This window comes from Protopterus annectens, chromosome 2.part2 (genome assembly GCF_019279795.1).
Source record: "Protopterus annectens isolate FY-2018-M chromosome 2.part2, PAN1.0, whole genome shotgun sequence".
In the NCBI taxonomy this organism is placed as follows: domain Eukaryota; kingdom Metazoa; phylum Chordata; order Ceratodontiformes; family Protopteridae; genus Protopterus; species Protopterus annectens.
This window is the reverse complement of record NC_056730.1, coordinates 270,165,873-270,237,961: the sequence shown is the minus strand read 5'-3', so window position 1 is coordinate 270,237,961 and position 72,089 is coordinate 270,165,873.

Genomic DNA, 72,089 nt, shown 5'->3' with positions numbered 1-72,089 from the left:
AAAAAAAAAAAATGAATGGCATAAAGTTGAATGTTTTTCTCCATAGGAAATCATTGCCAGAGTGTGCACCAGCAATGGTTCTCTTTTTAGAGAAATGTTTCCCTTCTTTGTGTTGGTGCAACCATGGAGTTGGTATATATAAGTTCAGTGGGTATGGTGGGTGCAGGGAGAGCTTGCCCCTTGCAGAAAACAAAAAAAAAAAAAGAAAAAAAAAAAAGGTTTTTCACCCTCTTGGTTTTCAGGCATTTTTTTCCATTCTTTTGAAACGTCAGCTTTCAGGAAGTATTTTGCCAATGCAGAATGTATCACAGACAGACCATCTAGTAACATAAACTACTCCAGAGTTTTTATATTTTAAGTGACCATTAATGCCATAGCTAAAATTGAAAAGACTTGTCAATAAAACAGAGCCTAGATATTTTGAACATCTATCTATGTAGATGTAGATAGAGGTATGTATATATATATATATATATATATATATATATATATATATATATATATATATATATATATACATATATATCCCTGTCTTGCTTTACTACTAAGGTCAGCTTTTTCCATGCATTGATGATGCTTAAATAGAATTGCTTTATCCTTCTGGCTATTTCTAAAAGTTTAACCCAGCATTATATTTTTGTTCCTATGACTTAGAATTTAACCTGCACTTTCTAATACTACACATTCCAGATTTTATTTGATTCACAAAAGGGAACATCAGTCAGTGAAAAGACCATACAATTAAACTCTTCTCTTTCAGTAAACTTCAAACTATTTTTTGAGGGGACAAACTTCCTATACTGTTCAAATGAATACCACCCACACTAACATCCTAAAACTTCACATGCTATCTCCTTAGTCACTCAAAAGTGGTGAAAAGGGCACACTCCATTACTTTACACTTTCTGCACCTTCCTGGCTTCCAAAATGAAATCATCCTTAGAAGCTACTCAATCGGGAATCAAATATTTTCTCATGTGTGCAGCACAGCAAATGCAGACCTTACTATTACAGTCTTTCCTTGTCCTCTATGACCTTGGCACACAAAATCATCCTGATAATTGCCTTTTGTAACCTTCTCATTGTAAGACTAACTTCTTTTGTTATTACATTCCAAACTTGACAGCCACATTTTAATACTGCCCCAATGGGCTGTGTAAATAGGAAGTCCTATAATGAGTGGTTTATATTTGCAACATATTTTAATAAAACACCCCAGGATTGCTATCAACCTCCTAGTAGCAACAGATGAAAGATTAGTTTCTTATCTTGGTCTTCCTTTTCCAGATATTGTAAACCATGGAATTTTGCTTGAGCTCTTTCACATCTTTGGAATTACCTCCACTGCACTCAGTTTGTTTATTTCTTAACTCTTATAATGTTCCCAAAATGTAATGTTTGAAACTTCATCTTCTTCCAATATCCTATTGAAACTTGGCGTTTTGCAGGGCACAATGCTTGGTTTTATTATTATTCACTATGTAAATGCTACCAATTAGAGTAGGAAATGTATGCAGTACCCTTATTATACTCATATGTGTCATTTGTATTTCTCCTTTACTTAGTAGGATAAGGCAGCATTCTCAAATAGATGGTGCATTACCGACCAAAGACAAGTTCTACAAAGAAAGGTAATATTGTGCATGTCATTCTAAGGCTGTACCAAGTTCCCTCGTTGTCCTTGTTAATATCCTTATTCTTTATGCAGGTACTCAAATAGGATTCATTTTAATGTAACAAGAGTCCAGTTTGTTATTGATGTAAGCTGACGTTTAATTAATAAGTGTCAGCAGTTATAAATCACCTCACTTTCACTGGAAGAAGATTTCTCAGATAAAGCACCTTATGCCTTGTGAGGATCTCGATACTGTGATTCATTCATAGCTCTCTTCACACCTTTGTTCCTGTAATGTTGTGTGCCCACAGGTTATCACCTTCATCATCTGCAATAGGTTCAGAATAATTTTGACTGGATTACTGAGATGGTCATACCAACCCGAGCACATCTTTCTGATAATTCATCTGCTAGTCTGTTTACCTCTTGCAACTAGATTCATCTTAAATATTTTAAGCTTGGCATGTTCGGCTGTTAACCACAGCTCGACACATATGAATGGGATGTTAGTATGCTGTGCCACCAAGGATCTTGTAAGGATGGAACATTTGTAGTTCATGGACTTAGACTTGAAGCTCCAGTCACTTGATCTTTTACTGAAGTAGCTGCATCTCTGTACAACTCATAACATTCTCAGATTCACAACTTGACTTTGAGGCCACTTTTATGCGGTCCTTGAAATATTTTTAAGGTGCTCATAATCCTCAGCAGAGATTTCCTTTTGAAGTTAAGAACCTTTTCTGGGAAATGGGCAATGAATTTTCACCTTACCGTATTATACAAGGTTGTTTCAGTTTACATTTATTCTAAGTAATGTTTGTGGCTCATACCTTATTCATTAATTTGTTTACTTACTTTTTTACTGTCCGTGGTGGTGCTGCGGTAGCGCTGTTGCCTCACAGTAAGACGTTGTCCCATTCGATTCTCAGCTAGAGCGTCTTCTGTCTGGAGATATGCGTGAATGGGCGTACCTTCGTTGAAGGTTGTGCATCAGCTCTGGCAACTCGGCATGTAAAAATCTACTGCCAATCATTAGCGGACCGGAGTTCCACTGTGGCGACCCCTAACTGGGAAAAGCAGAAAGATACAACAACAACATTGTACTATTGCACTATATTTTACTATAGTTCACATTTTAGAGCGTAAATAGATTTATAGCTAACAGTGCATAACGTGTTACAAGTTTAATAGAATTATTAAATCTGAAGATAGGGTAATAGTGAATCAAAATTTTAGGAAACACATTAAATATCTGCCAATATACATTTCGGAATTTATAGTTCATACAAAATGTATGGTATGTATAATGACTATTTTGACTTTATTTCTCTGTTGTAGAAATAGTGGGTGTTACCCCTGCTTTTTACTTAAACAAAGAGACATCTTGCTAATAAATTTTGTTAAAGACTTTAGTGGATTGATCTACTCACTTACAATAATATAATGAATGGATAAAATTTATACATACTGTAGGTTTGAAAACACACTGCTTTTTCTTTTGGTAACTGCAATGTAAATAAGTAAGCAAAAATATCCAAAAGGGTGGGCATTATATGGAAACAATATACTTTCCTGGTATTTTGAGGCCTGGCTTCACAGTTTGGGCCTTTCCCATCAAGGGAAGGTCTTTTAACTCCACATAATGCCCATGCTTCAAGACACCACTGACTTTAGCAGATGACCTCTGTTTTTTTTACTTTCTTTTATTGTGTGCCACTGTAATTTTTAAGGATGTTTTGATTTGTTTCCTGGTACAAATGGATAGATAATATGCAGTGAATGTGAATTTGTTTGGAAGTGTGTTTGTGTGTGCAGGGGGTTGTTATACTGCACTTAGGCAAATAATTAGATTGCTGACCTTCAAATGATTGAGATGGATTCACCTCAAATTTATTTTGTTCATTGTGTCTGCAAAGAGTCAAGACTTGTCCTGAACTGCGGGAACTATGATAAAGCCTGTTCCGGTAACTGCAAAACAAGTTTTTCATGCAGGACAGGTTTTGTCCCTATGCAGGACTCATGCTAAAGCCTGCTGTTTTGTTTCAACAGAATGGCTTGTGATATACAGGGCATGATTTTTGAATGGCTGGTCAAGTGTTTCTTTGACCATAGACATTATAATCATGTGTTGGTATCTCTATGTCAGTGAGTACTTATAATTCCAAAAAAAGCATTTGGCTTTGTGGTACTTATCTGAAGGGTGTGTAGTATTCTGCTATGCATATCATAATTTAACTGTGTAACAGTACTCCATGGTAAAAATTTTTTTTTCTGAAATAAATTAACCCTGTTATCTAAGTGGAACTGCAACATTTGGAAGGTGCTGACTAAATTTCTGTCACTTTGGACTACAAAATAGAAGTCTCCTTTTCTGTCTTTCACACACACACACACACACACACACACACACACACACACACACACACACACACGCACACACACACACACACACACACACACACACACACACACACACACAAGCATGCGTATATATATATATATATATATATATATATATGTATATATACACACACATATATATATATATATATATATATATATATATATATATATATATATATATATATATATATATATATATATATATATATATATATATGGGTGGGGGAAGGTCCATGTTTCCTTACTTTTTTGTGGCCAGTAAATTTTTCCTTGATATGTTTTCGCTCATATTTTGTGAGCTGACCAAAAACATTTGAGAAAAATAAAAATGAATTAAAAGTAATGAATAAAAATTGCAGCTTGGTATTTCATGTAATAAGGACTCAGAAAGGTGTGTATTTGGAGGCTACACTTTTGTTTATTTACCAATTGAAAGTATTGACTTCTTGGGGAGTGTTTAAATATTCTGTAAAAAGCTTAAAAACGGATAGTACATAACATGACTACTTAGTTATCCATATTTGCGATACTATATTGTGCGTCTTGGTATAGCTGCAGAAGTTACACTATGACTATAAATGTGTGCAGTCTTGCTATGCATCTCTAATGACCGTATATCGGAAATTACTCATTATTTGGGTGTAGGCCAGTTCTCTGTGTTTTCTTAGCACAATATTTCATTTTTTCTGTCAAAATGACATTCACAAATGTTAACAATTCAGCAGAACTATTTTATAGTAAGGGTTGACAAACTCCTTTTGTAAGCTTGCACTGTAGTTTTTTTTCTCCCCAGTCTGGAGGTAATAATACATAATAAGAATGGTTACAAGGTGTAGAGTGTTAGAAATCTCTGAAATAATCTCTGTTGTATATTGCTTAAGCCAGGTCAAATAATAACTGCAGTAAATGTTTGCAAAAAGAAATTCCTCTTGCCTTCAGTTTTGATTAAAAGTCTACAAGAATGACTGCTCTTTGACATGTTGTATAAGAAAGCACATAAAAACCTCATAAATCTGTGCATGAGAGTGGTGCAGCCACATACACACACACACACACACACACACACACACACACACACACACACACACACACACACACACACACACACACACACTGTCGTGCACGTGCACACAGCTACACAGCAGATGTAATACCTTATGGCATTAATATACTTTGAAGCCCACTAATCAACACCACATATTGTATGAACAAAAATGTGCACATTATAATTTATGAAATAAGGCAGAATACTCACATTTCAAGTCAATGTTTAATGCTGCTGTAATTCTAAGAAAAATGACAGCAATTCACAGAATTAAGAGACCAATTATTTATTTGTACAGAATATAAGCTACTTCTGAAGCTGTGGCACCTTAGGCATTCCTTATTATAACAGTTACATCAGGTTTCGAGGTAGTTCGTGGGGAATGGGGCAGAGCACTGAAAGGCAGTGGTTGTGGGGGTGCCTGCTTCCTTGCAGAAGCTGTGTGGCAGTGTAATACCAGATTTTGCTATTTACTTACTGCTTACTCTTTTCATCAAAGTTTTTCTTCTCTGCTGTGGTAGTTATAGCAGTAAATCTCACACTTATAATAACAAGGCAGTTTAATATCACATGACAATTTATAGAATATTCTTAAAAAAAGAAAGCATGTGGTAATGCAGAGGGAAACAACTGCATTTTTTTTATTTTTGTAGAAAATGGCATCAGTAATAATTTTTCATGAAATCTTATTTTGCAAATAAAAACAAGTGAAAAATAATTTCTTATATAGAAGACTGTAACAGTTAAGTATTTCTCATGAAATCTTGCTAGCCACGTCAGTATTTTTGCTACAAAGCCTTGAAAGCCTTTGTGAGCAGATATTTTTCTACAGATATACACTATGTGATTCGATTTATTGTTTGCATTTTCTTTATCATGGGATGACTGTCAGCTTAACTCCTCTCCACAGACACAGAGTGTTCACACAGTAGGTGTTATACCTTACACATCTGTAACAAGCTATTTGATGTGCCCAAACAATTTGAACTATTACCAGACATAATCTGCCAATGCAAGTGAACGGAACTAAATTATTTAAAAGCTACAGTGAAGCACATTCTCCTGAAACTATTAACCAAATGAATTGCACTTTTCCGTTTCACATATGAAGTGCACCTATGTTTCTTACAGAATAGCCATTAGTGGGAATGTAATGTGAGTTTTTGTTTTCCTGTAAAGCAACTTGATAATTTCTTGGAGAAAAATAATGATGACAATGTAAGCAGATGATATGCCCTTTTCTACCACTTATATAAATCACTACATTCTAAAAGATTCAGTTCATATTTTTCCCTCTAGATTTGAAAAAAAAGCAATATTTATCTTCATATGGCAATCTCAAAATGATGTTTCAGATGAAAATGCCATCTCATGTAACACTCTTTATCATAAAAAACATAATTATGAAATTGATATTAATATATATTATTAATTCAAATTATGTACTTTAGAAGATGGCTGGAAATCTTGTCATTGTCTATTGCTTTTCACTCTGTTTCTGATTCAATTATGAAATGCAGAAATTGCCAATGACTGGCAAAACACAGTGCAAAAATTGTAGCTGCCAAATCCTGAAAGGTAAGCCTAATTATAATCAGTAGGATCTGTATTTACCACAGCCTGCAGAATTTCATTTTAAATAATGGAGATCTCTTGCAAGTAAAATGAGTTTTTTTATTCTTTCTCTGCATTATCATTATTCACTCTGACAAGTGAAAGGCTGTGGGGGTGCGAGAACCCATGTAGCTGATTCAGCCAGATGTACTAAAATGTGCCTAACTAGAAAGCTGTAGCCTGTCAAAGCTCAGTGCAGGCTACCTAAACTAAACTAAGAGTCTTCACATCCCACAGAGGGAAACATTAGCTGGTGAGCTAACTACTGAAAGGGATTAAGGTGAAAAAATCTAAGTAGGAGTTAAAACACTAGATGTCTCTGAGCAGAGAAGTGCAAGAGTAAGAAAAAGCAGAGTGAGATCAGGTATCTGAAGTTCTTTGATCCTTCTGTACCCACAGCCCCCGCAAGCCACAGGTGGAGGAGTAGAGAAGGCTTCAATTCAAATGAAAATTGGCATGGTCGGGGAGCTATTTATAGACTCCTGGTTCTGGCTAATGAGTTTCTGAAGAGGGATGCTTCGGCAAAATAAGACAAAATTTAAAATTATTTCATATAAATAAGAAGGCATGAGAACTGATAGTTTCAGCCAGCATCAAAGAATGTATGTGTCAGAAACAGAAATGTATGTATATAAAGCCTTACATTTTGGACAGATCTAGCTTTTTTATTTAAAGAATGTGCTGGTCAAAACCAAGGATGCATTTGTATCAAAGATTACATTTTGAGCATACCTGATTATAGCTTTTCAGTTAAACAAAATGTCTGTATACAGATGCACTTTGTAATTTGCTGTACAGACAAAACATGATGTACGTGTCTTCTCTGACTTGAATTTATGAAGCCTTTCCACATTTGAATCATTGTACTTTACCATTAAGAAAAAAAAATGATCTGTGTATCTTATCATCTAGCAAGCTAAACTGTCATTAAAATTATTGCATTTCAGATTGAATGTTTTAAATTTTAATTTTAAAGGTGAAAATGTATACCAGTTATTTGTTATCAATTTGGTCTTTTGAGGAATGAAACAGCACGATCATTTACATTAAATATCAGGAAATTAATGATTGCAGGCTGACACATTCACTACCTTTTCTGTCAACAATCTTCAGTTCCGTAGTCTTCACAATTTATCACATTTGAGTTTATAAGATCAGTACTCTAAGCAGTTTCTTCTTCACTTTGGGCTGGTGTATGCTAAATAAGCAGTGTTCATTAGTATCACAGAATATAAGAGAACATGAAATGAAACATTCCTCAGTTCTCTTTAATACTAGGCTTCTGAATTCTATGTAATTATAACTTGGATCAAAAGTTAACCAAAGAGTCTCTCAACATCACCTCACCTATTGTGCATTTTTATTTTATTAAGTCAGATCCTAGTACATGAAAGTAATTATCTTCCTTCACCTACTCCTGAACACCTGGTTTCTGTATCTTTTGTTCTTAAAGGAGCATTGATGCAGTCATGTGACCCAGCCATACCACATTCAGTAAACTCCATCAAGGTGTACTGGATCTGACATAGATTCATAGCTTCATAGATTGTTACTAGGCTAATGACCAGGAAGCCTTTCTAAGCCTGTCCAAGTTTTCCTGAAAGAATAAAGTTGTACCACACTTTCCATTTCTTTTTCCAGAAGCATAATGATGATCTTAAACTATTATTTGCTAACCTTCTTGTACACTGTGCTCACTCCTGTTTGCATTGTATTGTCACTATTTACATATTTCATTGTATTCTTTTGTTAACATATTCCTTTCTTCTTTAAAAGTGTCTATTTCGCTTCATCTGCATGCTGAAATCATATGTGTACTACTTCACTTACTCAGTTTATATACTGCAAATACTGATTGATACTGAATCATTATTTGAGCATAAACTTCACTGCCACATCTCAGCTTCTGCTAAGCGTTGCTTCCTTCTCATCTTTGTCCATAAACCTTTCTCATCAGCATGCCATCTTGCTACTGTGTTTCAATTATCAAGTAAAGTTTTCTTTTCCTTCAGCCATTTACTATGTCTCCAACCAACTTTTCTCTCCCACTTATTTTAAAATCTCATTATTTCTGTGTTATTTCAAATAGAGCATGTTTTATCTCTTCTATGTCTCTAAGACATGGGACAACATGATTTCCTTTAAAAAAGACCCCATTCTCCATAATCCTTTAACTTAAAATACATCAGATGCCAGACAGGACACCAGTCTATTACAGGATACCCAATCACATTTACTGCATGCAGAACATAAAGTAAGTTACAATATCAGTAGCATTGTCACCTCACAGCAAGAGATCCTCTGGTTCTATTCTTGGCTGGAGTACCTTCTGTGTGGAGTCTACATGTCTTCCCTGTGTTTGTGTAGGTTTTCTCCAGGTACTCTGTTTTCCTCCCACATTACAAAGACATGCATCTGGAGCATTTCTCCTGAGGCATCTGCTGAAAAGTGACTTTGTTCCAAGTCGGTCTTTCCTGGTAAACAAATGTTAAATAAATAAATATGGGAAGAAAGTGGGGAAGAAAAAAAAAAAAAAACTCATAGGAATGGAAAGGAAGGCTTGTTCCTCCACAAATAAAAGAACCGAGCAGGAATCAAAAGCAACAACCAAACAGGATGACACAAAAGCATTACCTGTGATTCAGTAATACTTCATATATTGAATTGCCATACAAAAGAAAAGGTAGAACATTTTCAAAAATGAATGTCTTCTTGGTTTACTTAGTCATTATTATCTTCTGCTGTCTATGCTACTTTAGAAATAGATGTTGCAGGCAAAGATCGTGAGGCACTTTGTGTAGAGGCCATGGCAAAGAATATGGCTATCCTGCACCTTTCTATGTTTCCACAATTGGTACATGGACAGGGGCAGTTGTCAGGGCTGTGAGAGTTAGAAGACAAGAGTTAGCTGTCTTATTTGTGTGGCGGTAGAAGGACATAGTATTGAAATGTAATGTTGGTTATTTTTATATATTGAGTTGCATTTCTAGTTGGTGTATGTTAACCTGGAGTCTAACCTGGAGTCAACCCTGACAACCATCCAGTACATGTGCATGCACTTAACACACACACATACACACACACACACACACACACACACACACACACACACACACACACACACACACGCAAACACATGAACACACAGACAAACGCACACAAACACACACACATGCCATCTATACACATACAGAATAATAAATATGCTGAGGTTACTTGAGTGCATTGCATTCTGGGTATGACTTAGAATGAATAATATGAAATATTCTGCTCGTAACAGAGGTTAATACTTTTGCATGATGACTCCTTACATGCTGGCACTGAAGGACCAGTAATAGATACATTTCAGAAGATGTGTAGTAAAATGTATGATTTAGGTGGGCTGAGACTAAAGGAACAGCCGGTGAGTAATCATTATGGTCATCTGGAATCCAGGAGAAGAACAGAGATATTGGGGGGAAAAAGGAAAAGCAAAAAGCTTGACTTTAAGTCCAGGGCTGTGACAGATCTAATTATGTCTCATTCAATGCATTACCATTGTTATCTTCAGCAGCAAATGTCTTACACAGTCTGTGCAGGAATGCTTCCTATATGTTAAGTTGATTAGCTCTGAGTACGTATAAAGCCTAAGTTTGACGAAATCCTTATGCATGTATACTTTGTGACTGGCAAAGCCACATAGGAAGCAAGTATTCTTTATTTGCCAGAAGAAGCCATCCATTTAGTTAATGGACACTAAGAGCTAAACACATTGCCAAGTAATAATTACGACAGGCTTTATAATTTAATTTAATTTGCAAGTTATGTGATAATATTGAAATGAACAAGGAAAGCTGGAAATTATAGAGAGCTGAAGATCAGATCAGTACAGTGCTGACCACAGTATTACACTGAAAAACTGCAGGGGACACTAATAGTCACATCTCATTGAAAGAGGGCTAGTATTGATACCATTACAGAAACTTTGATCTGTCTGTTTTAAACCATTAATATTATCTACCTCATCAAAACAAAGTCAGACTACATCATTTCAAAATTCATCAGTGCATATTTATTAGTCTTTAAAACATGATGCTCAACCCCATCTAGCCATCAAAATAAAATGAACACATCCCTTGGAGCAGCAAAGACTTGTAGCAGCAAAAGCAATTATTTGTTAAAAGGAATAGGGTTTTGTTTAGCGAAGCCTGATGTGCTGCCGATCAACTAACAGAAATGAATATAAAATATGCCATGGCACTAAAATAGGCTAATATGAGTAACTGGTACCTTAAGTAGTCAGTATGGGCATTGCATGTGACATTTGTGAACACTGGACATGAAAATTCAAAGAACATGACATTTTGGGTATGCTGAATGGTTCTACTGTTTCTCTGCAACAACTGCTGACAATGAAAACACAGTAAGTGCATCGTTGCTATTCTAATTTAACAGAGGTAGCTCCATAGTAAATAGACCACATTTCTGAAATGTATCCAGCTATAATGATAGACTGCAACCTATTAATAATTAATCACAGTCTGAATTCTGATCTAAAATTAAACTGAGAGAAGTATTTCGCTGCCTGGTTTAAATGGATTTTTTTTTGTTAAAATGTTTTAGTATTTCACATCAAAAATAAGAACTTAGAGATTGTAATATCTGATCCTTTGATGAGGATGTGTCTCTTGTTAAGAAATTCCTCTGTATTATGCAAGCTTTTATGTTTCCTTGTATTCCCTGCTCTGTAATATACACACTGATGTTCACACACTGGCTATTTTTTGTGCAGTCTTTATGTTTCCAATTATAGAAAATCTCATACACTAAGTATGTAATTCTACATCAGAATCTCGTAGTGTGGTACATGCCATGCTATCATCTCATGCAAACTATTGCAACTTCCTTTATCTAGGGCTTCCAGAATGCAGCCAGATCAGGTGTAGCTATTGCCTAATTCCACACCCTAGTTACTAGCTGGTCATATGTTTCCGGTATATTACTCCGATTCTATTGTCTGCAACGGTTGTCAGTAAAGTTTTGAATACCTTTAAGGTTTTCATGCTGCTGTACATCACTGTATATATATATATATATATATATATATATATATATATATATATATATATATATAACATGACATGACATGACTCCCCCTTATCTGAAACAGCTGTTGATCTTCAGAAAGCATCCAAGGCCTTTTCCTTTATTATTCTTGGTTGCTAGATATTCCTAGAGTGAACAAGGAAAACTCTGTCAGGTGTGCATTTTGTCATCAGACATGAACAATATTGTCCAGCTCTGAAATTTCACTCACCACCTATCTTTTCTAATTTTAATTTCAGATTTGCCTTTAACATCTGACTTTGCAATGCTTATACTTCAGAGCCTATACCGTTTATTTTATCGTCAATATATTTACTGTAGTTTTCCTTTAAGCACCTGACTGAGTATACATTTGAACATTTCAGACTTGCATTTGCTTCAGTAGCTTTTAAACTGTTGCATTTAAACTATTAGCCTTACCATTGCCGGACACTCTGCTTTAAAAATCACACCAGGATACTGTCATACCAGATCTGTATATTCCTTTTCTTTATCCTACTTTGCTTTTAAATATCATTGAATATCCATTGTTAGCATCAACACTGCATTTTCTTTAAATGGTCCACACATATGGAACCTGTTCCAATTCATCTAATTTCCCCCACCACTCTGAAATCTGAACCATGCAAAACCATTTCTGATCAGTGTGATTATTCTTCATTGCCGAGGCTACATGTTTATTTTACTGATTTTACTTGAGCTCTTCATTTCTTTGCATTATACCCGTTATTGTTAGCTCTAGCCAAGATGGATGAGGATTATAGTTTATGATGCTGAATCAATCCAAGTTTCATTTTATTGTGCTTATTTTTTCTTTTTGGTTTCACCAGTTCTAATAGGTCATAGCTGGAAATTATCCAGTCTACCTACCTATAAGGTAAAATCATTTATTTATCTATTTACATTTGTTTACCAAGATAGTCCGCAGGGCCAAGGTGAACCCATTTTCAGTGGAGGCCCGGGGAGTAAAGCTCCATAAACAAAGTATAAGTATTATACAGTACATACATAATACAGTATGTGACAAACAATAAACATAAACATAAAAATGTGAAGCACAGTACAAATTCAATGCAGCACCTTATAGTGGAGAACTAAAAGATAGTACAATCTGATCAATATACAGTAGTATCGGGTTAGACTACGTACATGTACAGCATAGTAAAATGTACCATATTTGGAGAACCAGAAGGTAGTACCTTCTGAGAACCAATTGTGGGTAAAATAAAACAAGTTATTTACTTGAGCTTAGTAAATCTCAGAGTAATAACCCACAGGAACAAAAACATTGTTTGCTCTTCTGTTGCCTTGCGCTATGTCACAAACCATTTAGGAGTAGGTTTTACAAAATCTAGAGGATGACATGTTTTCATTGCTCTATTAGTCCTTTTATGCAATGGCTATCATTGCCCATAGCAGCTGTAACTGTTAATGAGGAATATGTTTTGGACTATGGAGTAATTTTTAATGGTCAACCAAGGAACCAGAACCAACTTGAAAAATCCCACGAAGGCTCGAAGCTCAACCAAGACAAGTTTATTGAGTAACAAATACACAGGTTCAGTGAAAAATCGAATGGCATACAGTTTAGCCAATAATGTCTTTCCTCATTGCAGATAATGTGTCTCTGAATTGCTTCTTCTTACGGTCACATTCAAGGATCCTTTTTGATGTGGCACTTACACCACATGGAAGGGTTCTTTCTCATTTTTTGTCTTAATCTTTAGCTGCCTTCAGAGACCTTACACTGATACCAGAAATATCCTTGCTGATAGAATTCAGGTCTGAACCATGGTAAACAGCTCCATTGTTGCCTCTGTAAGTCAGAAATCCACCAAGATGAACGTCAGCTTCCACAATGACACCACAGCACCCCCTAGAGTCGCCAGCAGTCTGCACACCCTGCCTAGATTTTGGTTGAAATTTTTGCCATTCGATTTTTCACTGATTACAAGTGATAAGAAGTACTTTGCTGCGGTTATCGCCATTGACAGCCCATACATCACTTTAGCACAGTAGGTTCAACACACTCTGATGAAGTCCATCTGGGACAAAACCTAGGTCAGTGTTGGAGAACCTGTGTATTTGTTACTCAATAAACTTGTCTTGGTTGAGCTTCGAGCCTTCGTGGGATTTTTCAATTTTTAATGGTCATATTACAAAGGGAAAAAAATTACTTGCAAGTATCTGTACCTGTATCTAGTATACTGCTGTGGTCAGTTGTGTGGGATAAATTGTCATGTGCCATTTTAAGTGTAGTACATCTCTATCACTGAGATTCTGTCTAAACATGTGCAGTATCTTAGAATTTTGTCTCAACACGTATCTTAGAATTTTGGTCTGGTTTTGAAAAGGTCTTCTGCAACATCTTGAAAGTAAATAGTTTTGACTATGGCAACAAAAATAATTTACAAGAAATAAATCTAAGCAACTGTGCCACTTAGTTTTGGTTGTCATTGTGAAACTATAGTGTAAAAGTGTTTTTAAACTGATTTTACAGAGCAAGCATTTCATCAGGACATCGGTATAGTGATGACTAGTAGTTTTTTTTTTCTCTTATGGAATAAAATGCGTTTTTTAAAAATAAATAATGTTGGCACTATTGTACATAAAACCTTTCAGCCTATGATATCTAATTATTAACTATTAACTGATCCAGACTCACAAGAGGCGAATCACCGTGTGGAATGGACTGAAACCAAAGTAGTTTGGAATACCCTCCACTTATTATTTTAAGACTGTAACTAATGCAAATTCTATAGAGTTGACTCCATGGCACAGACACATATTTTAATTGATTTTATTTATTTTATTTTATTTTATATTTGATGACTGGGAAATCCCACTGGACACAGGTCCTTTTATAGTGGAGGCGTGGGGAGAAAAGCTCCACAAATAACATAACATTTGAGATATAATTGAGACAATAGTGCATCATATTATACAAATTTATTATGAATCAAACATTGATAGCACAATATTAGAAGAATAAGACAAAGACAATTTACAAAGTGATATGCATACAAATGAGACAGCAAGTACATTATTTATCAGTATAGTCTAAGTTACATGATAAAAGTCATACGTGACAGCAATAGATACATTAAATAATTACTGATAAATGCTCAAATAGGTGATTAAGTACTGTAATAAAGGAATAGTAGAACTAGCCAGACCATGTACAGGAGCATAACCAAGTAGCATGGAGGTGGGTCCTTAATGCTTTCTTAAACTGGGTTAGTGAGGAGATGGAGGATATATTTGTTGGTAGGGAGTTCCATATTTTAGAAATGTTGTTAGAAAAGAGAGATTCTCCCGCTGTGTTATTGACTTTAGTTACTTCAAGAAGGAATTTATTACTGGAGTGAAGAGTTTGAATACAAATGTAGGGATGAAGTCGAAGTTGCAGTGCAGGGTTTATTTTTTCTGGTGGATAAAGAATTTTATAAGCAAAAGTAAGTTGATTGAAGTGTAAAGGTTTGGGAAACTCTAGCCAGTTATGCTGCTTAAGAGATGTGCATTGGTATGATCTGTATGGGGTGTTTGAGGCAAACCGAGATATCTTGTCATAGCAGGAGTCTAGTTTAGCTAGGTCTGTTTTTCTCAGGTTAGAACTGGGGAAGCAAAGAGAAGTGTGGAGATCAGATAAGTGCGTGTTATGGTCGGTTTTGTGGTTTTGGTGAAATACTGCATGTTTCTGTAAAGGGTTTCCAGCTTTTTATGAACTTTCTTAATGGTCTAAGCAATATGTATGTCAAATCTCAATGTATTATCAATCTCAACTTCTAAAAGTTTGGTGTGTTCAGTGGGAGAAATAATAGTATTATTGTTAGATGTGATGTTAAAGGTGGGGTCTGCAGAGAGGGATAAAGTAGGTTTAAAGAGTAGAAGTTTAGTTTTGGATGGGTTAAGAATAAGTTGAAACTTGGTATGTCATGTTTCAACTGATTGAAAGGATTCTTGAGTAAGAGTGTGGAGTTCATGTGAAGAAGAAGCTGCACATATTAATGTGGAGTCGTCTGCATATTGTATGATACAAGCATGGGCAGCAGAAGTATGAAGATTGTTAATATATACAGAGAAAAGTAATCGGCCAAGTATTGACCCTTGGGGTACTCCAAGGGTGACTGGAAAAGAGGACAAAGTCATGCTGCCACAGCACTGCTTGTAGCTGCCAGTTAAGTAGCTTTGAAATCAGGTTATGGAGGACTGACTAAGCCCTAGGTCAGTAAGGGGCTTAATATGTATACTATGATTGACCATATCAAAGGCCTTAGACAGGTTTAGGAAGGTAGCTGATACATATTTGCCACTGTTTCTATGAGTGTTGACAGTATTGTTAAAGGGCATTAGGGCAGTGGTAGTACTATGAAAGGAGTGAAATCCATGTTGAGTGTTAGAGAGCAGTTTGTGGGTTTGTAAGTAATACATAAGTTGGGTAAGTATGCATCTTTCCATAATTTTGGCTATAGGATATAGAATAGCTATAGGTCGGTAGTTTGTCAGTTCTGTAGAATTACCATCTTTATGAAGAGGGATGATATGGGATATTTTCCAGGTTTCAGGAACATGGGCTTCAGACAATGATCTATTAATAAGTATGGATATTGGGTAAGCAATGGTGTTGGCAGCTATGTTTAGGAATTTTGCAGGTAATTTGCCAGATGCTAGTGTTGTGGGTATCAGTTTCTAAATATATCATTGTATCATGTCTATAGGGACAGGATGGAAGTGAAATGTGTTGGTGTTACTGGATGAGTCTTAGAGTACTGTGGGAGAGGGGTTGTTTTGTTTATTTTGCTGTTCAGATAGGGCAAGAATTGTTTCTCTAAAGAATTTGTTGAATTATGTAGCTAAACTCTCTAATGTGTTTACTGGGTTGGGTAATGGTGTACTAGTTTTTCCAGGTAGACGAATTTAGTTGGTGGTAGCCCAGAACCTTTGTGGGCTGTTTTGATGTTTTATTTGTAGGTTATAGTAGTAATTAATTTTATCAAGTTTAACTAGTTTCTTACATTTATTTCTGAGGTCTTGGTAAATTTGCTTAGTATCTTGGGATTGATTTTGTGCCAGTGGTCCCAGGCTTTGTCTCTGGCTTTTAGTAGGGATCTAGTGCCGTTAATTAGCCATGGTGAGAGGTTAGATATGACAGTGTATTGCCTGCTTGATGAGGTTGCATAGCTGCATATAGTGGTACCTGTTTATGGTAGTAGGCAGTGCTTTCCAAGAATTGCCATGCCTTACCTCTGAGTTGTAGAAAAGATTTATGCTCGAAGGTTAACCAGTAATTTGTTTTTGGATTGTATAGTCATTGGATTACTGGGATGCATGAATTTTTCAGGTCAGACAGTATTAGCTGAGTAGTTCTGCAGCACTGTTAAGGTCAGATGAATTCAGAACTGGTGGCCAGTACTTCAATTAGAGGGTGGATTTAAATTTGTTAATATTATTCTATGATCTTTTACAGAAAATTTGGAGTTTTGAGGGCATGTTTACACATGGATGATGGATATGAAAATAAATATGGCAGTGATCACTGAACTATGGTGTGTGAATGGAGCTCCCTTTTTAAATGTTGCCTCTTGAAATGCTGAATGCTGATAAGCTGAAAAAAAACAGAAAACCCAGTGAACAGCAAATCTCAAAACTTGCTCTTCTCCATAAAACTTCTTGTTGCAGGGGAAGCAATCCCCCTTACAGCATCCATTGAGCTGGCATGCCCCCCAATCTTGAACTTATATATACCAAGTCTGAGATCTCTATATCTCAGAGAAAATGGAATATTCTGATAAATGGCATCTTAACTTGGTATAAACAAGTCTGATCTTTTGGCCATTCAGTCTCAGCATTTTGGGACTTGCTGTAGCAGTTGCTGACATTTAAAATGGTTACTGGGGAAAGGTGATGTTTGAGATATAACAGTGTAACATAAAAATGTTCAGACTGTAGCTTTCACTGAACTTGTATGCGAATGTTTGCAGTCACAAGGGAAGGCATAGCAGAACCTCACTTATGAGAATGTACATGAGCAATAGTGATATGGATTATAGCCAAAAATAGATAAAGTCATTATTTCAACTTGAATAACAGCTACACTGTGACCAGCTATTTATAACTGGTTTGAAATAAATGGGAGTGGTCACTCTGGATGTTTGATGGACAGCTGGCAAAAAATTAGTAATTAATTAATAAGTTGATAGACAAGCAAACAAAACTTACATGCAAAACTAATAATTTTGCAGGTTCTTGCACAAGAATGTTTTCATTATGGAACTGTATTCATATTGCATTGAATTCTGTATGAATCAGTGAATATTTCAACATTGTTGCAATACTATAATAAGGTCAAGTCTGTTACCTCCTTTATTCACACAACATTAATGAATTTGTAAAAGCTGTCCAACAAGGGGATGATGGAGATATAAAACAAGTATGTAATACTCAGCCAACCCATATACAACAGATATAGCTATGTTTTCTTTAAGATATTAAGATACTTTTGATATGTCTATATCACCCCTTTGCAAGACACCTGCGTGATATTTCTTAAAAGTGCAGAATACAAATTTCAGGTCACATCATGCTAATTGCTGACAATAGACAATGGAATGAGTGCTGATACTTGTATAAAAAAGATTGTTGTCAGTCATGACAGTTTGATTATAACGGTGTCCACTTCACTGGTTTATATAAGTTAGAACACGTGTGCACATTTTCTTTTTTTTTTCTAAAATACATTATTAAAATTTTTAAAGATGGTTATGATTAAGACAAAATTTGACTTGTAATATAATGTATGACTAATATGAATCACATTTTAAAGAAAAGGTAAATTATAACTATTTACAATATATACAATATACTTAAGGCTAAAATATTAAATAAAACAATCAATTCAGATAAAAATGAGTCTTAATAACAGTGTAAAATGCTTACGTAGATGAAGTAGATAAATCAATGAGATCCAAAACTTTCAACTAGAGATTATTCTACAATTTGCTTGGATAGATTCTTCTCTCTTTTCCTACAGTTTAATTAATTACTGTGTCATCTAAAAGAATAAGAAAATGTTCAAATTTTGAATCTGAAGAAATTTTCTAGTTTCTTGTATTAGCTTTTCTAGCTACAGCAAGTATTGTCCAGTTTATATAGGAAGTCTTTTTTTATTTGCCTGTTTACAGTATATTAAAGAGAACTATTACTTGTGTTAAAATAAAATTGTCATTCTATAAAGCTTTAAAGAAGTCATGAAGTTTTATCCAAAAATTTTGAACCGTACAACATTAATTTATGAATTTATTACAGCTCCAGCATTTTATAGTGTTTTTTTTTCATTTTTGTAAGCCTTTCTGGAGTTAAAAAAGCTCTAAACAAGAATTTCCAAGTAAATATACTCCAATAAAGCACCCAAGAAATATTTTCAAAGGAAGAGAAAAGTTGTGTTTTGCTTTGTTCAGAAAAAAAACTACTCTTCTTTAAAAAAAAATTCCAAAAGTTTTTATTTAAGTTAGAATTAACTTTAGTTACTGTTGAATTTATTTTAGAAATTAAATTATTAAAATCTCAATGTTTACAAATAATTTCAAATAAAACGTGTATCCATTCTGGAAATGTATTACAACTAGAGTTGGATAAGAGAGGGAACTTGGTTTAAATTGATTTTAGAATAAATTCTAAATGAATTGCACCATTTTATTGATATTTAATTCTAAACAAACATAGTCCATTGATTTAATTGTTGTTCCTTCAAGACATTGATAACCATAATAAAAATGTTGATTTTCCAAGATTTAAGTATATGAGCTGGTATTTTATTACTAGACTTTTTTTATTAATGAGAAGTAAATAACAGATCCAAACCAAAATTTATACTTCGTATTGTTTAATATTAATTTGTTAAATATTTTATTATTAAACTTATGTAAGTAGAATTATATAGGAAATATGTAATACCTTGACTTCTTCTTCTTCTTTCAGCTTTTCCCAGTTAGGGGTCGCCACAGCGGATCACCTGTCCGCTCATGATTGGCAGTGGAGTTTTACAGTGCCAAGTTGCCAGCCTGCTGCCCAACCTTCCACAGAAGGCACACACACACACTCATACCTAGGGCCAATTTAGAGTGTCCAATCCATCTAAAGCATGTCTTTGGGATGTGGGAGGAAACCGGAGCACCGGGAGGAAACCCATGTGACCACAGGGAGGATATGCAGACTCTGCACAGAAGGCACCCCAGCTAAGGATTGAACCAGAGAACCTCTTGCTGTGAGGCGACAATGCTAACCGCTGCACCACCGTGGCTGCCCATGTAATACCTTGACTATATTTACAAATATAAAATCAAAAGGAATTATATAAATTATTTATTGATTCTAATGAATTCACTCCTTTAATATTAATCAAATTTGAATGCAATGCTTTCCAACTGGATATATAATTGATGTCTAACCAAGTAAAATAATTTTTATAACTGTTGCATTTGCATGGGTTTCCATTTTGGAACATGTATACCTCCATATTTCAATGTCTTAAAGTAATGATTTGTACTTCATCTAGAATTATTTGGGTGCCATAACAAATTCATAAATATTTTGTTTATTGTTTTTATATGTTTCGTATTAGGTAGTAATATAAGAGATTGAATTATATATAATAACTTTGGAAATAATGTCCATTTAATAATTTGCACTTTATCTCCAAATGATATGTACATTTTATTCCAGGAATTAACTTAGTTAAAGAAAATATTTTTCTTAGTTGTAATTTAGGCTCTTCTGCGTTGTTAAAAATATGTATTCCCAGATATAACAAATTATTAGACTCTTTACCTAATAAATGATTATTTGTTCATATTGAATTGTTTTTATTAAAGAGTAGATTGGTAGATTTAGAACTATTAAATTGTCAGACATATTTTGAAACTTTGTTATAATTTTCTCAAGTTCTTCTAATGTTGGTTAAAAGAATATTATCAGCAAATAACATTATTTTGGATAAATTTTTCTGATGAATCTTTAAACCTTGAAATTTTGTATTTGAATATACAATAATTACAAGTATCTCAATAGCTAAATTACATATTAAAGGAGAAAGAGGATAACTTTGTTTCATTCCTTTTTTTAAAATTTATAAAATTAGATGTTTATGAACCTAATTTTATATATGCTTTATTATTATTATAAATAGTCATTAACATTTTAATATATTGTGAGGGAAAATCAAACAAATATAATAGTTCAAATAAATAATCCCAATTGAATGAATCTCATGCTTTTTCTTATCTATATCTAGACTAATAAATAGAGCACCCGCCTTCTTATTATTCACCACATCTATCAGGGTTATTATTCTTTTAATGTTGTCAAAAGTTTTTCTTGAGGATCCTAGGCCCCAAACACTTGTCCTATATGGACAGACTCAAGAAACTCCAACTATTCTCTGTCTCATATTGTCTACTTAGAGGGGACCTTTGCTTGACTTACAAAGCCATGTCTGACCCAGCTCTCTTAGAAATGCTACATCTAAATAAATCCCAATCCCTCCACACCACACACTCCAGAGACCTCAAAATCATTACCACAATCAACAGAACATGCTGAAGGGAGAGGTTCATAATCCAGAGACTGTCCATGCTATGGAATAGACTTCCCATGCATGTCAAACAATGCACCTCACAGGCCCTTTTGAGGAGAAATCTTGATGAGTTGATGGGAAATAGAAAATTCACCCCGGGGGTCACTCCAGTGGCTCTACTTAACAGAGGCACTGGGAACTGAGGTCAGGTGGCAAGATGCCAGTGTAATCCTATGGGCTAGGCTTGTAAAGGCTCCGGGGCCATTAGCCTAGTACACACCTATGAACCAGTGTATAAACACAGAGTGATCTAAATAATTGCATTTGGTAAAATCAATGTCATTCTAGCTGCTAAAATAGACACACAAATATAATCTACATTAAGCAGCAAGGTAGGCCTATATGAACAACAGTTCTGAGGATCTTCACCTTCTTTTATAAATGGCATAATTTGAGAATTATTCCATGAGGGTGGCTTTTGAACTAAATTTTGTAGTTTTATAAAAACATTATGTAGATTTATTATAACTTTTGAGGAAATAATTTATATAGTTCTGGTGTTATACCAACATTTTGGGGGATATTTTGGATTTAGCATCTTATTTTTGATTGATTTCTAGTAAAAATATGTTTTAATAAATTTGATTTTTGTGAAGAAGTGATTTTTATTAATAAAAGATTGATCAATATTTGCTAATAAATCATTTCCTCCATTCTTTTCATTTTGATTTAGGAATGAATATTTGTTTCTGAAAAATTCCAATATGTCTTCAACATCTGAGTTTATCTTTTTCATTATGGATTTATTATTTTTAAGACTATTATCATTATTTGATTAAAATTTTATTATTTTTGTTATATTTTTAAATGCTTACGAGATCTTGAATAAGATGCTATCTTATGTTTTCAAAAACCTATTCAGTTTTCTGAGACAGCAATTCATTATATTCATTATTTAGAGTTTTATCTAATCCTTATTAACTTCTGAATTGTTTTCATTTTTATTTTCTTTCCTTTAATTTTGATTGGATATCTAGTAACTCTTTATTCCTTTCTTTTAATGTATGTTTGCAGCAGGAGATTGCCTAACCATAAATGCTTTAAATGAGTCCCATACCATTATTAAATTAGAATTAGTAGTATCATTCAGTAGCAGAAAGTTGTCTATCTCTGCTAATAACCACATTTCATATTCCTTCATTTTAGTGATATATAATGGAATTTTATTAATAAAAGTTAGTCTTTTAAAATGCATTTCTATATTTAACATTAATCCATTATGATCTGAAAAAGGATAAGGTGCTATATTAAATTTGATTATTTTAGATGCAATATTTTGAGAAATCAGTAATTTATCAATTTTTGATTGAGTACCATAATCAGAAGAATAATCAGTGAAATCATAAGAGTATTTATCTTTAAAGTTAAACGTATATCTAATATTAAAATAATTCTTCCATATTTTAAAAGACTTAGCAATAGGAAATAATTTGATAATTTCTACCTGTATTATGTTGAGAATCATCTAAAACTCAGTAAAAAGCTCTCTCAGCCCATGACTGGCACAGTCAGTCAGGAGGAAAAGGTAACCACCCACACCACAAATCCAGTCTCACACAGACCTATTGCATCTGCATACCCAACACATAAACACACAAAAACATACTCGGAGGCTCTAAATAAAAATCTGCCTAAACAGCAAAGACCTCCTAAGCAGATATCCAAGCAACAGCCACCCCTCAACAATACCCACAAATCACATATCTCACAAAATCAGTCTACCTCACAGTCACAGCCCATAAGGCCAAACAACACACCAAATACACTTGTTATAGGGGACTCTATTGTCCGGCACACTGACGTCCCACTCACCAGACTGAACAAGGAGAAGGTCACTGTAAGCTGCCTTTCGGGTGCCAGGATCTGCCACATAATGCAAGCACTCAGGTCACTCCAAAGCAAGTACAAGTATGACTCCGTCATTGTCCATACTGGTGTGAATGACCTGAGACTTACCTCCCTGGACTACATGAAAAGAGACATAGAGGAGCTCTCTGACCATGTATCCCAGGCTGGTATGACACTGACCTTGAGTAGCATCTTGCCCTCACCAAGCATGATGCCACAGTATAAAAACAAAATGATCAGTTTCAACAATTGGCTAAAGTATTGGTGTCATTCAAAGGGGATCCAGTGTCTGTCAGCCTGGGATGACATGTTCGACAAGCCACATTGCTTCACTAGGGATGGCTTGCACCTGTCACACTTAGGCTTTCATATACTGGCCAAGGCTCTTGCCACCCCCATAGTGCCTTTTTTAGGCAAGGCTCAAAGGACAAACCCACCTACATAGACAACCCAAAGATAAAAAAACTAAAGGTAATGCTACTCAATGCCAGAAGTCTAACCTCAAGATGCACGCACTCAAGACTCTCCTCAGTATGGAGAAAATTGATGTCTGTGCAGTAACAGAAACCTGGTTCAAGGCTCCTAAGAGCACCCCAGCACTACCAGTTTATAACTCATACCATGCGTTTCGGCCCCAAAACTCGGACCGAAGCACAAAAGGAGGGGGAGTATCTATATTCATCAAAGATACCTACACCTCCAGGTTAGTGGCACTGCACAAAGCATCGGAAACCATCCATGTGCAACTAACAGTGGGCAAAACTGCCTTTCAGTTTGTAGCCTGCTACAGAACACCCTCCCTATTACAGGAACCCCACTTGGCATTCCTGAGAACACTGGAGAATATGAAGGTCTCTCCAAACACTATGTTATTGGGTGACTTCAACTACCCAAACATTGACTGGGAAAACTACTCAAGCCCAAACACCCTCACCCAATGGTTCCTTCAATTTATAAACTCTAACGCAATGGAACAACTGGTCACCGCTCCCACAAGAGGGAACAACATATTGGAACTGGTCATCACCAACATGGGGACTCTATGTTCCACACAGAAGTCACTAAATTCACTAAAATTTAATCAGAAGCTTTTGGGCTATCCACCCTTCATCAGCATATAAAACTAATAAATTCATCACACTTAAATAGAGGTCCAAATAAAATCACATGATCAAGCCAGCCATACAAATCCCACATATACTTTGACATCAATCAAATCATAAATTATGCATAAATAAATACTTTTCAACATATTCAAACCATATATTACTTATAACAGCTTACTAATAACTATATAAAAAATAGCATAAATAATGATGTTAGAAATATTAGAAGCCTAAAATCTTCAGGTGTACATATGATAGTTCTTCATATATTTTCTTTCTGCCTTTTTACCAATATGGGCTTCAGACTAACAGTACTATTCAAGCCTGGTGGTATATCAGCTTGTAACCTAACTATCCATTCATATTCTCTTAATTCTAGGATGTTATTTACATGACCCCCTCTTAAACCCATATTCAATACACATATTATACACCTAAATTTAAACGTATGTGTATGAAACTCCATAATGTGCTTATATAAACCATTATTCAGTACTTTCCTTTTTATTTCTGACCTATGTTCAATTATACGGTCTTTTAATTTTCTCATCTTCTTTCCTACATAAAATGCCATACAATATGTACATGTCGCTAAATATACTAATTTTGTCGTGTTACAATTTGCTTTACAATTAAAAACAAACTTTTCCTTAGTAACAGGATGCTGAAAGCATTCATTTGAATCAAAAATATCTATACAGCATGTACAATTGTGGCATTTGTACATTCCCACTCTACTTTGAGATATCACTTCTTTATTTTTAAAATCGTATTCTAAAATTATTATAAATATTCTTATTTATAATAATATGGTAAGATATACAACTACATACAATGGGAATACAAAAGAAGTATGTAAAATTATAGAAAAAAATTGGATAATATTATTGGCAATGCCAGAAATAAAAGATTTGATAGGTTTGAAACCCAGATTTGCTTATAGAAACCATCAGACACTTAAGCAGATGCTATGTTATAAAGATTTTAAAAATAAAGAAGTGATATCTCAAAGTAGAGTGGGAACGTACAAATGCCACAATTGTACATGCTGTATAGATATTTTTGATTCAAATGAATGCTTTCAGCATCCTGTTACTAAGGAAAAGTTTGTTTTTAATTGTAAAGCAAATTGTAACACGACAAAATTAGTATATTTAGCGACATGTACATATTGTATGGCATTTTATGTAGGAAAGATGATGAGAAAATTAAAAGACTGTATAATTGAACATAGGTCAGAAATAAAAAGGAAAGTACTGAATAATGGTTTATATAAGCACATTATGGAGTTTCATACACATACGTTTAAATTTAGGTGTATATGTGTATTGAATATGGATTTAAGAGGGGGTGATGTAAATAACATCCTAGAATTAAGAGAATATGAATGGATAGTTAGGTTACAAGCTGATATACCACCAGGCTTGAATAGTACTGTTAGTCTGAAGCCCATATTGGTAAAAAGGCAGAGAGAAAATATATGAAAAACTATCATATGTACACCTGAAGATTTTAGGTTTCTAATATTTCTAACATCATTGTTTATGCTATTTTTTATATAGTTATTAGTAAGCTGTTATAAGTAATATATGGTTTGAATATGTTGAAAGTATTTATTTATGCATAATTTATGATTTGATTGATGTCAAAGTATATGTGGGATTTGTATGGCTGGCTTGATCATGTGATTTTATTTGGACCTCTATTTAAATGTGATGAATTTATTAGTTTTATATGCTGATGAAGGGTGGATAGCCTGAAAGCTTCCGACTCTATGTTCCACACCAGAGGTAAACCCCTCATTGGTAAGATCAGACCATAAACAAATTTCCCTAGACATCCATATCCCGTCCCCACCCCCAGCCAAGGAAATCATTGTAAAGAATTCTCCAAAGCCAACTTTGCACTTCTCAAGACTAAGGTGGAATCCTTCAAATCCCCTGGGCCAGAGGATAATACAGCCCAATCCGCAGAATTCCCTTACAAATGCATTCTATGGGCACCTGCAGGAATGTATGGATCATGCTATCCCAAATAAAACCAAGACTCACTCCTCCAAAAACAGGAGACCGGTCTGGTGGACCCCGGCCATAAATAAGCTATACAACAGAAGGAGGAAGCTACTACACGACAGAGCAAAATCCCAAAAAGGGAAGGCATCTCTGATCAGTATTAGCAAGAAACTTCGATCTCTCATAAAATCATCAAATGCCCGAGGATAATACAGCCCAATCCACAGAATCCTTTACAAATGCATTCTATGAGCACCTGCACGAATGCATGGATCGTGCTATCCCAAATAAAACCAAGACTCACTTCTCCAAAAACAGGAGACCGGTCTGGTGGACCCCGGCCTTAAATAAGCTATACAACAGAAGGAGGAAGCTACTACATGACAGAGCAAAATCCCAAAAAGGGAAAGCATCTCTGATCAGTATTAGCAAGAGACTTCGATCCCTCATAAAATCATCAAAGGCCAGTTTCGAAAGAAAAATTGCCCTAGACACTAAAGATAATCACAAGGCCTTCTTTAGTTATGTCAGAAACATGGGTGGAAACTCCCAGATATGCTCTGAACTGTTGCATAACGGCACAAAATATACCAAACCTACAGACATAGCCAACATCCTGGCAGACAGATTAAGCGCAAATTTCTCCCCCTTCCCCCCAAAGGAGCAAACGCCTATCCCAACTGAATGTAACCTCCCTGACATCACAGATGCACAGGTGAAAGCTGCCCTCTCCATAGCAAAAAACACAGCATCTATGGGACCAGACGGTGTCCCAGGCTGTGTCTTACACGAGCTCCAAGAAGAACTGAGCCCTCACATTAAGTCACTGTTCAAACTTAGCCTTACTACAGGATATATACCGAAAGAATGGCGTACAGCTACAGTGGTCCCACTCCACAAAGGTGGTGCCACAATGGACCCCGGAAACTATCGCCCCATAAGCCTGACTAGTCTGGCCTGTAAAGCTATGGAGTGTATTATCATGGAACTCATAAACAAAGACATTGCGAGCCTCCAGACACTGGATCCTACCCAATTTGGCTTTGTTAAGGGCACATCTTGCCTCTTAAACCTAGCTGATTTCTTTGAAACAGTTACCAAAGCCATAGATGAGGGCAAGGTAGTCCACACAGCCTACCTGGACCTCGCAAAAGCCTTCGACACAATACCCCACTCGGGCATCATAAATAAGCTTACCAGCTTAAATATCAACCCCTATATCACAAGATGGGTCACAAACTGGCTCAGAGATAGAACCCACATGGTCAGAATCACAGGTGCCATGTCCGAATCCAAACCAGTTACAAGTGGCGTCCCACAGAGCTCAGTTCTGGGACCTCTCTTGTTCGGTATATACTTCTCTGAGGTTCAGGCTAACACGGGGGGATTATGGCTGACAAAGTTCGCAGATGACTGCAAACTGGGGGCCATAATCGAATCTCCAGCTGACACAAGCATCCTCCAAAAGGGTCTCACAGAGATGGATGCTTGGTGCCAGAACCACGGCCTCAAGCTAAATGCTAAAAAGTGCATAGTCATCCCCTTTGGGAAAAACAAGGTGCCCACAAATTACCACATAGGTGGTAATCCATTAAGTACAGAAGAAGTAATTAGAGATTTGGGGACCAACGTAGATAGTAATCTCTCCTTTGATAATCACGTTGCCAAAGTGGTTAGAAAGACCTTCTATATAGCCCACCTTATCATGAAAGGGTTCGCATCTAGATCAAGAGAGGTCATTGTGCCCCTCTACTCATCACTCATCAGGCCCATAATTGAATACAATGCCCCTTTTGGGATGTACCTTACCCGACACCTGCAGCAACTGGAGAGACTCCAAAAGTACCTCACCAAGAGGATTATGGGCTACAAACAGATGTCCTATGCAGCTCGACTAAAGAAACTCTAGCTCTACTCAGTTGCTTACCGCCTACTCTGAGGCGATCTATGCCTGACGTACAAAGCCATGTCAAACCCAGAATTAATATGGACATGCTCCTCCTCAAAAAATCCAAGTCCCTTAGAGCTACACGCTCCAGGGACCTAAACCTCAGCACAAAAATAAATAGGACATGCTGGAGGGACAGATTCATTTCCCAGAGGCTCCCCTCACTCTGGAATAGAATTCCTGTTCATGTTAGACATAGCCCCTCGCTGACCCTCTTCAAGCAAAATTTTGACGCGTGGATGGGAAATCGCAAATTCACCCCTGGGATCTCTCCTGTGTCCCTGCTAGACAGAGGCACAGTAAACTAATCTTAAAAGGGTACCTTCTGTGACCTACTTTACAGAGGCACAGTAGGCTAATCTAATAGGGAGGCAGAAGCCAAATACACTCTGGCTAGGCTTATAAATGCCATAGGGCAGATAGCCTAGTATCTACCAATGAACCTATGAACCTATAAAATCACCTCCTAGTATTACAATTCCCTTATAATTGTTTGTAATAAAAATCAAGATGTTTATGTCTAATTTGACCCTGTACAGGGGAACCAATGTACATTTGCCAAACTCCATATCCTTCACAATACTTTATTATAATCAAAGTAAATAAACCCTCTTTTCTTCATGTTTAAATAAGATTTGTGGCACTTGAGTCTCTGTTTTCCATAGTATAGCTACTCATCTTGTTTTAGATTTAAAAGAAGAATGAGCTAAGGTCATATAATTATTCAAATTCCAAAACTGATTATCATTTTCATAGGGGAAAAAGTGTCTCTTGATGAACTACAACATGTGGTCTGTTTATTTCTAATTATTTTAGTAAATTTGCTCTATTTTTAGCATTATTTAGACCATTAAAATGTAATGATAATAAGTTTAAATCCATATTTTAGAAAATAATAATTTAATAAAGTTACATTTAATCTTGTATTTTATTATGTCTAAGTAAAAAGGGGTATCAGACAAAAGAAAAAATATAAAACTAATTACAATAAAGCATTTTTCAGTCCTAAAAAAACTATACATGGAATAAATATAATTCCTAGTCTTCATTGGAAAAAAACAAATCTCAAGACTAACTCTCTCCCAGCACCTAAAAAATCCTATAACATATTGTAAGAACTCTGTAGTTAAAAAGTAATACAATGGGAATTGATTTGAAATTATAATTTGCATATATTATAATGGCTGAAAAAATACTGATATATATATATATATATATATATATATATATATATATATATATATATATATATATATATATATATATATATATATATATATATATATATATATATATATAAAATTAATATAAGGTATAATAACTCTTTTATTTTTGTCTCATAGAGGCTTTGACTAAATGCAAAAGTAATTATAATATAATTATATTTTTGAATTTACAAATACAGCATCTCTTTTTAAAAGAAATCTAAATATTTTCTTCTTCCCTTTTCTTCTTTTTTTTTTCCTTTTTGTTTCTCTCCTTTCATTTATTTAAAAAAAGATCTCTCTTCCCTTTATTTCTTTCCTATCAATTCCATACAGTTCAAATGTAATACTTTTAATGTGATAGAAATGTGCCATTTTAGTTTTACATTTAGATTAAGTTAACACAGACATAATGCAGCACTATCATCAAAGTGAAAATGAATTGAGTTATTTTATCTTACACATATTTTAATGTTATTATTTATTTATAAATAATATATCAGTCACCACTAATTGCAGCTTAATTCCTCCTTCTATTATTTCTTTTTGTCTTGCTTCATTACATATAATTGAACCAATATCTATTTTGTAAGTGGAAGAAGAAAAAGTAAAGAATCTTTAATTCTCATATGTGGAATAGTAGTATGTCATATCTTTTTGTATTCATTAAGATACCTATCTATCCTTCTCTTTCATTGCTTGTCTTCTACTGTGTCACAATGACAAAAGCAAATGTAAAATTCTAGTATCTGCTTTAATGTGCCAAAGAAAGTGAACATTTAATGTCGACCACATAGGAGTATGCAACAGAAACACATTATTCCTTTTTAAAGCACTTATCTAACAAAGCAAAGACCAGCAATTTACTTATTTATTTTATTTATCCTTGTTATTCTTATTAGAATAGTAGTCTATTTTAGGGACAAAGGGTGGAGCTATAATGGCACAAAGTTAACAACTCTTTTTAGAGCTCTGTAATTGTTTACAATTTCTGACAGGAAAAACTACAATACTATTATATTTCCTATCATAAACCTTTCTAAATACTTCTTCTATAAAATTCTAAAGTATGGAGACTCTTTGAAAACAAATTTCTTGTCAAATTATTTAAGGGAATAAGATCTTGTATACTGAAAGATGAACAATTCAAAGAACAATCATACAGATCATTCTATTAAAAAAATAATGACTCCATGTAATTACAAATCTTCAAGACTTGTCTATTAAAATAGATACATTCCAGGAAAATCTGCTTAAAGTTAAGGAAAACATTCTGAAACAAATTAACATCTTTAAAGACATGTTTCAACAACTCAATCAATAGTTTCTGACCTTGAACGTGCATTATCTGACACTGGTACTAGATTCAAAGCAAATGAATCTCAAACAGAATCATTAAAAAAACACAATTCCTTGGCTACTGGAAAAATGGTTGATCTAGAAAACTGAGAGAGAATGAATAACTTAAGAATGTTTGCCAGAAAAATCAGAGGGAGATGATATGGTCTCTTTTTGTCAGCCTGGATTCCAAAGGTACTTAATTTACAAGACAGCTTCTCTTATGGAATAGAAAAAGCACATAGGTTTATTGGGAAATTACCTACTTCTGATCATTCAACCCTAGATCTAATATAGTAAAATTTTTATCCTGTTTAGACAAAGAATTAGGATTAAAATCTGCCTGGTCAAAACATCCAGTAAAATATTGTCAAGCAACTATTAGATTCGGCAATGATTATTCATCCAAGAATATGGAGCTTAGGAAGAAAATCTGGCCATTAATTAAGCTTCTTAAGCAGAACAACATCAGAGCTCATTTAGTTTCTACACATTTTCTAATGTCAGAATTTTTATTATTTCCATTTCCTTTAGCATATATTTTGGTGGGTTTACTTTTCTTTGTCAAAACTTCATTATTTCGAAAAAGAAAAGTAAGAGCCCATTTATGTAAAAATGCACTTTTGCAAATACCCGTTCACGGAACTGGTAATAAAAACATAAAAGGAAACACTACAAAGGCAGTTTTGCAGGGGGGCAAGCCCCCTGTGCCTCCCATACCCCACTACTTTAAATATACTAACTCTGAGCTCACACTACAGTGGGAAAACAGGTATATTCCCTTATCCTCACTGTAGCATGCTTTGGTGCTGCAGTGTTTCCTTTTTTGTTTTTATTGCCAGTTCGGTGAACCAGTATTCACAAAAGTGCACTTTTGTTTAAGTGCACTTTCACATAACTGGGTTCATACTTTTCTTTTTCAAAATAATAACATTTTGACAAAGAAAAGTACACCCATTTTTGTACATACTTTGCTCTGTATATGATTCTAGGAATTGCTCATAGTAAGATGCTGGCAATCATCATGCATAATTGCTTAAGTTGTAGCATGATACTAGTTAGTACTGACTTCAATGACTCCTGGATAGCGGTATTATATTTGCAGAATAAAATACAATTCATTTGTTATCCACATATGATATTTAATAAAATTGATTTATTTTTTCCTCCATGATCAGGATTAAGAGTTCCGAAGACCACAAATTCAGCAGTTTGGAGGCTTGTCCCTAACCTGTTTAAAATTGTTGGTTTCTAGACAAAGACCTACATGTGGTCTATATAACACAAGTAACAGCATATGGTTGTATCAGTAGCATGATATATTAATGATGCAATATAACACAGTGCAAATGTGATGGGCTTATTGAATTCAGCCCTTATGCAGATCACTAAAGATTAGGCTTTATGTGGTTGTTCATCTCTCTGCTGGAAATACAAGAGACAAGGCAACACTGAATTCTGTCTGCCATGGGAAAGAATGAATGAACCATCTGCAGGCAAGCTGAGTATACTGTAGAAAAATAGAAGGTGTGACATAGCTTTGTAGAGTGAACTGTTAAGAGAAGGCTGAAGGAGACCATCACATGAATCTTTGTACAGGTGTTAATGTCTGAGTCGAGTTGCTGTGATGTCATCAGTCGGGCACTTGTGCAAAATTAAGGAAAATGTTCCAGTTACTGACTGCCTCAGTGATGGTATTTTGAGAGCATCTGTTACTATCAGAAGGTGTGCGACAGTTTAGAGCACAGTATAATCATTTTCTGGTTGGGTAGTTGTAGAAAATGTTCTCTGAACACCACCAAGATCATTGTGGGTGGACTAATGTGTGCTATTAATGACAAAATAGTAAAATGGTTAGATGTTACTTCCTGCTGAATAATGTTAAGTTGATAGGTTGTGTTCTGAATAATTCTCATTTGGAGATTGTTAGATTGAGGATGTGCAGCTACATAGGTAAAAAAGGTTAGCATGGCATTAGGTTTTATTTATTTATTTATTTATTTATTTATTTATTTCTGTAGTTAGTTACTTACTGGAAAAGTCAGAATGGTAATAAATACCCATTTTCAGAGGAGGCTTGGATAAAAAAGCTCCAGAGCAGAGAGTTAAATAGCATCAAATAAAATACTAGTACAAATGTAATTACAAAACAATAAAACATTAGTATAAATGTATATATACAGATATATCTGTCTATATATATATATATATATATATATATAAACAGATACATTGCATGTGTGTGTGTGTGTGTGTTTGTGTATACATACACACACACACACACACACACACACACACATATATATATATATATATATATATATATATATAAAATGTATATGCATATATATATATATATATATATATACACACACACACACACACACACACACACACACACACACACACACACTCATGCTTACAGTTCGATAGTAGAATACATAGGATACAATAAGTCATGAGGAGATATCAGCAATGTAAAAATAATAAGAAAATAAAAAAATGACAACGAAATATGGGTAACCATTTGAAATGTTAGGACATGCTAAAGTGAGTCCTGAAATACAGAGACTTAATGGACAAATGACTGGACTAGTATATACTAAGTATGACTAGGAGCCATAGTCAAGTCCCCAAATGATGTGGACATCCTACAGAAGGGCCTCGCTGAGACAGATGCCTGGTGTTAGAGCCATGACCTCAAGCTCAATGCCAAAAAGTGCAGTGTCATCCCCTTTGGTAAAAACTCTGTACCCATGAACTACCACATAGGCAGCAATCTTCTTAACACTGAATGCTTGATAAGAGACCTTGGGACCCAGGTGGACAGTAGTCTCTCCTTTGATAGTCACATCACCACAGTAGTCAGGAAGTCCTTCTACATTGCACACCTCATCATAAAAGGGTTCTCATCCAGGAAAAAAGAGATCATTGTTCCCCTATACTCGATACTCATTTGACCCATTATAGAGTACAACGCCCCTTTTGGAATGTATCTCACAAGACATCTGCAGCAGCTGGAAATGCCACAGAAGTACCTCACAAAGTGGATTACTGGCCTCAAACAAATGCCCTACACTGACCTTCTCAAAAAAACTCCAGCTTTACTCTGTAGCATATTGCCTACTCCGAGGTGATCTCTGCCTAACATATAAAGCTATGTCAAACCCAGAGCTGAAATGCTACATAGGTTCATAGGTTGGTACTAGGCTATCAGCCCTAGGGCCTATACAAGCCTAGCCATAACAATTCTCTGGCTATTTCTTCTCACACTATTTACTTCCCTGGACCCCTGTCTAGCAGGGTGACTGACGTGATCTCCAGGGTGAATTTCCTTTCTCCCATCCAATTGTCCAGGTTCCTTTAGAAGAGGACCAAAGAGGCCTCTGCTTGACATGTATGGGCAATCTATTCCAGAGTCTGGGGAGTCTCTGGGTCAGGAACCTATCCCTCCAGCATGTTTTGTTTATTGTGATGACAAGGTTTAGATCCCTGGAGTGTGTGGCTCTGAGGGATTGGGATTTCTGTAAGTGTAGCATGTCCAACAGCTCTGGGTTTGACATGGCCTTGTATGCTAAGCAAAGATCGCCTCTGAGTAGACGATATGCGACAGAGTATAGCTGGAGTTTTTTAAGGTGGTCTGCATAGGGCACCTGCTTTAGGTCTGTGATTCTTTATTGAGGTATTTCTGCGGCCTTTCCAGTTGTTGCAGATGTCTTGAGAGGTACATATCAAACAAGGTGTTGTATTCTATAATGGGTCTAATGAGGGATGGGTACAGTGGGACAATGACCTCCTTTTTTCTGGATGAAAATCCTTTAGTGATGAGGTGTGCCACATAGAAGGATTTCCTGACTGTTGTGGTGATGTGGTTATCAAAGGTGAGACCACTGTCCACCTGTGTCCCTAAGTCTCTTACCACAATTCTGGTGTTTAGTGTACTGCCACCTATATGGTAATTCACAGATACATGTTTTTTCCCGAAGGGGATAATTATACATTTCTTGGCATTGAGCTTGAGCCCATGGCTCTGGCACCAAGCATCTGTTTCTGTAAGGCCCTTTTGTAGAGTATACACATCATTTGGGGATTCAATAGTGGCTCCCAGTTTGCAGTCATCTGCGAACTTTGTTATCCAGAGTCCCTTAGTGTTGGTCTGTACTTCAGAGAAGTAGATGCCAAACAAGAGTGGTCCCAGGACTGAACCCTGAGGTACTCCACTTGTCACTTGTCTGGAGCTGGATTTGGAGTCGGCTACTTTTACAGTGTGGGTTCTATCAGTAAGCCAGTTAGCAACCCATTGGGTGACGTAGGGATTAATGCCCAGCTTAGTAAGTTTATCTATGATTCCAGAGTGGGGGATGGTGTAAAAGGCCTTGGCAAGGTGTAGATGGGCTGTGTGGACCACCTTACCCTTGTCCATGGCTCTGGAGACTGATTTGAAGAAGCCAATCAGGTTCAGGAGACAAGATTGGCCCTTCATGAACCCAAACTGGGTGAGGTCCAGTGTTTGAAGGTTGCCAATGTCTTTGTTTATAAGTTCCATGATAATACGCTCCATGGCCTTGCAGATAAGGCTTGTCAGACTGATGGGACGGTATTTTCCAGGATCCAAGATGGATCCCCCCTTGTGGAGTGGGATAACTGTAGCTCTGTGCCACTCAGTGGGCATGAAACCTGAGGTGAGGCTATGATTAAACATGACACTTAGGTGAGGTGCCAGTTCATGTTGTAGTTCATGTAGTACACAGCCTGAGATGTCATCTGGTCCCATGGATGCTGTATTCTTAGCTTTGGAGAGTGCGTTTTTTACCTGTGTGGCCATTATTACCGGAATTTGGCAATCTTCTGGTATTGAGATGGGCCATTTAGGGGGTGAGAGGGGGGGGTGAAGTTGGCACTGAATCAATCTGCCAGGATATTGGCAATATCCTTGGGATCAGTATATTTAATGCCATTCTGTTTTAGCTCAGAGCAGATCTGAGCATTGTCATTTAGATTCTTGACATAGGTATAGAATGCCTTGTGGTTGTTTTTGGAATCTTTGGCAATTTTATTTTCGTAACTAGCTTTGGAGGATTTTATGAGGGATCTCAGTTTCTTACTGAGGCTGGTAAGGAAGTTTTTTGCATCCTGGGATTTTCCTCTTTTCTGCAACAGTTTCTTCCTTTTGTTGTAAATTTTGTTTATGGCAGAGGACCACCAGATTGGCTTCTTTTTTTTGGATGAGATCATCTTGGTTCTATTTGGGATGGCACGATTTATGCATGAGTAGATGTGCTCGTACAGTGCCTTAGTGTAGGATTCAGCAGTTGAACTTTCAGCTCCCATCTGCATGGGTGTCATGAAGTTTGTCACTTCTGACTTGAGTAGCATGAAGTTGGCTTTGGAGAAGTTTTTTTATGGAGGTTTCCTTACTGGGGGGTGGGGATGGGATGTGGATGTTAAGGGTGATTAGCTTATGGTCAGACCTGACTAACGAGGGGGTGACCATAGGTGTGGAGCATCGATTTCCCATGTTGGTAATGACCAGGTCTAGGATATTGGAGGCCCTGGTGGGACTATGGATTAGTTGATCCAGGGCGTTGGAATTTATGAATTCCAAGAACCTTTGGGCAAAGGTGTTGGTACATGAGTAGTTTTCCCAGTTAATGGCAAGGTAGTTAAAGTCACCCAGTATTAGGGTGTTTGGTTCTATCTTAATATTTTCCAGTATGTTTAGAAAGATGTAGTGAGAATCTTGGGGTATGGTGGGGGATCTGTGGCAAGCTACAATTTGGATTGCAGTCTTACCTAGTGTTAATTGCACCTGGAGAATTTCAGACGCATTGTGTTGGGCAACTAGCCTGGTGGTTTGAATATCCTTGGTGAATATTGACACTCCTCCACCTTTAGTGCTTTGGTCCTGCTTTGGTGGCCTAAATGTGTGGTAACAGTTGTAGTCTGGTATTGCAGGGGTGCTCTCTACACCTAGAGAAATCCCAATTCCTACGAGCTACATTCCCTAGGGACCTAAACATTGTCACCACAATACACAGGACATGCTGGAGGGATCGATTCCTGTCCCAGAGACTTCCCATACTCTGGAACAGGCTACCTATATATGTCAAGCAAAGTTCTTCATTAGCACTCTTCAAGAAAAATCTTAATGAGTGGATGGGAAATACATCCCGGAGATCACTTCTGTGTCTCTGCTCGACAGTGGCACAGGAAAATAATTTTCTTGGGTGATGTAAGCCAGGGAAACTTGTTGGCTAGGCTTATGTAGGCTCTTGGGCTGATAGCCTAGTACCTACCTATATCCTTTGAACCTATGAGATATCACTTCTTGGAATATTCCCTTTTCTTTGAGGTATGGTGATCCTGTAGTTGGTACATATAGGTTTTGGGGTGTGTGAGGGTGAAGGGAGGCTTGTAGCCCCTGCAAAAAGAAGTTTAAAGGAGAAGACTGATTTTCCAAATTCCCTCTACTCCTGTGTTTTTGGTCTTATTTTTTGGAGGCCTTGTTGGTACTCATTATTGTGAGTGTCGTCATTTAAAAAGGAATCCTTAAATATGACAATAAGTATATACAAGAGTATTAGAAGTATAGTCTGCTATGCTAGACATAAAAATAAAAAGACGCAAGTCCACCCTAAGAGTGGAGAGAGGGCAGGTGTTGAAAGGTATAGACAGATAGGATGATGAGCATTTAGGTTAGTAAGAATGTAAAGTATTTGTTAATTTAGATCATACAGGTGAGGCATAGGCAGAGCCATGAGTTACTGAGAAATTATTTGAGAGAGGACTTAAATGCATGGAGGCTAGATATAGTTCTGACTGAATTTGGGATAGAGTTACATACTTTGGATATGCAGTGTGAGAATAAATTTTGTCCTATACTTTTTGGGGTTTATAGATTTCAAGCAGGAAAGTGCTGAGGATAATTTGGGAAATAGTGATGAACTGCCAAGGAGGTAGAAGGGTAGGTAAAGGGGTTATGTAGTATTTTATGGGTTAGATGACATTGGATATAGGCTAGCTAATGTTGGGGTTCTAACCCACTAGGGACACATAATGCAGGGTAATGATGAGCTTTATGTGGCAGGCTAGCTGCAAATTAAGCTGTCTTATTATAGCATTGCTCCAGCAGAGATTTAAGAGAAATCTGGATGTTAGTCAAAATAGGTGAGCCACAGAGAAGCGAGAGTAAAAGATAAGTGTTAGTTTGTATGATTCTGCTAGAAGGAGTAAGGAATTTCTTTTCTCTATATAATAGACCTAGCACTTGATGAGTTATTTTATACAGTTTTGTATGTGAAGATTAAACTTTAAGTTGTCATGTATGGTGACTCCAAGCAGTTTGGTATGGGTAGCTACTTCAGTGGATGTATTGTTTAAGGAGGCAATGTAGACATTACTTTAACACCAGCAAGGGACTTTGGGGAAAAAAAAACAGTACTAGTTTAGCCTTTCTTGGAATAAATAATTTTTTTTTTATAGAGCCACAGTTTGACTGAGCTGAAGGCATTTTGTGTCAAGGATTGTATCTGTAGTGGGCTGTCAGATGAACAGAAGTGAGTTGAGTCATCTGCATACTGAATAAGGCATGCTTGCGTACAGGAGATATGTACTTACTGCCAAAATCTTTCCTCCTGATGTGAATACTTGCACATGATTCTTACTGTGCTACATTTGTTTTTGCTTTCTTAAGTGTAAATATCATTACTGTTGCTTTTCTCAAGTGTTAACATCTTTAGTATGTAATAATTACTTTTGTATGTTTCTCTGTTTTGTTTTTATTAATCCTTTATTTACCATGTAACAATATTTCATACTTTTTATATCTGTTTGGAGCTTTTCTCCCCGGGCCTCTACTGAAAATGGAAATATATCCAGCTAGACTAGCCCAGTTAACAAATGTAAAATAAATAAAAATAAATATATACGTTATTGATTAAAAAGTTAAAGAGCAGTCGACCTAGAATAGAACTTTGAGGGACACCCATTTTACCTAGGAGAAAAGGAGTGAAAGAAGAGAGCCATTTGACAAATTGATATCTGTCAGAGAGGTAGTTAGAGAACCATATAGGAGCTGGTTAGGAAAGACTCAGACAGGACATTTGAGTTAGAAGTTTCTAATGTGACACTGTATCAAAGGCTAGAAAAATACAAGAGATAAACTATACTTGGTCTCTAGCCTTATTGATGTTGTTGGAAAAGCTGTTGAGAGCTGTAGTGGTGTTATGTCCTGGTTGGAAAGCATATTGCGTTGTGGTTAGGAGATAGTTTCATAGTTTCATTGTATAGTACTAGGCTATCTGCCCTAGGGCATTTATAAGCCTAGCCAAAGTGTATGTGGCTTTCACCACCCCATGTAATGATACAAAAGTGTACAATTTAAATTAAATTTACTTTACTGTGCCTCTATCTGGCAATGACACAGAGATGACCCCATCACCCATCCATTCATCCAGATTTCTCTTGAAGAAAGTTAGTGAGGGGCTCTGCCTAACATGGACAGGTATCCTGTTTCAGAGTGCGGGAAGCCTCTGGGTTATGAATTTGTCCCTCCAGCATGTCCTATTCATATTTGTGCTGAGGTTTAGATCTTTAGCTCTCGTGGCTCTGATGGATTTGGATTTTTTGAGGTGGAGCATTTACATTAATTCTGAATTGGACATGGCCTTGTACGTAAGGCACAGATCACCTCTGAGCAGGCGGTATGCTACTGAATAGAGCTGGAGCTTTTTCAGTCTGGCAGCATATGACATATGTTGGAGATCCTTGATCCTCTTGGTAAGGTACTTTTGGGGGTCTCCCCTGCCTGCAGTGTGCCGGGTGAGTACATACCAAATGGGGCATTGTACTCAATCATAGGCCTGATAAGGGAGGAATATAAGGGTACAATGACATCCTTTGATCTGGATGTGAATCCCTTCATGATAAGGTGAGCAAGGTAGAAGGTCTTTCTAACCACTTTGGCGCAACTTGGGTCCCCAGGTCTCTGATTACTTTTTCCGTACTTAATGGATCACCACCTATGTGGTAATTTGTGGGTACTTTGTTTTTTCCAAAGGTGATGACTATACATTTTCTGGCATTTAGTTTAAGGCCATGACTCTGGCACCAGTCGTCTGCTTCTGTGATGCCCTTCTGGAGGATGCATGTGTCAGCTGGTGTGTCGACTATGGCACCTAGTTTGCAGTCGTCTGAGAACTTTGTCAGCCACAACCCCCCTATGTTTGCCTGCACATCTGAGAAATAAATGGGTCCCAAGACAGAGCCCTGTGGGACTCCATTTGTGACTGGCTTAGAGTGTGACATAGCTCCAGCTATTCTGACTTTGTGGGTTCTGTCCTTTAACCAGTTTGCAACCCATCTTGTGACAAATGGGTTTACATTTAAGCTGTTGAGCTTGTCTATGATGCCTGAGTTTTGCCAGATCCAGGTAGGCTGTATGAACTACTTTGCCTTCATCGATGGTTCTAGTGACTGTTTCAAAAAAGTCCACCAGGTTTAAAAGACAGGATCTGCCTTTTACAAAGCCGAACTGGGTAGGGTCAATTGTCTGTAGGTCCCCGATGTCTTTGTTTATGAGTTCCATAATGATCCTTTCCATAGCTTTGCAGACCAGGCTGGTCAAGCTTACAGGGTGGTAGTTTCCAGGGTCTGTAGAGTTGCCACCTTTGTGGAGTGGGACCACTGTAGCTGTACGCCAGTGTTCAGGGACGTATCCTGTAGCAAGGCTAAGATTAAACAGCGTTCTTATGTGTGGGTTTAGCTCCTCTAGGAGTTCACGTAGCATGCAACCTGGAACACCGTCAGGTCCCATGGATGCTGTATTTTTAGCTTTGCTGAGGGCAGCTCTCACCTGGACATCTGAGATTTCAGGGAGGTTGCATTCAGCTGAGATATTTATTTCGTCTTTTGGGGGAGATGAAGGGGAGAAATTTGCACTGAACCTGTATGCCAGTATGCTGGCAATATCTGTGGGTTCAGTGTATTTTTTGCCGTTATGAACTAACTCTGCGTATATCTGAGGGTTTTAACTGAAGAAGGCCTTGTGATTATCTTTAGTGTCCTTAGCGATTTTTCTCTCAAAGTTGGCCTTTGATAATTTTATTAGCGAATGTAGTTTTTTGCTAGTGCTGATCACGGATGCCTTCCCTTTATGGGATTTTGCTCTGTCTTGCAGTAGCTTCCTTCTCTTGTTATAAAGTTTGTTTATGGCTGGGGTCCACCAGATAGGATGCTTGCCTTTGGTGGAAAGGGTCTTGGTTTTATTTGGGATTGCATGATCCATGCATTCTTGGAGATCCCCTTAGAAAGCATTTGTGAAGGATTCAGCAGTGTGGGATGTGGTTTCCACTGGCCCAGGGGGCTTGAAGGATACCATTTCAGTCTTAAGGAGTGTAAAGTCGGCTTTTGAGAAGTTTCTCAGGAGTGCTGTGGTCTTCTGTGCTGGGGTGGAGGTGGGATATGAATATCTAGGGTTATTAGTTTATGGTCTGATCTCACTAGTGAGGGTATACGGGAGGTGACTAGTTGTTCCATCGCATTTGAGTTGATGAATTCCAGGAACCTTTGGGCTAGGGTGTTGGGGCTTGAGTAATGTACCTAGTCTATGTTTGGGTAGTTGAAGTCTCCCAATATGATGGTATTTGGTGAGACATTCATATCCTCCAGTGTCTTCAGAAAGGCTGAATTGAGTTCCTGAGATTGTGAGGGTGGTCTGTAGCATGCTGCAAGTTGTAGCAGCAGTTTTGCTATGGTTAGTTGCACATGGATGGTCTGCCACTAACCTGGAAGTGTGGGTGTCTTTAATGAATATGGACACTCCCCTCCTTTTCGGGGTTCGGCCAGGATTTTGGGGCCGATACATAATAATCGGTATAAACCTGTAGGGGCGGGTGCTCTCAGGAGCCTTGAACCAGGTTTCAGTTACTGAACATCAATGCTTCCATACTGAGGAGTGCTTCAAGAGCCTGCATCTTGAGATTTAGACTTCTGGCGTTGAGCAGCATTATTTTCCTTTATTGTTTTCTAAGGTGGTGGGTTTGTCAAAAGGCACTATATTGGAGTACATCACCAGAGACAATAGCAATTTGTAGACAATAATCACTTGCATTTCCTGTGAGGGCATACTTTTCATCCTGTGTTCTTGACTAGAAACAGGCATGCCTAATAATCTTTACTGGTGTAGTGTTTATATTCTCAGGATGTCCATCAATGCTGTGTAACCTGACAGAAATTGCACCATATACTGAAGGCAGACAGCTTAGCTTTTGAAAACTTGCCTTCTGAAGAAGATACATACCACTGCTTGTTAAGGAATAATGTAGATACTTATGTTCCCTTATTTCAGTGCACTTTGGTTTGTTGTCTTAGTTGACTGCAGTTTAGAAGGAATTTAGACTGTATAGTCAACTGCATTGGACTGAGGTTCATTGCCCTATTATGTTAATGAGAGGACTGTGAACAGTTAGAACTCCTAATACTGGGATCTTACCACCAACAGTGCAGGGAACATGATGGTTTGAGTTAATAGAAATTTTTAACACTCCAGGGGACTCCGTTCTTGAGAAGGACTTTCCTTCTGTGCAAAAAAGGTATTGACATTTTTCTTCTATACTGTTATACTGCTCAACACTGTACGGAGAAAATATATGAGCAGGAAATGACTACACTGAAATCATTGCCATGGCTCAGTCAGTCATTGCTGTCACAATGGTTATCCCCATGGTAACAGAGAGTGATCCAGTGATGCTCACTTTCTGAAGTGCACATGATCAGGGATGGGTTAATTTGTGTAAGCAATAGATGTGTGGAGAACTAGGTGTACAAAATGAAGTAAGAGGGAAGTAAACAGTGTGGGAAGAAATAGCCAGGGAATTGTTATGGCTAGGCTTGTATAGGCCCTAGGGCTGATAGCCTAGTACCAACCTATGAACCTATGAACCTATAAGACCATTCCCTGGCTTTTATTCCATTGCATATAGAGATTTATGGATAACAAAGGGCTTGTAAATTTTATTCCATGGCAAAGAATTTATGAATACTGACTATAGTGCTTGAAGTCTAATTGTTATAAAGACAGCATATATTTATTTATTAACAGTGTATTAATTTGTTACATTTAGCAAAACTGATAATAGCACTTTTGTGTTAAGCTGAGACCAGATGGCTGCTGAGACCAGATGCTTAATGGTTAAGGTCTGTCGACTCCCATGCACAAGGTACAAGTTTCAATCCTGACCTCTGACCAATGCCTGTTTGGAGTTTGCATGTTCTCCCTGCATCTCCGTGGGGTTTCTCCCATGTCCGAAAAACATGCTAAGTGTTTCCATCTCAAACTCACCAATGAATGGAGATGTGGGCAGCAGCACAGATTCTACATGGTGCCCTATAGAGGAAGAGTTGTACAGACCAACCACTTTGGGCATCTACTGTGGTGCTGCACAGTATCCTTAAGATAGGAGAACATGGATCACAGACTGCGTGCTGTGGCAGGGCTAGCCACTTGATGGTGTAAAATGTGTCTCTAAGTGATTCAGTCATGTTGACTAATGTTGCCAAAAATGGACATGGATAGTTATGGGGTTGAGGACCCGGCCTACTATGACCCACGCCAGGGACACTTGCTAATGGTGGGAGGAGTATATGTGCCCTTATTGACCCACCATAAAGCACAGTAGCCCTGAGTCAATAGGCTACTGGCTGGCCAGTGTGTAGTTGCCCAGCCTGGGTAGCCTGGGATAGTTCTGTTGAGTGAAAGCTAGACGTAAAACTAACCAACATGCCAAACATGAACTGAGAATTGCTATGCTTAATGTAGGTTCACTGACAGGATGCAGCTTGGAAGTGGATGACATGATGATACAGAGGAGGCTGGACATACTATGTATTCAAGAGATGAGAAGGAAGGGCAGTGCAACAAAGCCATTTGGCTTGGGATCTAGACTCTACTACTCAGGTGCGGGACAGGCTAGAAATGGTGAAGGAATTGTGCTGAATAAAGGGCTTCAAAAGGCAGTGAGGGATATCATCAGAGTTAAAGACAGACTCATGGCAATCAGACTCCAATGTAGTGATAGGGCAATATTCATAATATCAGCCTATGCCCCACAGCAGGGTTGTGATAGTGAGGAAAAGAGTGCATTCAGACAGCAGCAGCAGGACCTACTAGATAAAGCAGGGCAACATGAATTGGTGTTCATAATGGGTGACTTGAATGCACATATCAGGACAGACAGAATAGGATATGAGGACTGCCTTGGTCCACATGGGTGAGGCAACAGGAATAAAGAAGGAGAAGCCATTCTAGAATTCTGTCTGGTAAATGGCTTGATAGTAGCCAACATATGGTTCAGAAAGAGAGACAGTCACAAGATCACATACAAGAGTAGCCAATGTGCAAGACTTCCTCCTAGTAAGGAAAAGGACTTCCTCCTAGTAAGGAAAGGGAACTTGGGTAGAATCCATGATTGCAATGTCATCCCCAGTGAAACAGTTGTCACAATCAGCTGCAAGCAGTGGTCAGAGAAGGCTCTAAGGTGAACAGAGACCAGACTAAAGAACTGGAAATTGACTGGAGAAAAAGTGCAGCAGTTCAAGGAATTATTTAGGGCTCTAGCACCCCCCAAGAACAGGAGGAAATAGGTGAAGTTGAAGAAGAGTGGCAGCATCTAAAAACAGCATGTGTTAGGACTACAGAAAAGATATGTGGCCAAGCCAGGTATGGAAATAAGATACATAATGCCCCATTTGGGATGTACCTCACAAGACACTTCCAACAGCTGGAGAGACCACAAAAGTACCTCACCAAGAGGATTACTGGCCTCAAACATATGTCCTATGCAGCCCGATTGAAAAAACTTCAGCTGTGCTCAGTGGCATATCGCTTACTCAGAGGTGATCTCTGCCTGACTTACAAAGCCATGTCCAACTCAGAATTGATGGACATTCTCCAGCTAAAGAAATCCAAGTCACTGCAAGCCACATGCTCTAGTGCACTAAACCTTGCCACAACAATAAATATAACATGCTGGATGGATAGATTCCTGTCACAGTGACTCCCCATGCTTTGGAACAAAATTCCAAACTTCATTAGGCAGAGCCCCTCACTAACACTCTTCAAGAGAAGCCTTGCCGAGTGGATGGGTAACAGAAAATACACCCCTGGGATCACTTCATTGACTTTGCTTGACAGATGATCAGTTAATTAATCAATGGGGTGGTGAAAGCCGACACACTCTGACTAGGCTTATAAGTGCCCTCGGGCAGATAGCCTAGTACCTACCTATGAACCTATGAACCTATAAGGAAAGCTGGTGGTGGAATGCAGAAGTCCAGGAAGTCATCAAAAGAAAGAAAGAGTGCAGGAAGAAGTGGGATATAGACAAGACTGACCAGGCTAGAAAGGACTACTGGTTGGCTAACAATGAAGCTAGGAAAGAAGTTGCAATAACAAAGAATAGGTCATTGGAGGCACTCTACCAGCTTCTGGAAAGTGACTCAGTAAGGGGCACAAAGAAACTATATCAGGTTGCAAGGCAAAGACAGAAAGATAAAGAAGATAGTCAGACACCCTTCATAAGGGATGCCAGCAACAACCTGTTCACCAGTCCACAGGGCATTAAAGGCAGATAGAAGGAGTATTTCCAGCAGCTTCTGAATGAAGAAAAACCCACAGAAGCTGTACTGCCCCAGAAACAGCCTATGATGAGAGAAGAAGAGGAACCCACATTAAAAGAAGTAAGAACAATACTAAGGAAGATGAAGTCAGGGAAACCAGCAGGCTCAGATGAGGTGACAGCAGATATGATAAAGATTCTGGGTGAGACAGGGGAGAAATGGCTCCTGAGGATACTAATAGCAGTGTGGAGAGAAAGGCATATCCCAGATGACAGGAGAATAAGCATACTCATGCCAGTGCACAAGAACAAAGGGGACATCCACAACTGTGGGCAGTACAGAGGCATCAAACTCCTACCACATTGCATGAAAGTTCTGGAGAGGGTGACTAATAAACACATGCACAGAGTAGTAGAATGTAAGATGGTAGATGAGCAATTCGGATTCAGATCAGGATACAGCACAACTGACACAATGTTTGCACTGAGACAGATACATGAGAAGAAGCTAGAGATGAGGAGAGTCCAACTGGGCATTCCTAGACTTGGAGATAGCATATGACAAGGTCCCAAGATAGCTGATCTGGTTAGTACTGCAGAGGTTTGAAGTCCCAGAAACATTGGTAGAATTAGTGCAGGCTATGTACAAGGACCCAGTGACTCAAGTACGAACAGTGTTCGGCCTCACAGAGGGGTTCCCAGTCAGAGTGGGTGTACACTAGGGTTCAGCTCTGAGTCTACTGCTGTTCATACTGGTGATAGACTACATTAGCAAACAGGTTGGAGGGGACAGAGCAACAAAGCTGCTGTATGCAGACAATGTGGCAGTACAAACAGACTCTGAGCTAGAACTTCAGCAAAGGATAGGAGAATGGAATGCAAATCTGAAGGCCCATGGGATGAAACTAAACACAGATAAGACAGTGATAATGGCAACAAATTGGGGAAATCAGAAGAAGCTGAGAATAGAGATAGAAGGGAAGATAGTGGAACAGATAAACAGCTTCAAGTATCTGGGAGGGGTGGTTGAGGAGAAGGGTAGTCTGAATGAAGAGGTCAAAGCTAGAATCAGACAAGCTGCTTGAATAGAGTATCAGGTGTAGTCTATGACAGAAGAATGCCAAAGAAGCTGAAAGGTAAGGTGTACAAGACAGTGCTGTGGCCAGTACTACTTTATGGTACAGAAACTTGATCAGTAAAGGCAGAACAGTTGAAGAAGCTAGAGGTGATGGAAATGAAGTGCCTGAGAAAGGTGGTAGGATGCCCACTATGGGACAAATGAAGAAATGAGAACATAAGAGCAGAAGCCAAAGTAGCTCTGATTACAGAAAAGATCAAAGAAAACAGATTATGGTGGTTTGGGCACGTGTAGAAAAGCAGAAGACAATCTGGTGAGGAAGACTTGGGACAACAGGAAGAGGGTAAGAGGAAGCGATGACATCCAGCAAGGAGTTATTTGGATTGTGTGAAAGAAGATCTGCGACAGTTAGGCATGAGTGTTGAAGAAGGAAGAAGTGTGGCACTGAATCAAGAGAGATGACGACAGTTAACATGATACCCTGTCCCCATGTAGAAAAATGGGAAAATGGGGGCTGATGATGATGATGATGATGATGTTAAACTGGAAGTTCTGGAAATGTCACATAATCTTATTTTTCAGTAGACTTTCTGACATTTAATTTGATTCTGAGCTGATATAGCAATCTTTTAACAAGTTCAAGTTTTCTTATGAAATGTTCAGAATGAGCCATTTAATATTCACCTACATGTTAAATATCTTATACACAGAGCAGCTTGATTCTACACCTGTCCATCTACACTTGTCAAAAATCATGTTTTCTTTTTTTTTCCTATAAATTTTAAAATGACAGAAAATGTTACTATTTTGGTACAGATCATTCTGACATTGCTGAGCATTTTTGCCAGAACATTGTCATTTGAAATGAATGACAGCAAAACGAGTAACCTGATGATGATGATTCTCACCAGGACAGATTTATTACTATAGGATTGAGCCTATGAAGCAGTTTGAAATTTTCAGCAAAAAAATATTTGTGAAATTATGTTTTGACACTTAGCTATAGACAGTTGATATTAAGTACAAAGACATGTTCTCATCTTCATTTCCATGTTAGGTGTGTCAACTAATTTGAGTCTGTATCTGATAAAAGAATGTTTACCATATTGTTCCAAATAAGCATTTTTGTTAGGAGTACATATGTCTGTATTTCCACTTTAAAACTGATTTTGGATACGTTGGGGGGCATGTACAGCACCTACACCTTGATGAAAAGCTGTTATTCATGCAAAACATGGTTATAAATCAACTTTGGTGCTGTTTGACACAGTTAAATTATCTGTAGAAACATATTGGTGTTCTGTATCTATACAGCAGTATATTTCTCAAACTATTCTATACTTCCCTGTAACATTTTCTGGATAACATGTTTGGGCATTCATTTAGACTGCTTTCAAGTGAAAAGGAATGAACAGTTGCATCTTGAATTTTGAGAGATGCTTAATTTCTTATCTGTTATGCATTATTTTTTCTATCTGCACAGTTCACATGACGTCACTAGTAGGGTCACATGAATACTGGATTTTAGCTGCCCTGTTAAAATCAAAACAATATGTCATGATTTTGATGTATATAAAACCTCATCCCACAAAGAAATAAATCTATATATACTTGTAGTGAACTAAATCAAATGAGAGTTTGAGTTTGCAGACTATAGCTTCTAATGGAAGCAAAACTGTAATCAGTAAACAGTAAGAATGAATTAAATTCATAAATGGTATGCACCTTAATCACATTCTGGAAGTACAATAAAACACAATATTTAGATCCTCTCACATCTGATTGCACCAAAAATAAGCTCTTTCCAACACATTATGCTGTAGTATAAATAAGCAAAAGTCTGGGAGCCCTATTTTGAATAAAAAGTTGCCTACCTCATTATCGGTAAAGAAATTGCCTATCTCTGCTGATAGTTGATTTATTCTATGGGCCTTTGGCCATGGGAAATCTAAACAAAGCATCCTTTCCTAAGCTTGAACCCACTAATTATAAAATTGCTAACATTTCTAAATAATCTCTTGACAGTGATCATACATATGACATACTGAACAAAACAGTAATTAGTGTCCATAACATTAATTGATTTGGCCACTATTCACAGATCAAATTAAATGCATTAATTTTATCTTTTCACTGAAAAATACTCTACAACTATAAATGTGCTTCATTATCATCATTCCTCAAAACTGAAATAAAAATAAAAATGGCAGCATCCTAAGGTCACCTAATTAAAACCTCCTTGTAATTTTCAAAACTATTTCTAATATGCAAGCTACTTGTTGGCTACTATCTGGAACTCTCTCCTACCAGACCTGTATACTACCAGTAATTTCTCAACTTTTAAAAATTCATGAAATTTCAACCAAATGTTTTTTTTTATCCTGGCTAAATGTGGGGAAGTATTCATAGTTAGTAGCACAAATATGTTAGGGAATTTGGGGGTGATTGCAGAGATGAGCAGCTAAGCTGCGACTCATAAAGGACAGCCAATGTTTGTATCATATGATCTTCCTCCATGCATCTGGACTGTCTCCTGTACCCTTCCCTTGGTCAAATGGAGTTTGGCTTGACTCTGATATATCCAAACCAGTGTATGAATGGAGGCTGCAAATGATGTTTGGTGTGCCACCATGCTATGCATCAGTGAAACCATGGCAGTATCCTTTCTCTCTGCCAATACAATGTACTGTTTGAAATATTCACCCATACCCTGTAGGGCTCTAACCATTTCTAGCTGACTCTGTTGCACTGGTTTGAAACGTAATTATGTCACATCACATTTTCTATTGTGCTGCCAATGCTTTACATGTCTCCTGAGGCAGTTTAAAGTAATTTCTGTGCCTTGTCTCTGTAGGCAAAGTACCCTCAGACTGCCTGCCTTCATCCTGAAACTGTTCTTTTGCCTGTGGAGACACTGGTGTAAAAATGCATATTTAATTCCTGGTGTACAAGCATGAGTAGAATGTCAACCTGTGTTTTACTTTGTAATGCAATGTCACTTTCTGTAGTGGTACTAACAAGTTGTGAGATGATAGAGCTTGTCATTACATGGGCAGACTGCCTGCCACTTCCCTCAGTGTACCTCGTAAATACAAATATGTCATCATCATCATCATCACTGTTATCAGCAGAAACACCCATCCTACTGTTGACTTCATCCATATTTATTGGTACAGCTGAACTGTTTGTTTCTGATGCTGAGTCTGTAAAAGAAGTCATCACAACACATTAGTAATACTTCAACAGCATATGATATAGCATGCTTATGAGAGGGCACTTACAATGAAGTCTGCTGTTGCTGTGCAATGCTGACCTAATAATAATGAATTGTGATGTGTTTAATTACAGTAATGTGTGTTACCACTCAGTGTTAAACATTTAAAAGGTGTGTACCTAAAGCCAAGCTTCAGGAGTGAATGAATGCAGATGCTGCTGCAGACTTTAGTTTAATAGAACGATGTCACCTCTAATTATTCCATTTGCACCATCTTCTGTATCCTATTCATTCCATGGATGGACAGAAGGAATTTGTCATCTGGTGTTAACTTAATACGATCTGGAGTCCCCCACCATGGTCCTGGAAATTGTATTTTACACAGCCTTGCTTCTTGCATGTCCTACCATATCATTTGCCCTTTTCTTGCACTGTGACAGAGACCTGATTCTTCCCCCAACTGCATTGATTTCAACAAATACTTGGCTCGATGCTTTACTTCTCTCAGCTTGTCTGGGCCCCATGATTTTCCTCACTGCTAAAGTTATCATGTCTTTGCCTGGATCCCTTAACCTCCATCTGTAATATACAGGAAAAAAACAAACAAACAAAAAAAATCAGTACTGTCAAACACTTACCACAGTAATGTCTGCATGACATCAGCAGTTAAAGTGAAATCCACTAGGCTGCTATTCCTGCCACCACCACAAGTACAGAAATAATGTAACACAACTGTGGTTTCAAAGAGCACATCTTTAATTTTTTTAGTACAAAATTGCAGTACTGTCTGCCACTGACAGGTACCCTTCCCTTACTGACATTACTAAAACAACAGGTTTACTACACATCTCTATATCTGTCTTATGTACAGTAACCATTGACACATTCAGTAACAAGGTCTAAATTGCATGGAGCATAACAAAGATGCATTGTTCAGTTATTACACTTTCAATGTACAGAAGCACATGTCAAACACACTGCAAGCCGTTCAAACAGTCATTGAATGTAAAAGCACAATACAGTTCAAAATGCATTGCAACTGACCTTTAAAACACTATGACAGGAACTGTTACTTATTTTATAAAGTTTTTCTTTCGCTTGGATGTCTGAGGTATCCTAAGTAATTTGCTGCCTATCTTTGCTCTTCATGAATCAAAATGGCATAGCTGAGCTTGCAGCATAAATTCTGGATGATTTACATGTTTAGTATGCAAATTAGGCTAATTTATATGCATGTTTATGAATTATAGTATAATGCAAATGCGTTATGAAGTACATTGGTATTTTCTGGATTTTTACTGATTGTGAATGTGTGTGATGTGCTACATGAACAAGTCTGAGAAGGCATGAATGTGCTGTGAATTTTTATGAACTCTGCAGCACTCCACAGCAGTGCCAAGGTGTTCATGGACATGCACTGCCTGGCCATAATTAACTAATATACAGATATACTGGTGACATTTCAAATGGAGTCTTCTGAATGTCAGATTGCAATGAAAGTGAATGCTAATTCCTGGCCATCCAGTTCTGTATGTGAAACCCTAACAAGTAATACATATTCAAAAGTGCTAGAAATACTTACTCACATTAGTATTGACATTTTTTCTCAACTACTTAGTAATAAAAGAAAGAAGAAAAAGGTGAAGATAAAAAATGATAGTTCACACTTGAATGCATGAAACCAAATGCAGACATTAGAAAAATATAAAAAATGTTAAGAAGAAATATTACTGGCAACACCTAATTAATTAGATACACCTTAAAATAATCTATTAGTAATTGTGTACACTACTTATTGGTTGCCTTTAAGAAAAAACAGGGTGTGACAAAGCCTTTCTGGTTACACCAATCCTGCAAGTGTTATCAACACTGGACAAATGATCATGCTAGTAAAAAGGGTTTGGTCAAGGTGATACCACACCCAACAGGGAGTAGTTCTAACCTTGGTCTATACAGCCCTCGCCATACTTTCCTCATTTTGGTTCTGGCTCCTTGAATCATGGCAGCACCTATGAAGGCAGGAGGCTGCACTCCTGGCTGATCTGAGAAAGAGACACTGATCATGCTCTACCTTCTGTATGACTCATACTTGGAGAAGATCTAGACATGCACATATAACAGCAATTGGAAAAATCAGTATCTGGCAGGAGTTGGTTGCACAACTACTGACTGGTATAACCAGCTCTGGCCAGCAGTGCCAACACAGGTATGATGACTTACAAAAACATAGTGGTGGCCAGCTTGACAAGTGGACAAATGGGTTGATTAGGTTCAGATGAGAAGGCCAGACTTCTACAGTAAGTACAATTTGTAATCCATATATAGCTGAATATATATATATATATATATATATATATATATATATATATATATAGATAGGCTAGAACAAAACATGTACAAGTATATGTACTTCAACAGTCAGATATCTCAACCTGTGAATATGTACTTGAGGTAACACTGCATTCAGAACAAAATAATACCATTTCATATAATCAGACACCCATCTGTTCATGACAGAGATAAAGTGCTGATGTTACCTATTAAGAGGTTACAGTATTAAATACAAATATCAGTAAAGAATATGAAGTTAATAGTCTGTCTAGCTAACTTTGTAACTTTATTAGTAATGTTCAAATATCAGCAATGCTGACTGCATGTAATAACTGTTATAAATAAAACTTGCAGTTACAAATGTAAAGAACTGTGTACTATTGCAATGAAAACGTTGTAAGGCCTTTGCAAATTATTACAAGAAGATAGGTTTTGTGAGAGGTAAATAAATATAAGTAAAAAATAATTACTGAACTTAATTGTTCATAAGTATTTCTTGCTGTGCATACAACATGGCTGAAATGAAGCTCACCACACCCTAGTCTGACTGACTGTTGGGGGAGGGAGATGGAGTTACTTGCTTTAATGATGAGCTGCAAATAACCTTTCTGAGAACAAGCTGTTTTACTTCATTAATGTACATCAGACAAAGTTCTGCAGGAAAGGAAAGTCATACTTTCGTGAAGTGTTACATTTCAGCCTTAGCAGTTCAGGTTTTACACAGAGTGATACATGCATGTTTTTAAACCAAATGGAGACCTGCATTCATACTTTTTCACTACCCTACACAATGCATAATATTTCACTACTGAATTTTAATAGTGCACACGTATGCTTTCAGCAGTTAAAATCTGTCAGGATAAGATAAAAATGAAAATGATTGCAGGGAATATAACACACGTGTATATGTGCAATGCAGTCGACTATAAGTAAACAATATTATCCTTCTCTTTTATTTGTAGCTGATGAAGCAATACTATACAAACCTCAGCAAAAAACAAAGGAGCCAAGAGGCTGTATGGAATCTTCTAGAAAGAGTAACACATGTCAATAAGATATTTATTACTTAACTACCAATAGTAGAAAGTATTACACATAATTCAGGATAGCATAAACAGTAGTTTTGTAATGCTTTTAAAACTGATTTCAGTGGTAATCCTGCAAACAATTGCTATACCTTTGCAGCTGAAAGAAATTCCAAGGAAGACCGGAACAGAGCAAGGAAAATGTGTTCTGCTGCCATTTTCTAAGCATGATTAGCAGCAGTAGGAAGTGATTTCTTTCACGTTTGTTGACTGTGTACTGTAAAATGGTTTTGAAAAGTGTGGAATTGAAACACCAAACCATTTCAATGCATCACAAGTATGCATAAGCATTACGCTTGCACATTCGCCCAAATTACAAAAGCTCTTCCCCAGTTGCTACCCCAAGTGTAGGCATAAGCACTTTCCTTAAACAACTGAACTTCAGTAAAGATATTTTTCTGAATGTTTTTTGACTTGATATATTACAATGGTATTGTGGGGATTTACTGTGTTTTTTTCTGTTTTGTCTCTCCTCTCCCCTTTTTCCTCTTTTATGTATTTTGCTTATATGTTTCTTTATAATTTGTTGTTTTGTTTCTCTCCCATTTCATTTTTCTTTTATAAAATTTCAGATCCCTCTGGAACAGTTCAGGCACATACCTTCCAGGCTAGAGAGAGATTACTCTCTGCCCATCTGGGACCATCAACGACACAGAATTGAAGTGGATGCTCCTGTCTTCCTACAGCCACTCCAGCATATGTCAACTTGGCAAGCCACACTGAATGAGGGCTTCAGAATTTGGTTGAGAATGTATTGGAAGAGGTGGTGGACAGTAGAATTATGCCAGTCAAAGCCTCTTTACAGCATGTAGAGGATATGCTCAGCCAGTTAGTGCTGACCGCTGCATCAACAAAGGCCCCATTCTCCTCAACATCGAGGACCTCTACTGCAACACCATCTCTCAGTTTATGTGTTTGAGGCTCTGTGGACTGGGTACACAGATGAGACTTCCTCAGCCCTTGTTTCCATACCATTTCTCCTCCACCCTCTCCCCTATTTCCCATTCACACTATCCTCTTACAAAAAAAAAATCCTGAACAATATGGAGGTCTATTCCTCAAGAAAAACATAGTGCTCATCCCCTCCCACCTCCACCAGATCAAACTCTGTTCATATTTCTTTTGTGTGTTCCTCACTTTTTCTGTCTATCTTTTTTCAGTCATTCCTATCACTCCATTCTATGCTATAATGAAACCATCAGGTATCCACAAAAGGATACCCCTAAATGAAAGTGTTCTAACCCCTTTAATACTTAAAACAGCAGTTTTAGGTACAGTTCAATTCACAGCTTTACTATAATGCTTTAAGCATGACTGCACTCAGCCACACTTGCCTATGATATGTCAAAGCACAGACAATTTATGATACTATGAAATATTTGTGTAGGAAAAGATGACCTTTACATAATTTACACATTTAGAAAAAAAATGGCATGATTATAGAATTTGCTTTGTGTTTCTGTATTCAATGCAACTATAGTACACTGACCTTATTTAATTATCCATGTGGTGCCACTGTCCACATATGCACACACCTCCGAAGCCCTGGACTATGAATACTGCCCGTATACCCAAATGCTTATGACCTCCACTTACATACTACTTTTTATGATGCCATCACCACCTGTCTCTGCCTATCATTTCATTATAATGTGATATCTATATATATATATATATATATATATATATATATATATATATATATATATATGTTTCCTGACCCACAATAACGCAAAAAATATTCACTGTAAGTCATCTACTTTTTGTTTATTTCTCCAGTCTGTTTTTTTCACAGACATATTTTCATGGCTGTGTATAACTTTTTTACTTTCTATATTGCACACATATTTTATATTCCTGTACTTGGATTGTATCTTACCTCAGATGTCCTTTTCACACAGCTAATAAGGCTTACTGGTTCATTGCAAGTTTTATGCTGTATTTGTGTTCATTTTGTATTTGTAAATAACTTCAATGTTATTCTACATAATTGCCTTTTTTTCACTTGTCTCTCCTTGAAAAATGGGATTTGCACAGTAGTTCCAACCCATGAAATGAAAGTAAAGTAAATATAATAAATTAAATCTAATAACATCTGACTATGAGGTAGTCAAATCTTTTATGTAAAAATAACAGCAATGATGATTATTTTTTATGGGAAGTACATCAGGTTTCAGACATTGCTTGCCAAACTAAAGATCATGAAATTCTGTCCCCATACACAATCACACACATACATACTCATTTATGTATTTTTGGCATTTGATTACCTAGGATATTCAAGTGAGACGACTTTTCAGTGAGGAGAAAACAATCTCCATTAATACAAATCATGTAATAAATGAACAACAAATAATTAACAAAACAAGCAAATATAAATGAGAAATAAATATTAGTGCAAATTATTTATTCTAGCCAATAATTATAAATGAGAAGAAATTATTTAAACCATTCAGATACACATTTATTTGAAAGAAAAGTAATGCAGTAAAACAGAAATTCCACATAGTACAAATTGGGAATTGGAAGTGGTACAGTAAAACAAAACAAATATTAAATGTCACAAATGACAGTATAGGAAATGATTAATTATAGGACACGATAGGTGATTTGGTATAATACAGATATACTTGGAGACATTATTTTACTAGTTACAGAAAAGCTGACAAAAAGGAAGATAAAGTTTGAATAACATGCAGTTGATATTCTGCTCAAGGTAAATCATAGTTGAAATAATGTTAGAATAAAAAAAGTGAACTGGGTACTGTAGGTAAGGGTTGATCATAACCTCAGTTAAAAATGAGATGTACAGCATCTAGGTTATGTGATAAGGGGTAAATCACAACAGCCAAAAGAGGACATGAGAAGAGGATATTACTGTGTCAAGTGGTATCCTGAGTTTAGTGATGATATTAAAAAGGACAGTGAAGTACAACACACAGTTGAATTCACATGCATACTAGCTTTGTAAAGCCATATATACATACAATAGCCATTCTATGAGTGGAACACCTCTGGTGATTGACTCTCAGCAAGTAAGGACAATGGATTTGGGATTCAGAAAGTTTCCTTGTGTTTATGTAAACTGTCCTGGCCAAAAGGGGCAGTTTGCTTGAATACATAAAATGTGATTGCAAGACATGATTACCCAGAATGAGGAAAGACCTCATTATCAGCTAAATTGAGTGCGTCTGAAGCACATTGTGCTATTGATGATGATATTCAGTACTTTCCTGTGGTAATTACCACTGGTTACCTATACATCTCATTCGAATAGAGACTCCCTCATTCACTTTCTCACACACACGTATAAAATCAAAAAGACACACACGCACTCTCCCCAGTACATATCAGATGTCTCCAAGCTCATAGAATGTTCCTGATGTTGCCTCCTATTTTTCCCTATTTCTCATAAATAACAGGTGATTGCAGTCAGACTATAATACCAGATGTAAGAGTCTCATTCTTCATATTGCACATACAAGGAATCCTGATGTAAAGCTTGTTGTTCCGATAATGTTCTAAATGACTTAGAGCAATATTTAAAAACTCTCCCTGGTGATAACTGATGTTCTTTCTGTCATTGCCCAAAAGTACGGCCGAGAAGCATGGCTGCCCTCCCTGACACACACACACACACACACACGCACACACACACACACACACACACACACACACACACACACACACACACACACACACACACACACACACACACACCATGCCTATGCTAAATATCCCTTAACTAACCAATATATTGCAACAGTCCAGCCAGATGCACACAGACCCATCACTACCTTTTTGAATGAACTTAATCTGATACTAGCTTTTACATGTTCTCCCTTTGATTACCGTGGGATATAATGTATTTTGTATTTTTGTCATGTTCATAAACCTGCCTCATCATATAAATTTACATAACCAAATGTTTCAGTTAATTGCTTGACTGTGTAACTACTCTAAGAGGAGGCATTTCTGGGGACCGCACATTGGTAGTTAACATAGGCCACACTTCCCAGAATTCCACATTAATACTTATCACAGCTATGGACACAGCCTACCATGGTGATTATGCAGACTTGTAGAATCACTGCAGTAGGCCTATCTATGAATCAGAAAGAGAGATCGCCAATATTTTTCTTCCCATATTAGGGCTTACCACTGGAGATAACCCTTTCTGAATCTCTGCCTATATTTCACTTGTTACAGGAATATTCTCCAAACAGTTGCAAACACAGACATTAACAGATAGACACACCCATGGAGTTTTACACTTTTACTCCATAAGAAAAGATTAACATTGTATTAAATGACAGATATCATGTGATATTATGCATCAGCTTCTTTCAGACACTATTTGTCCTTCAACTAAATGACCTGTTAATGGTGGAAATCACCTGCAATATTTGTTTCTGTTCAAGTTACAAAAATCTGTTTATAGCAGTATATTTGTGGTTAGTTCACACACATGCACTGCCCATGAGACCCTGGCTGTCTTGGTTAATTATTTATTTGTTTATTTAGTGACATTTGTTTACTGGGAAAGCCTGACTAAGAGCTCACTGGAAAAAAAGCTTTAAAATATTACAAAATATTTTAAAAATAATAATTATGCAGTCATTAAAAATAATACAAGAACAAATACAGTTCAAATAAAAATTCCAAATTAGACATAATATGAAACATTGGTTTAGAGACAATGACTTAACAGGCAGATAAATCCTGGCCTGTTTACAGAGAAATTAAAGGTATGTTAGTATAATGCAAACAGAAATTGCAATACAGACTGAGAGAAAAGCAGGCTTATACTATCTTTAGAGAGAAAACTAGGGAAGAGAAATTGATAGAAGTAAGGAAGTGAGTGGGGAAGGGAGAGTAAGAAGATGTAAGGTATGAAGAGATAATTTGTCCACATTTATGGATTTATGCATGTGTTGACCACGAACAGAGCCAGTTTTAGGTCATAAAGTCTTTCAGAATGGTTTTCTTTGTTTAAAAGTGATTATGTGACAATAAATCTTCAGTTGTTTTCATGTACAGACTGCCTTGCCACCAAAACAATTACTTTATATGGGCACCCCTTAACTGTGGACAAGTTGATTGGTGGGTTTGGAATAATGGTTAAGGTTTTTACCTCATAAACACAAGATGAGAGGTATGATTTTTTTTTTCAAAACAGGTTTATTGTTTTAACATATAAGAGAAATATCATAACAATTTTATACAAGTAATTAAAATAGGTATTATTATAATATTCAACAAAACAACTAAAGTATTTACAAAGACATCCACTACAATCAGATCAATTAATTAAACTAAAATACCATGCTATTGAAATTAAAATTTTTTTAACAAATTTTGTAAATTATCCCATACAATAAAATAAGATGTTTTTCTATTTGTTCTAGTCCTAATTGTGTTTATTTCCGTATGGCACACTATATTCATAACATTTTTAAATTCATTGAACTAAGGAGGTGTATCTGAAATCCAATTTCTAGTTATTATTTTCCTAGCCACTGCTAGAATAGACCATAACAAGGGAAGCTTAACCTTTTTAACACTTTGAGGTACAGGTGTGTTGAATAATATAAGAGATTTAGAAATAATGAAATTATCTGCAAAAAGAGCCTGCAAAAATTCATTAATTGACTTCCAGTATTCTTTCAATTTTATACAGTCATAAAACATATGAGCCCAGTCAGCATTAATTTCTACATTACATCTCTTACATAGATTATCTTTATTATTTATTTTATTCATCATCAAAGGTGTATAAAAGATCTATGTAAAAATTTCCATGTATAAAGTCTCCAGACAATGGAAGACGTAGTTCTATAAGCAGATTCCAATATATATTGTTTATCTTGTTGATTTGGTGGGTCCCCATTAATAGAAGTGAAATAATTCCAGTATGAATCTACACTGTAAAAGTTTCTTGTCTGATAACTTTATGTATGTATGAAAGTTTACCTTTATCAGAAACTTTATGTTGTAAATTTAATATCAAGTAATCAATCAGTGTTGGAACAGATTCTTTAACAGTTATAGACATTAAATCTATTTTATTAATGAGATGTTGTCTAAAGGTCTGAACCTCTAACCAGCAAGTTTCTCTTAGATCAAATTCTTGTTTTAAGAAATCTAGATTTTTAACTTTATTATCAGATATCAACTGATACCAGTACTTTAGATCATTATCTATAGCTAAATGAGTTCCTTCAGAAGTAGATGACAAAAGCATACCCTGAGTATACATTATAGGAAATACAATAAAATTCCATTCCCTATACTTAGGGTGCATGAATATAAAGTTACGATAACTAATAATAATATTTAATGGGTAACAAACCATATGTTTAGGTGTAATAGGTGAAGTACAAAATTCCTTTAGTAACCATAACATGGAGTTATTTACAATCATATTTTTATGTGTTAAGGAGATTTTCATGAAGTGTATACTAATTAGCTCCCAATAATCTTTCCATTTTGTGACATATGACTGATCTATTAATAAAGTAATAACTTTTACAATAGAAGAGATAGTATATAAATTAAAGTCTGGAAAAGAAATACCCCTTGAGACCAGCTATTAGTATGTTTCTTTAATGCAATCCTAGGTCTATTAGGTGCCCATAAGAAATTTAACATTAGTGTGTTCAGTTTCTTGATAATTATTTTGTAGGTGGAAGTATTATTGATTGTATTAAGTATAAAATCTTGGGGAATATTATCATTTTAATAATTGTAAGTCTCTCCTCCATAGTAAAAACATATTATTCCAGGTATTAAAAAGATTTTGTATATTAAGAAAACAGGTATTATAATTATTATATATAATAGATTTAATATCTTTAGATAGTATTATACCTAAATAAGTTATCTGACCTGAATTGGGTACATATTTAGTAAAATCACTAATGAGAATATTTTTTCGTATATATAGGTAGTATTTTAGTTTTTCTTCATTGAATATTAAACCAGAAATACTTTTAAAATTCATCATGTTATCAAATAGAGACTGTATAGAAGAATTAGATCCTGCTGATGTAATTAGAACATCATCTGCAAAAAGTTGAATTTTGGATGTTGTATTTTCATCTATTTCAAAACTCTCTATGTCAGTACTGTTTCTGATCAAATTAGCCCAAGGCTCCATTACTAAAGTGAATAATAGTGGAGAAAGTGGACATCCTTGTTTTGTACCTTTAAGAATGGGTATTTTTTGTGAAACATATGTTCCTACCTTAATATAAGCCAACGTTCCTTTGTATAAATGTTCAATTAGATTTACAAATGCATCCGAGAAGTTTGTGCACTTCATTAAGGTAAACAGATAGTCCCAACTTACTGAAACAAATGCTGAACTTATATCAAGACTAATAAGTGTTAAATCTTTCTTTTTCCTATTTGCAAAATCTATTAATGTTAAAGTTCTTCTTATATTATCAAAAGTATTTCTATTTACAATGAAGCCTGTCTGATCTATATCTGTAATGCCGAATGATTGTCTTCAATCTATCAGCAAAGATATTCATAAACATTTTATAATCAACATTAAGTAATGAGATGGGCCGATATGAAGAACATCTAGTTGGATCTTTATTAGGTTTTAAAATTGGCAAAATAAATGTATATTGCCAAGATGGGGGGGTTATTAACTCAATTTGGGCCAAAATAAAAACCTTATGTATTAATGAATATGTATTTTTAGAAAGGATTTTATATATCTCTGGTATAATACCATCATTACCCGGTGCTTTGTTTGATTTAAGCTTATTTATTTGTGTAATAACTTCTGTATATGAAATACTCTTGTCCAATAGTTTAATCTGTTGTTTATTAAGCTTTTTATTCATATTTGTGGTTATAAACTCCTTTATTTTATCTTTAGGTTCCATGTTAATATTATTATGGTTAATTTTGTGAAAGTGATTTCTAAATTCATCTAGTATTTCTGGTATACTAGAAACATTCTTCTTTTCCTTAGAGAAAGATTTCTTTGATATGGTTTTGTTTATTCAACCTTTTGTTTTATTTTTAAGTCTATGTAAGTATTTGGGGCTTATTGAATAAGACAAAAACTTGTATTTCTCTAAAGTTATTTTAACTTTATGAGTTAAAATTTCTTTGTATTTCTCATTTAGTTTGTTTATTTCTACAATAACTTTCTTGTCCATAATATTTTCTTTAGTATTATGTTTATAAGAGTCTAATTTACTTTGAATATCTAACAATTCCTTATCCCAAGATTTCCTTTTATTATTATACCATCTGATACTTTGTCCATATAGATATGATTTTAAGGCATCCCAAACATAAACAATGGAGACTTCAAGAGTGTTATTTATGTCTAAAAAATTTTTTACTTCTGAAAGTATATATTCTTTATAGTCTTTTAGTTGAGTTAAGTATGCTGGTATCCTTTTGATCTGAACATTATGAGTATTTTTTATCATGAATTCAAAAACAATTGAATTATGATCAGATATAGGACATGAAATGATTTTGGAATTAATTAAATCTGTTACCATCTGGTTAAAAATAAAGACCCTATCTATTTTTGAATAAGTTTTGTATCTGTTAGAAAAAAGGTGTATGGTAATGATTTTGAATCTATCTGATTATTAATATCATTCAAATGATAAGAATTAGCAAAATCCTTTAAATGTTTTGCATTAGATGTAATTCTTCTCTTCCCTATAGTGGTAGTATCACTTTCATGTAGTATACAATTAAAGTCACCAGCTAAAATAATATCTCCTATAGAGAATGATATGATCTTATCAAGATGATGTTTCAATGTATTAATACCAATTCCAGGTATCCAATATACATTAATTAAAGTGTAAGTCTTCCCATTAATTTGTATTGTAACCATACAAAACATTCCTTTCTCATCCTGATAAGACTTAATGGTTTTTGGAATGGGCATACTTTTATTCCATAAAATAGCCACTCCTCTTTTTTTCTGAGTGTGCTCTGAACTAACCAATACTGTATATTTGTTTGTGGCTAGTTTATCAATATCTTTTTTCAAGAGATGGGTTTCTTGTAGGAAGACTAAGTTGGCCTTATGTAAATTAATGTATCTTATTAGGCTTGCCCTTTTACATGGATTATTCAATCCATTAATGTTTAAAGAAATTCCTTTTTAAGATGTCATTTGGCATTTTTAAAACTTAAGAATCTTATGATCACAATAACAAATAACAAGATAAGTAATGTTACATCTCCTCCTTTAGGTTTATCTTTAAATATAGCTGTATTTATTGAATCTCTTATGGGATTTTGTATAGGATTCAATTTTGTTTGTAGTGACAATGAATGTACAAAATATATTGTGGATGTCAAAACTATATACAAATAACAATGAACAAGTGAAAATAATGTAAGGATTAAACCTTGCATCCAGCCTGGAGTTGTAAACTCCAACTTAGAGTAGTATTTACCACTCAAGTTAACCCCCTACCCTAAGCAGCAGTACGTCAGCTACCACCTTATCAATTTAATACTAGTTATATTTAACTGAAGTTAACAGTTTTCAATTCAATTATCTAGCAAGACAAGACTACACATTTGGTAAAACAGCATCATATAAACTAAAATAAACCTTTTTTTTTTTTTTTTTTTTTTAAAAACTGTTCATACTACTATATACATCCATGTAATATAAAACACTTGTATTCAAATAGCATTCAAATAATCTTGATGTTAGAAATCAAGAGGAGAGAAAAATAAGTCCTAACATTCATTTAAATCAAAAACTTTGGCTAATATGATTCAGACATTACATATATTAGGATGCATCTATTTTCTGTCATGTAAATACAGTTAACAGCTTCCAAAAAAACTTGAATTGCTTGTATATGAGCATTTACTCAAACTCATTATTGCCAATAGAATAAAATATTGTATTCATAGAATTGTTATAAATCATACTTCATAGTTAAGCAGATTCTCAGAAACATTTATATACATATCTACATACACACACATACACACACACACACACACACACACACACACACACATATATATATATATATATATACATACACACATACACCCACATATACACATATATATATATATATATATATATATATATATATATATATATATATATATATATACACATACACACACACACACACACACACACACACACACACACATACACACATACACACACACACACAAACACACACACACACACACACACATACACACAAACACACATACACACACACACACACACACACACACATATATATATATATATATATATATATATATATATATATATATATATATATATCTGATCTCACTGAGTTGTATCTTTAATGAGCACCATCTTACATTGCTGTCCCTTCAATAAATCTGTCTGCTTTATACAAAATAATGCACAGCAAACACATTTTAGTAACCAGATTTTACAAACATGCTATACTACTGCTTTAAAATATATCACATGACAATTTCTTCCAGTATAGAGTTATAAAATTATTTATGCTTGTCAATCAGATGAATTAAATGAGTTATAGTAATGTATATGTTTGGGACATAGGTTTTTAACACATATTATTAATCTGCTATTCCTGTATCTGTGATGTGTCAGTATGATATCTAGGTCAAAGGTGAGACCAGCTGCTTTCAGCTTCTCTGTGAGAATTCTGAGAGTTGAAGCTTTTGAAGTAGCTCATGGACACTGTGCATGAGACAGCCCACATCCCAGATTGTCTCTCTTAACATTTTGGCGGGAAACTTATTAAAAACTAGTGACACACATTCATTTAGCAGTGTAAATGCATCTAAACATGACAAAACCTTCACAATGCATTCTACAGGTTATTACAGACTCTATGTAAGTGAAATCAAGCCCAAAATTATTAATAAGTAACAAAACTCAACATTTTGTCCCAACTCAACTCCTATGCGAATCTTATTATTTACCGTGTCTATATGATCAAAAGTATTTCTATATATTAATAAAGAAAAGAAAAGAGAGTAGAAAGTAAAAGGGTGTAAGGCAGAAATAAAAAAAAATGTAAGAGAAAGCTATAAGAAGTATATACAATAGAATGTTACTTACTGTTTATATTAATAGAGTTAAAAATAAAACATATTATTTACTATTATTTAGTTCTAATTATTATTAGTTAAAGCATGACAGATTATTTACAAACAAGCATAAGCAGTGTAATCAAGAAAGTATAATTAGGAATAGCATTTGAAGAACATATAAACTTTTAAAGGAAAAAAATGTATCAAATTACTGACCTTATTTTTCCTCTTCAGAAAGAGAAACAAGTTAAATCACAGCTTGCCATTAAATCTCCAGATATTTTGACTAGTTATGAAACAAAACATTTCTTTGCACACAGAGAATAACTTTGATTAAATCTTTTTCAAAATATTTGTTGCTTCTTGGAAATGCAGGAACTATATTTAAAAAGATTAATAATAAAATAAAATGATGAGAAAAAAAAAAAAAAAACATAGTACAAATCATTTGTTTTTTAGTCTCTTCTTCTTCTCTGAAGTCTTCCACGAAGTTTCAGTTGCCAGTCTCTTTAACGAAGGACTAGCCCATTCCATTTCTTCTATTTTTTCCAAAATCTTATTTTTTTTGATAAACAGTAAAGCAGAGTCTAAGTCATCGAAAATTTTAGGACCATCAGGAAGGAAGATTTTAAGCTTGGCAAGAAACAGAAGGTATGTTTTAAACTGTGCTTTTTTAAGCTCCCTTATTAGTGGCAGAAAAACTTTTCTTTTAGCTAATACCATGGAAGAATAGTCATTGTCAAAATGCACAGTTGTTTCATTAATCTTAACTGGAGCTTTAGCCCAAGCAGATTTAAGAACCATCTCTTTATCAAAAGATGATAGAAATCTAACTATAACTGATCTAGGATAGTTTTGTTAGAGTTAGTATTAGCTATAGATCTATGTGCTCTTTCAATACCAAAAGAGAATGCTTCTGGTAAATCTAAAGTTTTAGGAGCCATGTTGTTAAAAAGAAGTAATATTGTTACCTTCAATATTTTCTGGCAGTCCAAAAATCCTAATGTTATTGTGCCTAGATCTATTTTCCAGGTCATCCAGCTTTGTTTGTAAATGTGTATTTTGTTTCAGCAGAAACTCAATGTTGATTTCCTCTTCTTGTATTCTATTTTCCATGTCATTCACAGCTTCTTCTATGCCTGTCATCTGGATCTTCTGTTGTTGCAGGTCCATATGTAACAAGTCTATTTGTTTTGTAGTTTTTCTATGAAAGTGTCTATTTTAGTATCCATTTTATCCATCTTAGCAGTAAGTTGCTGGACTATAATTATCAGAGACTGAAGTTCTTTCTTGATGCTGGAGTCTTGAGAATTTGTCTTACTGGAACTCATTTCAGACTGATAAACTGACAGGAAAATTTCCAAAGTAATTTCTGACAGGAATATTATTAAGATTTCCTTTCTTTTTTAGATATAGTTCAAGAACTATATAAAACAAACATATTTAGAAAGAAAATTACTTCAAAAATTAATTTTTTAAGTAATTAATTCCTGTCAATGTAATGAAATTGGTGGAGCTGAAGAAATCTGCTGCTATCCTGTGTTCATCCTTGGCCACCCTCGAGAGGTATGATTTTGACCTCAGGTTATTGGCTAAGCTTAAAAGTAAAATAAATTATTTTAGTTCATTAAACTGCTTTACTAATCAATTTACATAATGAAAACACACAGTAAAATTGCTAATATAGTCATATAAAATATGAGAAATAAATAGAGAGATATTCCAAGAATCCTAGAACTTTTTAAACATATTTATGTTTCTTAATATATGTCCAATATGTGCATCCATAATTAGTGAATTGTGAGTCAATATGAGCTTAGGCAAATTTCCATTAAGCAAATATTATGGCACGGGCCAGAGTAATAACCTTTTTCATATACAGATGGTCTATTATAGTGATATCACACAGTTTACAATTAAACCCAAACAGCCTAAATTCTGAATGCTCTAATAATCGAAAAGTTGCCCACATTATCTATGAGACTGTATGCAGAACAAGAACTCAAAAAGAATAATTCTGTCGTAAGAGCATAAGATATGCAGTTAAATGGTGTTTGGTGTAGTACATGTATAACATGTATCAGATGTTCTCAGTCCCCTAGCTGCTATCTTTGAACTGAACCAGTGTCATTTATGCAAGAGTTCAAAACATGTAAAAACTATCATCGGAGTATCACTGAAATGTGGCCAGTCTATTGCAATCTTTACACATTTCCAAGTGTTACTATTATATGCTAAATTTCTGCCACCGTTCTTTCATAGAGATGTGAATCACATTGAGTGTGCACAGCTATGAAGCCATTTACTTTATTAAACACAACTAATAAGGTGTTCCTTTCACAGACAAATGATACTTTGTGAACTACATACAAAGAAAAAAATGGGGATGCTTGGGATTAACATGGCTAGGCTTGTAAAGGTTCTAGGACTGCTAGCCTCTTAGCCTTCTATGAAACTATGAACCAATAACAGCAGTAACTATTGCCAAAATGAAAATGGCTTATTGCTCATTTTTATTGACATGCTTTTGGTATGACAGAAAGCTCCTTGTTAAGGTCTTGGGGAAATCATACCAGTATATTTTCCCTTCTGCAATCCAATCTTTCCAAAAGATAGAGGAAACTGCAATACTATATCTGTCAGAACCACATATACTATCTCAAAATGATAAGACTATTACTAAAAAACAGGACAGTCCAGGTCCAATTTTCAAACCACTCACCCCTAACCCCACCCCATCCCAGGTTCCACACCCTTCCACTGATATTCAGTGTTGGTAGAGTTTGCCACAAATGCATGACATAAATATCAGAGATAATCCAAATAAGGTGTAGTTTTGCCATCGCCATGAGATACTGCAAAATTGAAAAGCACGATGTACTGATAAAAATTCAATAGAGTAATCCACCTTATTGGTAGATGCCGTCAATGTTTTCCAGGCTATATTTGACGCATGTCCATCCTTCTGGAAGTCCAATACAGTCTCTGGGATTTTATTGTTAAAGGATGCAAAAGCTATCTTGGGGAAATGTTGAGCTAATAATAATAAAGAAAAGGGTGAGATAAGCTCTGCATGCTGCATTAATCTCACTTAAAAAGCAAGTAAAAAGAATTATACCCCACTATTGCTTATCTTTTTTCTTTAACAGAAGATCCATATTGAGGGCAATCGAGTTCTTTTCTTTTCTGGTCAATACAATATCCATGTATGTGAAGAGTTTATTGCAGAAATGTCATTCTAGTAACCACTGCATCATAAATGGCATTAAAAAGAAAATATTAGCTTATTTTCTTTGTCTGACACAATCTCATCATGTGCAAAAGATTATTAAAATAAAAGGCAGGTGCCACTCTGGGTCATGAACCCAAATAATGTCATCATCTGCAAACCATGCTGTAATGAGGTAGTGCTTGGAGGTATTTGAAGGCTCAAATAAATACTTTATCATCGGTACTCTGTGCCATACAACACTTTTCAACTATAGCCTCAAAACAGGCTTTGTACCATGAGAATGGAGGACAGCAATGGTTATCACACTTCATAACGGTGGACCATCAACCAATCCCAGAAAATATAGACTTATTGGTCTGACTGGTCTAATATTAAAAACCATGGAACAAATCATCATGGAAATAATCAACAGGGATATGGACAACATCCTGACACTGAACTGAATCCAGTGTGGATTTCTCAGTGCAAGATCATGCCTACTAAACCTGATGAACTTCTCTAAGTGGGTCACCAGTGCAGTGGATGAGAGAAAAAACAATGCATATCATCTACCTGGACTTGGCTAAGGTGTTTTATGCAGTATCCCATGTGGGTATAGTTTGTGCACTTACCAAGCTAAGCATAAAGCCCCCCTCATAACTCACTGGGTTGCCAGCTGGCTCACAGACAGGACCCAGGCAGTCTGGGTTGTTGAGATCATCTCCATGAACAGACTAGTCACCAGTGGGGTACCTCAGGGCACCATGCCGGGACCACTCCTACTGGGCATCTAATTCTCAGAGATAAAGGCTAATGTCAAGGGCCTTTGGCTGACCATGCTCACAGATGACTTCAGATTGCCCCCCATGATACAAACATCTTACAAGATGGTCTAACACAAACACATGACTAGTTCCAAAGTAACATATTACAACTCAATGCCAAGAAATTAATCATAGTCCCTTTTGGGAATACTGCCACCCAGGCTAATTACTCCAACAATAAGACATCCCTAAGAGTTGACCCAATAGTCAGGTTGCTGGGAACATAAGTAGATAGTAATCTAGCCTTTGACCACTCATATGCAACAGTTGAAACATCCACAAAGGTTCCTTACCAGGAGACTATAGGGAATGACTGCATTGTCCTACATGGATTGACTTAATGCCCTATCTCTATACTCTCATACAGGTTACTGAAAGGCAGTCTATGTCTGGTATACAAGGCATCCTCAGAACCATCTCTGATGGACCTTTTGCATATCCGGAAAATGAACAGTATCAGAACCAGTAGATCCAATGATTTAATTTTGCTTTTGACACAAGTAGGACAGCTCAGAAAATCAGATATATGTCTGAGAGGATCCACATACCCTGAAACAGGCTTCCCATCCATGTAAAGCAGAGTCCATCCCTAACCATATTTAAGCTAGGAAATCAGAAGTTCATCTTGGGTCTGGCCTCCATGTCTCTGATTGAACAGAGGCAGAACGTAATGCCCAATCTATCATACCCCCCCACATAACCTCTAGAAAATTCCTTAATAACATACACCTTCTTAATAAATGTCCATGATACATAGGGACACATTTGAGTTGAATTGCATAGCTATGCTTATAAAGACCCCAGTTGTTATTTGCCTAGTATATACCTATGAACCTATAAGTAACATGTAAGATCCAGTGCAATGATATATAGGGATACATTTATTTATTAGCATTTGTTTAGTTGAATAGTCTGACTGGGCATGAGGATCCTTACCAGCAGAGGCTTTGTAAACAAATCTGCACAGGAAACAAATTCACCATGTTTACAAAAAGTTACAATGAGGTAAAGAAGCCCAGATCTTATGAAACCATTGCTAACAATTATCAGCTAATGATTAGAGGAAAAAAGTATGTTACAGAGGAGAGTAGGTAGTCTTAAGTATTAAACCAAAAGAAAAAAGGAATAGATGTGTTGAACATTAGCAACAACTAAATACAGCTACTGCAGTACAAAGTTACCTTATCTGCATTGTACATGATATAAATGGAGGTCACGGTCTTAAATATTCAACCATAAGAGAGAACAGATAAAGATCTGTATGAATAGTGAACAACAAATAAGTTGAGCCACTAGAGTACAGGGTACATTATTTGCATTTTAGATAAAGTTCTGACTGGGGCTCAGGTGACCAGTGTTTGACTAGAGGCTCAGATGTCTGAGGCACTGGTATAGGAGGATGGACATGTCCTTCGTGGGTGGACGGGGTCATGTACTCGATAGACTCACCAAGCAAATCTCTGGTGGAAACTAGGTATGTACAGGAGCCATTCTGTAAAGGATGCTGGGTAGTGGCTGACTCACCATGGAGACAGGACAATGTATTAGCATGACCCATCATTTGTTTGTCCAAAATACATCATAGGTGCATGCAAGAGAAGAAAATTAGAGCAAAATGAAAAAAAAACACTCCACAGCAGTAGTGTGATTCTGCCTTAGGATCCTCAATCTCCCCACCAGTCCCAGATATCAATTGGGAATACCCCCAAGGAAACTAAGTTGGGTCCAGTAGACCTGGTTAATGAGGAGAGAATCTGGCACAAGCTGATGATTCACTGCATGTAGCCAAAAATGACTATATAAAAATGAATAACTTGCAAGGGTTTGAGTTGGCAGCAGACAAAAAAAAGTTGTGAAATGGAACATCTCTGATATGATCCCCTCTCACAAATCAAATGTTGGGGACAACGTATGATTTGGGGTGTGTATACAAAATATGACACAGATTAACAAATACAGCTGGAAAACCTAACTTGTGGGTAATTTTACTTATAATTTAGTTTCAGTTTGGAGGATGAGTTTGGGGTGGTAATCAAAAGAGTTTCTTATATCTTTGCCTGGCTTTAGAAATAGAACTGTAGTGAGGCAAATGACTGGGGAGCTGTAACACTATCGAATGTGTAGCATGTTTTTGGTATAACAAAAGAGATGGTTCTTTTATAAGATTTGTGGAAAAACTAATGGGAACTTGGACTCTTGAATGAACCACAGATAGCTAATTCAGATGCATGTGGACTGTGGAAATCTATTATGTTCAGGAAATTTAAGCTTCATTATATCGTTCTGTAAGGGATGCTGGGTAGTGGCTGACTCACCATGGAGACAGGACAATGTATTAGCATGACCCATCATACGTTTGTCCAAAATACATCATAGGTGCATGCAAGAGAAGAAAAGTAGAGCAAAATGAAAAAAAAACACTCCACAGCAGTAGTGTGATTCTGAAGGTTAGATTAATCAATTCATGAATAGATAAAGTCCAAATAAAGCAATTCATCTTGAAGGAGAGATTCCATATTAGTTTTTTCTAGGACAAATCGGATTACAGATATTTGTGTTTTTAATGATGTGTAAAGGTGGATTGCAATTAAGGTCAGTTTTAGGTAGTAATTAACTTATCTTAGGGTGTTTGTATAGACATAATGAGGACCATTTCCTTTTTCATGGTGAATTGAGGATCCTAAAGCAGAATCACACTACTGCTGTGGAGTGGTTTTTTTTTTTCATTTTGCTCTAATTTTCTTCTCTTGCATGCACCTATGATGTATTTTGGACAAATAAATGATGGGTCATGCTAATACATTGTCCTGTCTCCATGGTGAGTCAGCCACTACCCAGCATCCCTTACAGAACGATATAACGAAGCTTAAGTTTCCTAAACATAATAGATTTCCACAACCCACATGCATCTGAATTAGCTATATCTGGTTCATTCAAGAGTCCAAGAAGGCATTGATAGTTAAAGATGGAACATTTACATGCTTTCTGTAAATGTTGCAATAAAAAATGCACAAGGTATCTGGGTTAGTCCACTGGGCTGGTGGCCCATTTTCAGTGGAGACCCAAGGAGAAAAGCTCCACATAAAGAACAAATTACAGAGTTTATATCTGTAATACATACATTCATGACATATAAAAATAAAGTACAAAGTATCAATAAAGTCATGCAATAATGAAAATTAACAATTCATACAAAATCACCAGGGATAATAGCAACAACTTACAAGAAAAAGTAGAGTTCCAAAAGGACAAAGAGGAAAGCCCTTAAAATTTCAATAAATGATTTTCGATCCAGGTGGTAGAGAGGAAGAAGCAGTACTTAGTAGAAGGGTAGAAGTAAAGGGGAAGGAAGAAAAGTTAAGGACAGTCACAAGAGTCAAGAGAGAAAGAAAATTAAGTAGTTGTGGGAGAGGGGGTTGGATGTATAGTAATAGTGGAGAGACAAGATAAAATTTAGGTAGAGTATTGCTTAATATTGCAACTGAGGGATCACAGTGCTGGTGTTTAATTTAAGGTCAGGAAAGACTATTGTATATCTACCGCATTTAAGCATAAGAGAAACACACTCTCTTAATCTTTATAACTACAAAACTGGTGAAGTACTCAGAGACATTCTGGTGCTCATTAACACTTTAGGTAGATGTCTGCTTATAAAAAGTAGTCTAGACAGCTGGTCACCTTCAGAATAGGAGTACTCATATTTTTTGATGTAACAATCTAAAAACTACTCATATTTTTGTAATGCAACAAGCTACAGAAACCACAAAGTATAAGATCTTTCACACACTCATTAAGTTCACTTGTTATACATAGG